Genomic DNA, 72089 nt, shown 5'->3' on the forward strand with positions numbered 1-72089 from the left:
TCTTGGTTTTCGCACCATAACTTTAGTATAAGTAAATAGAAATCTATGAAATTTAAACACAAGGTTTATGACCATAAAAGGAAGTTCGGTAATGATTTTGGGAGTTTTGGTCCCAACAGTTTAGGAATAAGGGGCCCAAAGGGTCCAAAATTAAACTTTGTTTGATTTCATCAAAATTGAATAATTGGGGTTCTTTGATATGCGGAATCTAACTGTGTATGTAGATTTTTAACTTTTGGTCCTGTTTTCAAATTGGTCTACATTAAGGTCCAAAGGGTCCAAAATTAAACTTCCTTTGATTTTGACAAAAAATTAATCGGTTGGGTTCTTTGATATGCTGAATCTAAAAATGTACTTAGATTCTTGATTATTGGCCCAGTTTTCAAGTTGGTCCAAATCGGGGTCCAAAATTAAACTTCGTTTGATTTCATCAAAAATTGAATAAATGGGGTTCTTTGATATGCCAAATCTAACTGTGTATGTAGATTCCTCATTTTTGGTCTTGTTTTCAAATTGGTCTACATTAAAGTCCAAAGGGTCCAAAATTAAACTTAGTTTGATTTTAACAAAAATTGAAATCTTGGGGTTCTTTGATATGCTGAATCCAAACATGTACTTAGATTTTTGATTATGGGCCCAGTTTTCAAGTTGGTCCAAATCAGGATCTAAAATTATTATATTAAGTTTTGTGCAATAGCAAGTCTTTTCAATTGCACAGTATTGTGCAATGGCAAGAAATATCTTATTGCAAAATATTGTGAAATAGCAATTTTGTTTTTAATTAGAGTTATCTTTCTTTGTCCAGAATAGTAAGCAAGAAATATCTAATTGTAAGATTTTTTTTTATTTGGAGTTATCTTTCTTTGTCCAGAATCAACTTAAATCTTTGTTATATATACAATATACAATGTATATTCACTTTTTACTACCAACTGATAAATTAAAATAATCTTTACCATTCAGTGATAACAAGCAGTTTTTTTACATCTTAATATTTTATGATGTATTTAAATAAGTAGTAATTGTTGCAAACTCCATTAGAAATTTTAATTGAGATTAGTTTTGGAATAAGGAAAAGGGGGATGTGATTAAAAAAAATGGGTTCAATTTTCTCATTTGAAATTTCATAAATAAAAAGAAAATTTCTTCAAACATTTTTTTGAGAGGAATAATATTCAACAGCATAGTGAATTGCTCTAAGAGAAAACAAAAATTTTAGTTTCATTAGAACACATTCATTCTGTGTCAGAAACCTATGCTGTGTCAACTATTTAATCACAATCCAAATTTAGAGCTGAATCCAGCTTGAATGTTGTGTCCATACTTGCCCCAACCGTTCAGGGTTCAACCTCTGCGGTCGTATAAAGCTACGCCCTGCGGAGCATCTGGTTATTATTGCGACAAATGCGACAGAGTTGTAAACGCAATAATATAAACTCGCATTTTGAAATATCTTAAATGAATTAAAAAGGATTTTTCTCATCATCGTAAAAATTAAAATCGCATTCAAGCCTAAAATGACAAAATCGCAATAATAAATGCACGCAATAATTTCTGAATTTACAGTATTTGTTAAAAATCGCAATAATTTCTGAATTAAGAGTTCTTTATTTTATTTAAGGTCTAGAATCCTTCTGTTTTTGTTAATGATAATTGCATGCATTTATTATTGAAATTTTGTCATTTTACACTAAAATGCGTTCTTAATTTTTGACAAAAATCCTGTATTTTTTTCATATAAAAGATTTCAAAATGTATGTTTAGATTATTGGGATTAAAGTCGGATACCTTATTGCATTTTTCGCAATAATAAAAACATGGCAATATTTTCTAAATTTACAGTATAAAACTACGGTATGATTGTGTAGACATCTGACATGAACAAAACCTGCTGTAAATATTGTATGCCTGCACTTATTGTTCAAAAGTGTATAATTTTATGTAAACAATATGTAAATTTCTGGTAAACATATAGATTTGTTATGAACTGTTTTAACTGATTTTATTTTGTTATGTCCCTTTGTTATCCAAGGATTATTAAGTTGTCTCCCTTGTAAGTGAATTTTTAATTTATGATTTAACCTTGTTTAACACTCCTGAATGGTTATTGCTTATATATTTACATTCTATTTCATGAAAACATTTGTATTAAGAATTTTTTTGTAAGTTAACAAACATTAAAAACTTGCAAATCAATTTGTTGTAATATTTTATGTGAAGAGAATCTCCATTGTTACCCACAACTTAGTGTGCACTCTTTAGGAATAGCTACTATCTGAGATTTAAAACAGAGAGATTGGAGTAATTATAATCAAAATTATAACCAGTAGTAGATGGTCCTACATTGTGTAAAAAGGGCAGAGTTCACAACAGCAAATGCACTGACACAAGTTTATTTATTGTCAATTAACTACAATTTCTAATTATGTTTTGAAGGAGAAGTAACAAATTTGTATGATAAAGGATGAATTCTATAGGTAACTTTAATTTGTAAAAAAACTAAATTTGCTTGAAATATGATATATTATTATTTTTATTACATTAAATATAAAAAAGGAGACCTGTAACTTGGCATTGCACAAAGTTATGTTTTCTCTGGCTGTTTATGACGTCTTTACACTAAATCCATTGGATGTTGGATGTGTACAGATTGATAGTTTAGTCTTAGATGCATGATTTTTATTTTATTAGTTGTTAGTGGTTTTGAACTAGCTGTCAGATAACTGTGAGTACTCTCAGATCTGTTCATTGTGTCTTTTTGTGTCTGGATGCATAAGTACCTGGCTACGTCCACTTGTATTTTTGTCCATCTGATGAGTTAAGCCTTTTTCAACTGATTGTTATAGTTCGTTCTTATGTTGTACTGTTATACCATTGCCCCAGGTTAGGGGAAGGGTAGGGATCCCGCTAACATATTTAACCCTGCCACATTATTTATGTATGTGCCTGTCCCAAGTCGCGAGCCTGTAATTAGTAGTTGTCGTTTGTTTATGTGTTACATATTGTTTTTCGTTTTTTTTGTAATTCACCTGACCTAAAATGTCAAGTGAGCTTTTCTAATTACTTGGCCTCCGTTGTCGGTAAACTTTTACAAAAATCTTCTCCTCTGAAACTACTGGGCCAAATTTAACCAAACTTGGTTACAATCACAATCATCATTAGGGTATCTAGTTCAAAAATGTGTGGCGTGACCCTGCCAGCCAACCAAGATGGCCGCCATGGCTAAAAATAAAACAGGGGTAAAATGTAGATTTTGGCTTATGAAACCAAAGCATTTAGAGTAAATCTGTCATGTGGTAAAATTGTCTACAAGGTCTGCACTGAAATTTCCAGACAAATCAGACAACCCGTCCTTGGGTTGCTGCCCCCAAATTAGTAATTTTAAGGAAATTTGCAGTTTTTATACGATATTGGTATCACGTTGGCATCGTTGTCTGTGTCGTTGTCGTCATTGTCCAAAGACATTTGGTTTTCACACTCTCACTTTAGTAAAAATAAATAGAAATCTATGAAATTTAAACACTAGGTTTATGACCATAAAAGGAAGGTTGGGATCGATTTTGGGTGTTTTGGTCCCAACAGTTTAGGAATAAGGGCCACAGAATTGTCCAAATAAACATTTTTCTTGGTTTCCACACTATAACTTTAGTTTAAGTCAATAGAAATCTATGAAATTTTGACACAAGGTTAATGACCACAAAAGGAAGTTTGGGATTGATTTTGGGAGTTTTGGTCCCAGCAGTTTAGGAATTAGGGGCCAAAAAAGGGACAAAATAATCATTTTTCTTGGTTTTCACACAATAACTTTAGTATAAGTAAATAGAAATATATGAAATAAAACACAAGGTCAATGAACACAAAAAAGAAGGTTGGGGTTGATTTTGGGAGTTTTGGTCCGAACAGTTTAGGAATAAGATGCCCAAAGGATCCAAAATTAAACTTTGTTTGAATTCATTAAAAAAATAATAATTGGGGTTCTTTGATTTGCCAAATCTTACTGTGTATGTAGAATCTTTATTTTTGGTCCCATTTTCAAATTGGTCTAAACATATACTTAGATTTTTTATTATTGGACCAGTTTTTGAGTTGGTCCAAATCGTGGTCCAAAATTAAACTTTGTTTGATATCAACAAACATTGAATTCTTGGGGTTCTTTGATATGCTGAATCTAAACATGTACTTATATTTTTTTTTATTATGGGCCCAGTTTTCAAGTTGGTCCAAATCGTAGTCCAAAATTAAACTTTGTTTAATATCAACAAAAATTGAATCCTTGGGTTTCTTTGATTTTCTGAATCTAAACATATTTAGATTTTTTATTATAGGCCCAGTTTTCAAGTTGGTCTAAATTGGGGTCCAAAATTTAATTTTTTTGATTTCAACACAAATTTCATATATCGGGTTCTTTGATATATGCTAAAATTAACCATGTATTTATCATTGAGGTCTAAAGGGTCCAAAATTGAACTTTATTTGATTTCATTAGAAATTGAATTCTTGGGATTCTTTGATATGCTGAATCTAACCATGTATTTAGATTTTGGATATTGGACCATAAAAGGTACTTGTAATGTCCAATTTAAAATTTAAAGTTTTAAAGTTTTAGTTCTTAGACCACATTCATTATGTGTCAGAAACCTGTGTTGTGTCAACTTTTTAATCACAATCAAAATTCAGAGCTGTATCAAGCTTGAATGTTGTGTCCATACTTGCCCCAATGAACTCTGCGGTCATATAAAGCTGCACCCTGCGGAGCATCTGGTTGGTTATTATCTTGAGTATTATTATAGATAGAGATAAACTGTAAACAGCAATAATGTTCAGCAAAGTAAGATCTACAAATAAGTTAACATGACCGAAATGGTCAGTTGACCCCTTTAGGAGTTATTGCCCTTTTTAACAATTTTGTAAATCTTTGTTATCTTTTACAAAAATCTTCTCCTCTGATACTACGTGGCCAAATTAAACCAAACTTTGCCACAATCATCATTTGGGTATCTAGTTTTAAAAATGTGTGGCGTGACCCGGTCAACTAACCATGATGGCCGCCACAGTTAAAAATAGAACATAGGGGTAAAATTCAGTTTTTGGCTTATAACTCAAAAACCAAAGCATTTAAAGCAAATCTGACATGAAGTAAAATTGTTTATCAAGTAAAAATGTATCTGCCCTGAAATTTTCAGATGAATCAGACAACCTGTTGTTGGGTTGCTGCCCCTGAACTGGAAATTTTCAGGAATTTTTGCTGTTTTCGGTTATTATCTTGAATATTATTATAGATAGAGATAAACTTTAAAATACAATAAATGTTGGCAAAGTAAGATCTATAAATAAGTCAACATGACCGAAATTGTCAGTTGACCCCTTTAAGAGTTATTGCTCTTTATAGTCAAGTTTTAACCATTTTTTCGTAAATCTTAGTAATCTTTTACAAAAACTTCTCTGAAACTACTGGGCGAAGTTAATTATAGATAGAGATAATTGTAAGCAGCTAGAATGTTCAGTAAAGTAAGATGAACAAACACATCACCATCACCAAAACACAATTTTGTCATGAATCCATCTACGTCCTTTGTTTAATATTCACAAAAACCAAGATGAGCGACACAGGCTCTTTAGAGCCTCTAGTTTTATGTGAACATGGTGAAAGATGAATATGATTGACATATATTTCACTTAGTAATGTTAAAGCTATAAATGGATTATGAAAATCTTTAGTTAATTTACAGGATTATTTTTGTGGACAACACTTTAGGATTATTTTCCTATGGCGAATTACAAACATTTTTATTCTTTCAGACGATTAAACCTGTTAATAGCAGTGCAATACGATTCAATTTCATTCATTCATTCATATAATTTATCTAAGCTTATACTTTATTTTCCATCATACACTTTTCCTTCATTATAATTCTATATCGGATATCCTTATTCCATTGTAAAACTGCTATACAAAAATGTGACAACACCAGAATCATGGTTACTAAATTAATTTTAAACACACAGATTTGTTGCTATCTTTTCACATTTAATGTTTACAGAAATGAAACCTTTATTTTTGTTTCAACTACATTACGTTAAACAAAGCAGCACTGTCACTTCTTTTATCACAAACTAGAAGAGAGTTGGTTTCCTTGCTGTAGTATACAGCATTGGGTTTGGATAGGCCGTCATATTTATCAAGTAGAATCGTACTTGCCTTGCCATCATGTTGATTAAGCAAAATATTATTTGAATCATGACCAACAACAAATACGTTTTGATCTTTGTCGAGGGTTAACGCAGTCGGAAAGCGTAAGGATTCATCATTAAATGTCCATATGTCTGTACCTTCCATGGTGCAACAATGTACAGTATGCTGGAATGAACTTGTGTAGTATATCTTTGAACCTGACGTCGCTATATTTCTTGTGACTCCTTTGCATTTCACTTCTCCTATTCTTTGTCCCCAAATATTAATTACCACAATTTCATCAGTTTCTCCCGTAACATAGAATTTTCCATTACTGTACGCTAAGCCAAAACACTTGAATTCTAGCGTTAAATACTTCACAGCATAATCATGTACTATGATATCGATACGTTTCCTAGCTCCAAAAGAGACAGCCACGCAATGTGGTCCCAAAAAAGAAATATCAAAAGATGAAAACGATGACCGGGCGGATTTAGGCGGGGGCGTGGCGGGCGTGCGCCCCCCTAAAATTTGCAAAGCATGGGTTGTCTTCAACTTTTTTAAGTATCACACGAGACCATTCCATCTTTTTAACATTCAAAGTATAAAAAACAGTCAGTTTAAAAGAATAAGCGTGATTGCCTACCATTTATTTAAGTTTTTTAAATATTGTATACTTCAATGGAAGGTGTCAAACGCGGAGTTGCGTTTTATGACAAATACAATGTTTGGCTTTATAACTATTTTGATCTGAGCGTCACTGATGAGTCTTATGTAGACACATTGACGATGTGCAAAACAATAGTTTTTTTTGTGGTGTTCCAGTATTTCTTTATGTTACAACTACCCGCACCTTGTCTTTCAAGGTTTAGTAAAGATGTTACCCGATATTGCTATATAGACAATTTTACAACAAGTGCTGGTGTCTTGGTTGTAGATTGGTTTGCATAGGAACACAGAATCAAAATAAAATGTTCACATGATCTTCAGCTTCTGTTTTTAGGGCTGCAGCTTTATAACTGTAGCTTAATAAACTCATATATGCAATATGAATTCCTTAGTGGGTTTTAGGACATTGTTGTAGATTTTTTCCAATTTGTAGGAGACCTTGCCATCACTAATTGAGGGTTCTTCGTGGACCAGGGACATACTGTTTTACCTCTGTCCGTCCATCCGCCAGTCAGTCACTTGATAATTGGTACGGAAGAACCAATAGGACTTATACAAATCTAATAAAATCGTTATTGTTTCCCCCTGAAGATATTCGATTGATTAATATGAATGCAACACAAGTGTTCCCAGCAACCATTGACATAACATCGCTATATTTTTTATATGGAGGGTCAGCTTGTGTATTCCGGACTGAGTTCTGTCTCTATCCATATTGTCTTCAGTCCCGTTTGCTGGGAAATATATGGGGGTAGTCTCAATGAATGGAACCTAAAAGATTTCTTGTTAAATATGGCGATTGTAAGTTGTTGTTAGGGGAGGATTAATGCGGTTTCAGCTTGAAACTTTTATTTCTCGCTTGTTTTACCACACAATAATTCGAGATATCTACATTGCACCCTCTTTAGAAAAATATTTCAATAATTGTACCTCCAAAAATAAAAACTTTGCGCCCCCCTAACTTGAAATCCTGGATCCGCCCCTGGATGTAGTGATGTTACTGGTACGTATACCAAATGCATTGAATTCTTGTATATGATTAGTGCCTGGCATTGAGTTTGCTATCAGTGTACGTCCATTTGGTAAAATTGTGCATCCCTGTACAAATCTTCTATCTTTTCCACTTTTAAGAGTAATGTCCAATTTAAGAACTACATCATGAATACTCCTCTCTTTTATCTGGCTCTTCTGTATTTGTGCTTGTCCTATTTTAGCATCATATAACAGTAAACCAGATTCACGTTTTTCAAGTTTGATTTTACCCAATTGATCAATTTGTTCGAAAAGATTATAAATAATCGGATGAAAATCGAGCTCGATATCATAACTTCTGGAACGGTAAGTTACTAACTTCAACGACTTGATCTCTTCATTGACGTTTTTAAATACTTGTCGGGTGCCGAGAAAGACACGACAGTTAGAAGCGGAATCTTTTAACTTTAACTGTTGTTCTTTAAGTTTGATCAAGTTTTTTTGTGCATCTTCAAAATCATTCAAATCTTTGCTGCTTTCTGATAAACATTCATCAGCTATTGATGATAATTCTTGTAAAAACCTTTGTTGCAACTCGTCAAAGAAGTAGTTGATTTTCTCTCTTGTGTCTTTAATGGTTTTCTCGATGTCGCGTCTTTGGGTCTGTATTGCTTCGTGTACTGTATTGCGGTCACGAATAAAATCTTCTATATTTGTAATGATCTATTAATGGTATCTTCAAGGTCACGTATAAACGTTGAGTGTTTTGCATTAACTGTAACATCCTCCAGAGGCACAACATCCGGACATATTTTGTGCCCAGAAGACACACACTCTTTGCAGAGTGGTTCATCGTGACTTTTGCAAAACCAATCAAACTTTTTGTTGTGCTGATTACAAGTTTGCTCAACAGTTACATGTTGTATAGTACAGTAATCGTCTATTGAAATAAGATTATGACCTCGAGATATTTTGTCGCCATATGGAACTTTTGGCAATCTCGACAAAATCTTTCCTCGCACTCAACACACCAAGTTTTAGCGCGTACTGTTTTATCATCATAACAGCATGGGTCGCAAAATATAGGTGTAGACATTATTCTATGCCTATAAATAAAAAAAAGTCTAATAAATGAAATGTCAATCAATAAAATAATTTAATCGCAATAATTAATCTGGCATATGCATCAATAGTTCGAAAAACGCAAACATAAATGCAAGAATATAAGTCTACAGTAAAAAAAGAGACAAACTTTTGATCTACTCGTTCCACCATTTATATTCATTATAATTTACGTCAAATGCCAGACTTTGATTGGTTCACACGAGGAAGACAATCAACTATATCATACGGCTCTAAGATAGATATTTTTTATTGTCACTTTAAATAAAAAAAACCTTTTGGTTCCACTTTTTGTTATTTTTGTTTAACCGTAATTGGTTTTAGTAAACGACCTCATATATCAGTTATTTCAGTTTAAGTTTACATGACAATAATGATAAGACACTCAGTATAATACATTAAATAACACATAACTGAGAGGGCAATGGAGCAGATTACTACGCTTGGAAAAACAATATATGTCAACTTAAGCTCCGCTGCGGTTGACAATCTTTTCTCGTGGTAATAACCTGCACTATCATCCTCTCAGCTATGTGTTATGCATATAATGTTTCCCGAAAATAAATCATTACGATTTCGGAGCTCAGCGGTAAGTCTTATCCGATTATTTCACCTTTACAAATTTGAAAACTTTTTTTTATATGTGTGAGATTGATTATCATTGATGTTTGAATCACGTCAACTAACAAGTATATATTATGCATGTTCAGGACGAGAACATATTAACAATTATGAAAGAAGTTTAGTGATAAGTCGTATACTGTAATTTCAACTTGAACATTAAGAACCATTGGTTCAATATCTTCCTTGTAAATGAATGGTTGGTTTAAGTCCAGTTGCAAATAGTTCATACATGACCAGGACAAGAACAAATTAAAAATAAATTCATTAGGCTCTGCCGAAGAAGGAAGATGAGCAGAAAACAATTGATGCCAATATATGGAACATTAGCGTATAAGAGATAAGATCAGAATTTTAGCATTTTAACAGACCACCTACGGACAATCATAGGGTCAGTTGCCAAGTTTCAGTTGCCTTCTGCTGTTGTTTTTTTCTATGGTCGGGTTGTTGTCTCTTTGATACATTCCAAATTTCCATTCTCAATTTTAAGATTTATATGATAACGTGTAGAAACCATGCTATCACTTTAAAGGAAGTATCGGATATAACGGCCTCATTTAAACCAGTCGTATATTATTATTTGAATGGCGTAATACGATATATATAGGGTCATTAAATTTGTGTATTTGTTGGACAGATTTCTATGTGTGTCTATCTGATGTGTTCTTATGTTGTGTATTGTTACACTACTGTTTATGGTTAGGGACCGGAAAGGGGGTCGTACATGTTAATGAAATAAAAATGATTTCATGTGGTATCATTGAAAAGTATAAAAAAAAGAAGATGTGGTATGATTCACAAAAGACCAAACATCTTAGACATTAACATCTATAGGTCATCGTACATTCGTCAAGAATGAGTACATACCGCATAGTTACCTTTAAACATTGTATAAAATGCCCCGCGATCAGACAAATTTAAATCCATTCAAACTTGAAAACTAATGTCCTTATTTATGTTTTAATTAATGAACGAAAAACAAATATGTAACACAGCAACAAACGACAACCACTGAATTGCATGATCCAAACTTTGGACAGGAACAAACAGCATGTGACGAGATAATAAAAACACTTTTACATGATATTTTTATGATCACAGAACCAACTGAAAAAAAACCCCAAAAAAACAACCATAAAAAAATCGACTGACAGTGAGCACTACCCTTGATAACCTGACCGTCTTTTACTGTTTTTGACCTTTTATAATAAATAAATGCACAGTATAATTCTCATAGTTTTATTTACAACAGAAAAATATAATATCATTCAAAGCTTAGTCATCCCCTCTTCGACCTTGTCGCCCCTCTATCCTTGTCTGCAATCCACATATTGCAGTCCCACGGGGACAAGTACTCAAGCCACTGAAGCGTCACCAGAAACCACTTCCGCCAATTTCATATCCAGGCCAATTCCATTTGTACGCGTCCAAATACTCATATGGTCTGGAACATATACAAAGTGTGTCTTCAAATTGAACTTGCGGCCTGGATTAGTGACCCGTCTCCAAGGCCAGAGGTAACGAGCCGCATTGAAACATAGCCATACGGTATATCTCCTTTGATTAAGTGTAATGATAATTTTTGCATATGACTCAACGTTTACAGTTTGTTTGTATAAGTAGTCTGTTTGAACGGAGTTTGTTTCGTTTAATGTACCACGGTCGTTGAAAATGTCTTCATTCCATTGGTCATTACCCGATTGGTATAGCTTTTCATTAATTATTTTCATAACGTATTTTGTGAATAAAGATGCGTCACATATAAGTTCACATACATTAAGTTTAGTCACAATTGTGAACACTGCGAAAGTAATTAATTGAAAATAACGGCAAATAGAATTACTGTTTATATGTATGAATGTCAACCATTCCAGATCTTTATATACACAATTAATGTTATATGCTAGACATACTTATTTAAATGTACAACTTTTTAGTATACTTATTATATCAGAGCACAAATAAAGCATTCAACAGCAATTGAAGTATTAGAAAATTAACAAAGTGCTTTCACATTTGATATTTGATTCTTTCGAAAAACGCACCAAACGGGATAGTCTACGTAAGACAGAAGAGGTTTCAATGTCATCTTTCGAAGAATTATTAACTCCAAACAATGGCCACAAATCTCCTTGTTTATCCATGTCTGGAAATTCATAACAAGTTGACCTTTGTGTGTCGTTTATGATGGTAAGTGTGTTTTAACTTCTTTTGACATTGACTCGGAAAGAGGCAGACTATTCATTACCAGCACAAGTAACACTGATTTTTCTGTGAGATTTATTTGTGTCCCCTCGCCACATTGTTAAGCAAACTCTCGAGGCTTCACTTTTAAATTCTGATTGTCTAGAAACAGTATTTGTTAATCTACATAAATCGGAAAATACAGAAAAATGAGACAAGAGACTGTTGATCTTTGAATTTAGCTGCGCCTTATTTATAACGGTTATGAAAGTGTTATGAAAATCATATACAATGCGTATTACCACAAAACACAACTCAATTTCGAATTTGGGTGGCGTTACATCAAGTGTTATCGAGTTGTGTCCATTTCTTATTTAACAAAATGTTTCCTCACTTTGACTTTAGTTTGCTTTAAGCCAATGTTTTGAAATTTTAGCAAAATGCTCAACATAACCAACCACAATCAGGATCGAATTTGAGTGATGTCCCTTTTACTGTTCTCGAGTAATGTCCCTTTATAAATTGGGGAAACATGATAGAATTAAACGAAAATAAGTTTGAATAAGGACATTCAAGCGAGTGCATCTATGAACAACGCACGAACTCATACTTTTTGTTAATTCTTTTTGAAAAACAAACTTGAGAAGCTACTACAATATCTTAAATGCATTATGCCCTTTTGGTGCTGGTATGTACTGTAAGATCAAAAGAAAGGAAACATTCCTAATTTTGGTTTGCATTAAAATAATCTTGATTTGCATAAGCCGGTGGTGCATCCTTGTTGGTGGCTCTTTTCTGTAGAAAACTAACGAAAGACTGGAGTTGAAAAAATATTCAGTGAATAATTTGTATCAAATCAAATCAGAACATGTTATATGTACAAAACCAGGCCTCAAGCCCATGGTACATTTATGTATTCACAATATAATATCAACTACATTGTTATTATTACATATATTAAACAATACAACACAAACATATTACACATGTATATTCATACACCAGTATTAAAGAATACAACACAAGCATATTACACATGTGTATCATATATTAAACAATACAACACAAACATATTACACATGTATTTACATATATTAAACATTACAATACAAACATATTACACATGAATATACATATATATTCATTAATTTTCAAAACGTTTGTGCTAATTGTAATAATTTTTTTTTATAAATCAAGTATATTCATTTTCATTTAAGTCCGACAAAACTTCTTCTCCACAGCATTTAGCCTTTTTCAAAATACAACAAGATTTTTTATTTAAGTAATTATTTGTTTTGTTCTAAAAAGACTTATCAATGTGTCTCTGATTACTTTGACACCATAATGGTAACAAAATTCTCCTTATATCAGCCAAAATTGGACAAACTGGTACAAAATGGAATTCATCTTGTATTTCATTTGTATTACAAATTTTACACAACCCATTTCCCTCGTATCGGTTGATTTTCATGTCTACCTTGTTCTATAGCTTATGGTTTTAACATATAATTGAAAATTAGAATTAAATAATTTGTTTCACTATTGTAAGAAAATGCAAATACCAAAAACGGTCAAAGTACTAAGCTTTATTTCTTATATGTGGAATGATATATCAAAATGACTACAAATATGTACCTTATTGTATACATGATGAATTATATAAAACAAGCATGATATTGAATATTATTGAATATGGAAGACAAAAAAAATAATTCTATATACAGAAGCACTTACAATTTCAAGCACCAATCAGTATCATTTTATTTCGACTATCTTTGTCACATTGCAAAACTGGATAACAAAAAAACCCCATATAGGTAATCTTTATGGCTAACACAGTTAATTATTTGTCTCAACTACGTTACATTGTACAGAGCAGCATAGCCACTAGTTTTATTACACACTAAAAGAGAGTTGTTTTCCTTGCTATAGTATACAGCATTGGGGTTAGAGAGCCCATCATCTTTTTTAAGTAGAATCTTGCTTGCCTTTCCGTCATGTTGAATGAGCACTAGATTGTTTGAATTACGTCCAACAACAAATACGTTTTGATCATTGTCAAGGGATAAAGCTGTCGGATAACGTATGGAATCATCATTAAACGTCCATATCTCAGTGCCGTCCATGGCGCAACAGTGTATAGTATGCATGGATGCATTTGTGTAGTATATCCGTTTACCTGAGGTCGCTATATTCTTTGTGTTTCCGTTGAATTTCACTTCTCCTACTCGTTTTCCCGACCGATCAATTACCATTATGTTCTTAGTGCCTCCCGCAACATAAAACTTTCCATCATTGTACGCTAAGCCAAGACAGCCATCGCATTCGAATCCAAGCTTTAAAGAATTCTTAGCATAACCAGGTTTTATGAGATCGATATGATTCTGATATCCACAGGATACAGCCACGCCATCTGATCCAAAAAACTCTAAATCAAAAGAAGGATAAGATGTACTGATGTTACGGATATGCATGCCGTTATTGTTGTATTGTTGTATATGATTAATTTCTGTGTGATAATTTGCTATCAGTATGTGTCCGTCTGGTAAAATCACGCACCCATAAACACATATGACACCATTATGCTTTTGAAGGTTCAGTTGTTTGTCTAATTTAAGAACTATATCCTGAATAGGCCTCTCTTTTATCTGTTTTCTCTGTATTTGTGCTTGTCCTATTTTTGTATCATATGACAGTAAACCAGATTCACGTTTTTCAAGTTTGATTTTACCCAATTGATCAATTTGTTCGGAAAGATTATCAATAATCGGATGTAAATCAAGTTCGATATGGTAACTCCTAGAACGGTCAGTTGCTAACTTTATAAACTCGATCTCTTTATTGACGTCTTTATATAATTTTCGCGTGCCGAGAAAGATGTGTAGGTCAGAAGCAAAATCTTTTAACTTTAAGGTCTGTTCTTTCAGCTTTGTCAGCGTTTTCTTTGAATGTTCAAAACATTCCAAATGTTTGCTGCTTTCTGACAAACAATCGTCAGCCATTGATGACAATTCTTGTAATAACCTTTGTTGTAACTCATCAAGGTAGAGGACGACTTTCTCTCTGGTGGCCTTAATGTTTTTCTCGATTTCACGTCTTTTGGCCTGGATTGAATCAGATACTGAATGTCGGTCACGAATAAAATGTTCTATATTTTGTAATGATCTATTTATGGTATCTCCAAGGTCATCTGTTACCGTTGAGTGTTTTGCATTAATTGCAACATCCTCCAGAGGCACAACATCCGGGCATATCTTATGCTCAGAAGACACGCATGCTTTGCAAAGTGGTTCATCGTGACTTTTGCAAAACCAATCAAATTTTTTGTTGTGCTGATTACAAATTTGGTCAACAGTTACATGTTGTGTATTACGGTAATCATCTATCGTAATTAGATTATGACCTCGAGAAATTTTTGTCGCCTTGTGAACCTTTTGGCAGTCTTGACAAAATCCTTCCTCGCATTCAACACACCACGTATTAGCTTGAACTGTTTTATTATCATAACAGCATGGGTCACAAAAGACAGGCGTTGACATTATTCTATACCTATCAATTACAAAAACTCAGATAATTGAATTGGCAAATTAATAAATAAATAAAAATAAAAATACACACAAAACAATTGTACCGTTTGACAGAAAATACAGGATGCGCACTTCTGATCTGATCTTGCCACCATTTACGAATGACTCATATATAGGCGTATCCAAAAAAAAGGGGATGGGTGGCCCGGCCTCCTCATTTTTTGTCGATTTTTTTTATATAAGGAATCAATGACGCATGAGTGGAGTCCCCCTCACTTAGTTCTGTAAGCCACCCTTTCAATAAGATCTTGATTTGCCACTGAATGTTTCCATGTGAATAATCCATCATTACGACTTCGGTTTAAGAAAAAAACAATATGGTAAACATTAAAAGTAATAAATGTACTGTTGTGTGTTAATTTATTTTATCGATTCGTTTAATCGAAGGAAGAACAAGGGAATCGACATCAAAAAGTCCTGAAATCAGTCAACACCATGACCAGAACGGAATAAAGACAAAAAGAGACAACAGTTACAAAACCCTACACAGACAACTAGAAATTGGTAGTCACGAAAGCAATAAGAACTACATGAAACTTCAGTTCTCCGGAAGGGGAGCAGTTCCAGATGTTCTAGCTGTACTCACCGTGTTTGTCAATGAAAAAACTCCGAACTGAGTTAGTCGATTTTGTTGATTCAACTTAAACATTTAAATCATTGGTTCTATCTATTATATAGCTTCCTTGTAAATTAATGGTTGATTTACGTCAAGTAGTTGCAAATAGTTCATAAATAGACTAACAATAAAATGCATTAGGAGACCCTGCAAAAGGGGGAAGATGAGCGGAAAATAGGAAAAATGAGGGTATATGAGATAGGGACAGCAAGATCCAAAGGTTAAAATAGTGGATTCGGCTCTTGTGTCCTTTTGACAGTAATTTACTGCAGCTGTTCTACAAGGTTAAAGTGTTTTATTGACACCTATTTTAAACTGCATTCGATGCGAAATGTCGTGTGACAGGACGACGACGACGGATGCAAATTATTATGTCATGGTTATAAAAGTTCATGTGATCTAGAGGGTAATGTTCAATGTTTAATCTATGTGAAATGAACCTTATTTCTAACAAGGAAGTTAAATTTACACTGAAAACAAGGTTAAAATCAATAAAATCGTTGAATAACATGAACATAGTTTGTATGAAACCTACTAATAGTATATACCTGTGCTCTACCTTAAAGTTTTTAGTTCCTATGTATCACTACGGTTTAATACTCTATTCTTTGTCAGACTCAAATTTCTTGTGTGGTCGTGACGTTGTCGTATATATATCACTATAAATAACTAGTATAATTCGATAACGAGACTTTCCAAACTAAACTCTGTATATAGTATCAAGTGAGAAAGGAAGGCGGGAACTTTAAAAAAGACATCAGACTATCATAATAAGTCCACAATTAGAACGGAGTGGGGTCCAGTGGCGGATCAAGGAATTTGGGGGACCACTGACTGACCTAAGAAGGAGCCCGCTCCAGTCACGCTTCAGTGATTCCCTATATAAGCAACAACATTTTTTCCTAAAAGGTGGGCGGCCCCCCTGGCCCCCTCTCCTAAATCCGCCTCGGTGGTTGGGTGAATTTACAGTTCGGTTCCATTGTAAATAAACAAGGCATGTTCTTATATTTCATTGATAAATATTTTTATTTGTCGAAGAAAAAACAATCAGTCCGAGAACAATACACAGATGCATGTTCGATACATTTAACATGCAATCATTTCTGCCGAGAAAATCTTAAACAGTATCAAACACCAAGTCATTGTTAATGTTTATAGCGATTAGCAAAGCAAGGTTCGACACACTAACCTTTTTAACAACGAAACCATTGGGCAAAAAAACTAAATTGTAGTACTTTGTAATTAATACACTACTGTCTATGGTTAGGGGCCAGAAGGGGGAAGGGGTCTTAGATGTGCCTGTCCAAAGTCTGGGTAATGTATTTCAGTGGTTGTCGTTTGTTGCTGTGTTACATATAAATAATTTGTTTTTCGTTCATTTTTTTATAAATAAATTAGGCTGTTAGTTTTCAAGTTTGAACTGCATTTGTCAGTTCTAGGCATTTTATAGGTTACTACGCGGTATGGGATTTGCTCATTCTTGAAGTGTGTACGGTGACCTATAGATGTTATAATTTATGTTATTTGGTCTCTTGTGAAGAATTGTCTCATTGGCAATCATACCACATCTTCCTTTTTTATATTTTGTCATTGATCGAAAGGTTTTGTCGACAATTATATTGTAGCTACTTTATAATGACTAAAATGTTCTCCGGTTAAACTATTCGCCAAGTGAATATATATCTTATTCGTGCTGACAGGAAATTGATATGGTTATATTTATAAATTAACTATTTACAAAATTTTTAGATTTTTTAAATACTAAGGTTTTTCTACCTCAGGCCTATATTACCTAAGCTCGATTTGGCAAAATTTTGGTCCTCAATGCTCTTCAACTTCGTACTATATTTGGCCTTTTTAACGTTTTTGGATTCAAGCGTCACTGTTGAGTCTTTTGTAGACGAAACGCGCGTCTGGCTTTAATACGAAATTTAGTCCTGGTATCTATGATGAGTTTATCTCCAATTTTCCACTCCAACGATGATCAGGATGTTCATTAAAACTCCGTAAAACAATGGTTGTTTCATCCAGCTTCTCTATTTATGTAAAAAAAAATATGTAACCCCCCCCCCCCCCAAAAAAAAAAACAAAAACAAAACAAACTCTACTTAACTTAAATGTGAAACCATTAATATTTTTACACTGCCATAAAAATATCAGGAGCTAAGCAAGTATTAGTTTATTTGACAGAAGAAGAACTTACTTTAATTGAACTGCTTCTATCACTTTTTTCAAATCTCCCTCCAAATCAAGTGGTCAATCAAATTAATAATTAAAATGAAAAATGACAGGATTAATCCTAAACATTCATGAAATATTTCCTACTGGACGTTAAGCAATCAATTTAATATTGATACTAAAGAGGTATGTAGTATACCATTTGGTAGTTATATTCTTATCAATGAAACAATATGGCCCGTATGTCTTGTAATAGAACATACTAGGTAATGTAAGTCAACTATCTTGAAAATCATACATAATTCACAGAAGAAATTATGACCTGGTATGGATTCTTCAAATAACAGGATCCAATATGTGACTCAATTTTATCAGACGGCACCTTATCAGAGATCTACAACGAGATCTTGCCTTGAATTTATTTTACCAATTCCATTTTTTTTTAAAAGGCTAAAACCATGAACAGTAAACATATTTAGTAATGAAAATATCTCTAAAGATACAAGTTATGTAGTTTATGTTTCTCGTTTTTTAATATAGATTAATTAGACCGTAGTTTTTCCCGTTTGAATGGTTTTTCACTAAAAAAAAATTGGGCCCTTGATAGCTTGTTGTTCGGTGTGAGCCAAGGCTCCGTGTTAAAGACCGTACATTGACCTATAATGGTGTTCTGTTATAAATTGCTTTTTGGATGGAAAGTTGTCTAAATGACACTCATACCACATCTTAATTTCAGTAGTGACGCAAAATGGAACAATCATATTGAAAGTATAATTACAAGTGTAAAAAAACACTTAAATGTTTTACGTAAACTTAAATACCGATTATTTCGAAATAATTTAGAAAAACTATACTTAGTTTTTATTCGACCCATTTTTGAATATGCCACGGAAGTATGGGATAATTGTGGAATAGGCTACTCACATAAATAAGAAAATTTGCAATTAGAGGCCGCAAGAATAGTTACAGGTCTACCAATATTTACGAAAACTGAAACAACTTTATATTCTGAGGTTGGCTGGGAATCTCTTTTTGAAAGAAGAAGGAGAAGAAAATTACAGATGTTTTATAACATGAACCAAAAGCATGCACCAGAATATCTATGTAATATTGTACCTCCTTGTGTACAAAGTACAACCAACTACCCGTTACGAAATGTTCATGATATTATTGTTCCATTTTGTAGACTTTTCGTTACTACTAAATCGTTTATTCTCTCTACTATACGCGAATGGAATAAACTTGATCCAAAAATTCGCAGTGTCCACTCTATTTCTAAATTGAAGAAATAATTAAAAAGCGATAGTCTATTATGTAAAGTTGAAACATTTTATTTGTACGGCCCAAGGAAATTAAATATGATCTTAACGTAATTGCGATGTTCCGCTTTATTCTTAAACACTGAATTATTTAGAGCTAATACTATAAATGATCCTTCTTGCCATTGTGGGTCCGATATTGAGGATGTCTACCGTTACTTTTTCGCTTGCCCAAAATACACATTATATAGAAAAAAACTGAATCCATAACCTTAACTGGCTATCTGAAAACTTTGTTTTAGATACAAAACTATTGATTTGCAGACACTTGGAACTTTCGAACGAATAAAATATTCAAATTTTCAAACATGTTCAAAATTTCATAAAAAGGTCAAACAGATTTCTTATGCCTAGATAGAATGTTATTATTACTGACACGGAACGTCATCCTTGTCATGGGTTGTCATCAATCCACAAGTCATCGTTACATAATTATACGACTTTTCTCAAACTTTCCTTTTCTCTTTTTACTTTCTCTCCTCTTTGTTCACCCATGAAAGCTAGTATTATATTGTATAAACTGACTGCTTGTTTTATATGCATGTCCATTATATTATACTATTATTGTAACTTTATATTGTATTATTGAGAAGACTTCATAAGTATGATTTACTTGTGTCTATAAAAAAGAAGATGTGGTATGATAGCCAATGAGACAACTATCCACAAAAGACCAAAATGACACAAACATTAACCATTATAGGTCACCGTCCGGCAATTTTGCTTTAATTCAGCAAATAAAAAATGTTTAAACTAAACCACATCTTCCTATATCTATGATTGATACCACATCAACTAATTTTTATTTCACAGAGGAGTAACGGGTACAATGAAAATAGAAATTGATATGCAAGTTGTGAGACTTAAATAAAATATTAAATCTGAATCTGCAAAATTTGAAAAAAGCAATTCATGATCAACAGTACAAAACATACAAAACTATAGCAATTTGACTTAATTAATCAATGAAATCCATATGTACACATGAATGTTGTTGTCCTTTTAATAAAAACACAAAAATAAAGATTTTTTTTTAAATTATTTTCATTACGTTAATATCGTCTTTTTGAGATAATAAAAACACTTTTATATGATATCGTTTCTTATCACAGAACCAACTGCCAAAAAAACACAAAAAAATCAAACAAAAAATCGACTTACAGTGAGCATTGACAACCTGACCTTCTTTTACTGTTTTGGACCTTTTGTAATAAAATAAATGCAAAATGCTATTTATAATTCTCATATTTTTATTTACAACAGAAGAATATGACATCATTCAAGGCTGTGTCATCCCCTCTTCGACCTTGTTGCCCCTCTACCCTAGTCTGCAAGCCACATATTGCAGTCCCACGGGGACAAGTAATCCAGCCACTAAAGTGTCCCCAGAAACCACTTCCGCCGATTTCATATCCAGGCCAATGCCATTTTAAAGCTTTACACCTGAATCTCACATAGTTGGCTGCGGTGTCATCTCCTCTACCCTAAAATATAATTTGATCTTAAACTTATAGATCTTTTACAAAGGTCCTATAACATGGTTAATTTAGATAATAACTCTTTTATTGATTATCATAATCCATCAAATAAATGATTCATTTTTATTCTTAATGCTAAAACCTGTGCATAACGGACGTTGATTCTATTAAATTGTCGACTTAGTAGCAGACTATTTTTATTTCATGTAAATAAAACATGAAATGAAAAAAGGTCGGCCTTCATTTTTTGGTCACACAATTAGTAAATAGCAAAAATAACAAAAATAACAAAAATACCGAACATCTACAAAAATTCGAATGGAAATCAACTGTCATATTCCTGACTTAGAATAGACAGTTTTTAATTTTTTATTGTATTATTGAGAAGATTTCATAAGTATGATTTACTTGTGTCTATAAAAAAGAAGATGTGGTATGATTGCCAATGAGACAACTATCCACAAAAGACCAAAATGAAACAAACATTAACCATTATAGGTCACCGTCAGTTTTTAATTTTTAATGTGGAAAATTGTGGATTAAACCGGATTTTGTAGGTAGCTAAACCTCTCACTTGAATGAAACAAGAATTTCGTTTAGTTATTTATCAGACTAAGAATTAAATTACCTGTTTGCCTTCAACTTGTAATGAAAAAGATGTAAGTAAATGCGTCCCCCATCCACACTTCATAAAACCACTCCATCCACCCCAAGGTCCATATCCAGATGTGACTGTGAATCCATTGCTTGATCTTCTTTTTTTCGTACCACAAAGCAGTTTTATACCATTCAGCGAGGTATCGTCTCCTCGACGTCCTTGCTTCCCTTCAATCTATTTTAAAATTAAAGAAAACAATATATTTGTAAAACCTCATCCACCAACACCCGTTTTACTCTAAGTTTATTCTATGAGTGTGTTTATTGTTTATCAGATGGCTCGTTGTACTTTGCCCTCAAATCACGAAAGTTACTTTAATCAACAATCACCAACGGAGTTAACTGCTTGTCGAAAATACGTCATGAGTTCGTACTTAAATGTAAAAGGACTTATTTGTTAATGACATGCATCGGTCCAAATGTTCACATTATAATCACATTATAATCATCTGAAATAGTGTCATAAGTCTGCAAGGGGCATTAGCTTCGAGATATGAAATAAAATCTGAATATGATATAGTTAGGTTCATTCAATCATTAATAATGAATCATTCACTGGCAAGTGAACAAGTCGACTTCAGTGAATCCGTATTCGTGTAACCTTCAATTTGACCCATTAGCTAGACATTGGTTACGCATTTTTTGTCGTATTCAGCCATTTAAGGAAAAGAAGGTCAACATTGAAAGTGAAACATAGGTGAACCTTTTCGTTGACCGATTTGATCCTCAAAACAATTATTCTTATGCGGGTTAAAACAGATATGTCGGCAGTCGTCGGAGGTCATCTCGATATATAATTAGATATGCGTTGTTAACTTTTATTTCAGTACATTGTAATTTGGATATACGTTTTGATATGTTATAAATATAGAAAAAAAATGAGACACTATAGATGCCCTGATTCGTTTAACAAATTTCACTCTCAACGTACCTTTAAGCTGTAACCTACAGCATATTGATCAGTAGGACAAAATCTAGGTTCATGCCAATCACCCCATATACCACCGTTGTTACTCTGTAAATATTTTACAACCCGCCTGGGATACGAGGCCTGGCAGATACACACGGCTAAACTGAATAGGATCAGTTTGATAAACATTCTAAAAATAATCATGAATTATAGTTTAGTGTTAGATTTCGGATATTGACCCCAGCTATTGCCTGGACCATGAAGAGTGGGGACACGGATTTTGCCTAATCTTTACTTTTTGTGAGTCTTTCTTTATTTTATATATATATTTGCTTGCGCACGCGGTCAAAATATTCAAATCACCTTTTTTTTGGTTCGGTATATCAAATGGTCGTCTGCCGTGGATGTTTATGTTTTCATTGTTATCATTGTGATATAGATTTGGCATCGTCATACTAGAAAAATATTGATACCTCAGTCTAAATAAACGTTTTGAAATCTGATATTCTGTAGTTGTCGATTGTTGATATGGTTCATAAGTGTTTCTCGTTTCTCTCTTTTTATATAGATTAGACCGTTAGTTTTCCCGTTTGAATGGTTATACACTAGTGATTTGTTGGGGCCCTTTATAGCTTGCTGTTTGGTGTGAGCGTACCTTGACCTATAATGATTTACTTTAAATAATAAATTGTGACTTGGATGGAAATTTGTCTCATTGGCACTCATACCACATCTTCCTATATCTATATAATAATGATTAATCAAGGTGAACACATCGACTTTTTGGTAATTTCTCAACTACAAACTATATGAAAATAAAATTTCCCATGATACTAAATAAATAATCGAAAATTACTAAGTGACCAAAGAGGATATTAAAAGGATAAACAACTTTCTTTTGTTTTCATCTTTCAGCAATTACTAATATTTTTTTTTAAACATTTAAAACAGTTATTATAATAATAATAAACAGACACAACATACCTGATTATAATTTCAAATAATTATATCTCTAGTAGAAAAAAACAGTGTTTTATTTCACAATTTGCTTTTCTAAGAAAATTGCAAATAGGTAAAATAATATGTTGAATCAATAACAAATGTTGCATTTAGGTTTCAAGTACCAGAACAATAAATACAAATTTAACCGATAAAAATACCAGTTAGAAATTGATCATATTACATTTTTCGAAAAGTTAATTTTTGTGTTAGACTTAACTATCTGTTTTCTAAAACAAAATGAAAAGAAACCGAGTTTACTAGGATTTTTAATGCAATCAACTTATCGGAAGTTTATGACAACGAATGCCCGCTATTTTTAAAAGTCGTTTTCTGCTCGTTGGTCGGATTGTCGTCTCTTTGTCGCATTTCCCACGTCCTTTGTCAATTTAGGCATAGATAAGTAACATATCAAGTAAAGGGTGCAATTCTGGTATTATATTCAGCTTTTTATAAGCTCATTTCAGATAAGTAAACACAGGTGAAAAACTCAACCGCTTAACTTTGACCGATTTGTTTTTCATAAATGCACCAGTTTGCGATTATTTCAGTAAACTTTAAAGTATAAACAATTCTGTTAACGCAAAGTTACGATTTAGCCTGCAATTAATCAATTCAAGCAAAACAATTACTGGATTTGTATACTCTTCTAAGAATGCCATACACATACAAATCAGCCCGTCAAAGCAATATAATTTATATTCTTAAATTTAATTGTAATATGATATAACGGCATGACATCTATCATACACAAAAAATCATTATATAAACATAAAACAACTCACTACGTATGAGCTGAACAAAATCTAGTATGTTTAGTTTAATATTGGTTCCATAAAGTGAAAGAATACAGTGCTTCAAATAAGTATCACATCGAGATTTTGATAATTTTAATTTTCAAAGACAAAGGCTTAGACGAGAAATATATCTAAGAACTAAGTTACAAGTCTGGTATCTTTGTTGAGATTTTGCAAGAATACGATTGTGAAAATAAATAGCTTCAGTCTTGTAACTTTATCATTTTACCTAATTTTGTTTTATATTATAAGCATTCCAATGAGAGCACTTCGGATGGATACGAATTGTAGTTTAATTTACAGCTCACACATTGTCCAAACGTAAAAAGTTGCTGGTGGACTATTAGTATCAGTTCCCGAGGGTATCATCATCTCAGTAGTCAGTTAATGTACTTCAGTACTGACTTGATGAAATAAATTTTACTAAAATTGTTCGTTTGTAAATTTTGAAATTATTAAGAAACTAAGGTTTCAACTCTCTCAAGCAAAGTTGGCTTTAGATGATTTTGGTTATTTATTTGAGGTATTTTTTTTATAGCTCTTCAACGGTTTCGGTACTTCGCATTTCAATTGTTTGGCTTTGAGCGTTCCTGATGAACTGATGAAGATAAATCCAGAAAAGCGCTTCGGACACTGGAAATTATCAAACGTGCTGTTTTCAATTTTTTCCATCTTATCTCGTAGACTTCTTTAACATGATTATTCTAGGTATTTATAATTCCTTCTTTTCTGATTTCAAACATCATTAAGTGGTAAAAGTATATTCAAGGATTTTCAAGGTCAAGGTTGCTTGTTTAATAAAATATTACAATAACTGTTCATCAACATTTTTGATAAGTCATAATTGACATAATAAGCTAAATTGCATTATCTAACCTTTATGAAAATTGTATCACATGATCTGAATAGGTCATTTAATAACAAAAATAGAGTAATAGAAATTTTACTTAAATAGTAATAAAACCCATAGTCATGAGGTGGATGATTCGTTTGGTAGATTTGAAAGTCATGTGTAATATTTTGTACATATTGGTTTGCATAAGTTTGACACTTGGAACAGTAAAAGGTATGTATACCTAATGATTTTTGCGTTTGTTTTTTAACCTTTGCGTTTACTCCACATAAAGATTGTTTCATTTTACAGCCATAAGATCCTGCTGCTATCGTATACCTTAGGGTAATGTCGGAAATTCAAGGAAATAGATTGAGATATAAACTCTGTTTCTGAATCCTAATTGTAAATGTGTATATAACATGTATTTGTATTATCAATCATAATAAAATATTGTTTACACCAATGCAGGAAAACGCTGATATTTCCTCTTCGTTTAAAGGGACACCAAGTTACGAGATACAACATATTATATAAGATTTTGTTTGTTCAATCATTAATGAAAGTAAACTTATAGTGAAATAATACATCGCTTAGAAGCCAATATGGTCCAAATTTGCCAAAATTAACCTAAAAACATTTGATAATGAATTATCCACTGGCAATAATTCGACCTCATTGAATCTGTATTCATCTGATATTCAATTTAACCCCTTAGCTAAAGATGAATACTGCATGCATTGTCCGTGTTCAACTATTTAAAGAAAAAGAATGTCCACATTGACAGTGAAACAAAGGTAAATCATTTTATTGATTGATTAGATTAACAAAAGATCATTAGTCTTAATGAGGTAAAAACATGATTAACATATATTTTTAATCTATAATATGAAAGTTATCAAACATAGAAAAATCCAAATGCACGAGTCTGAAATTTATTTATATCTATATTCATGTTTACTAGTATATGGCAATCGGAGGTATTCGGGGACCAGCTCGACAGCTAATTGGATGGCGTCTTATCTAAAATACATACGCAAAAAAGCTACCAATTATCAAGCCAATGCCCGGTATATTGTTAATTGTAGACTTTTTATGATTAATGAAATCTTTACATTGTATATTATTCAAACATGAGAATTTGAGTCAAATCTGTGAACATGAATTGACAGCTAGTGCCCTTTTTCATCCGTTGAATATATACGTATCATTTCAACGTTATTCATTTCGAAAGCCCTTAGGATATAGTGGTAGTATTTGACTATATAATAGTAGTGTAGTCCTAAATTTTTGACACGAAATTTGCTTTTAATAGTGAGACATTTATTTGTAAAGAATAAATTACAGACAGGATCAAAGGTACCATACAGGTCAGTTCCATTACTGCAATTTTTTCAATGTTTAAAAGTAACTCACGACTTTTCAAGGCTCGGGTCGATTTATAGATTGAAATCTCGCGTTGAATGACACCTGTTGTTGTAGAATGTATACTGACTTCCATATGTCTTTAATGTTAGTGTTGATTTAGTTGCTGTCTCATTTACGTATACCCAATTTGTTTTTATTTATTTTGATTTGCACTAAGGTGAGGAATGTCCTACACGTGGTACGTCAAAACAGATGCGATGTAAGAATGGTAATTGTATACCAATAGAATGGAAATGTGACGGAGAAAGAGATTGTGGACCAAATGATAATACGGATGAAGCTAATTGTAAACTTTCAGGTAATTTAATTTTACCTACTTGAATCACTTTTTCGAATCTTCAATTTCTTGCTTAGTGAGATCGTCTAATCTAATGAACTAACTAAAACCATTGTAAGACAAAACATCAAGAAGTGGTATTTTTGCAGTTAACATTTCGTCATACGAATGTTTGAACTTTTGCAATTGAATTGAACTCTGTCATACATTTATGTGAGCAACCCTAGATGGAATTGCAATGAACTTTATTTTGAAAACTCCTTAATATCCATTGCTAAACAATACAAATCAGATGAAACAAAATGACAGTTTTGAATTAATTAGACTATGGTATCTGGACGAATTGGCACAGTTAAACACAATAACATGCATATGTATGACAACTGATTAAAACGTTCTGATACATTTCTCATTGTATTGCTTAAGGGCATACGATACAGTTACAGGGGAGGTAACGACGTTGCTAACGTAAAATGTTATTTTCGCGACATCAAACTGTGACATATCGAGAAAAGATGCATTTTCGACTGATTTTTATCATTCAAACTGATTTAATTTGAAAACGAGTTCATGGACCCCTATTTTTCAAAACAGCAATTTGTTTTATTTTGTAGGGAGATTATGTGACCCAAATTTTATAAAACTGTAAATAGAGGATTTTTAAAATTTTGATAAACATGCAGGAAAAAAAACGTATTTTCCTCAATTGATGAACATTTGATAAATATGAGTTATTTCTGAATAACACATGCATAATGTTTTATGATACTTATAAAATACAGAAATTACCGATTATTTAACATAAAAAAATTTGTGTTTATCTTGTATAACAAAAAAGTTATGTCTTTCTTTCGAAAAAGAAATTACGGCCACAAATCTGAATTTTGAGCAAATATACAAAATTTCGACCTCATTTTACTCAAAAAGTAGCACATGAAGGTATATTTTTTATTACATATTTGATTTAATCAGGTAAAAAATAGCCTATATGGAAATTTTCACGAACTTGTAAATACAGGATTAAAACTGTATCGTATGCCCTTAAGTTGTGTATGTTAAAAACTAGAACCTGGTTAGTTATTTACCATTCTCTAGGCTTTTTATCTTGGGATTGATATACAAACGGTTACTAGCTCAATAAATCGTATACTAGTTGTAAGTAAATGTCAATTCCATGAAATTACTGCTGTATTATGTTTAATACGTGGCACATACTTATCACTTTTTTTTATGTCGTAACCAGCTGATAACTGTAAAAAGATTCCCGGGAGATATTTCCGATGTGAGCGATCTGGTTCCTGTATTCCTCAGCAATGGCGATGTGATGGAGACACTGACTGTGGACCAGGTGACAGAACAGATGAACAAAATTGTAGTGAATTATTAGGTAGGGTTTGTTCAAATTGGCTCATTTAGCATGTACTGACACTAGTTTTGCAGATGCATTCAGGAGTATTGTAATGTTTGGTCCGATTTCAAATATAGTAAAAAATAAAACGTTTTAAAAATAATCAATATATCTTGTTCGATTCTATATTCTAAAAAAAACTTATATGTGATGCACTTAATCATGTCATTTCAAGAACAGGGATACCCTACCCACTCACATCCAAAATATATTACGTTTGGAAGGAGAAAATCGCATAAAACTAATAGATTGCAAGCTAACTTGAGATATGACACCGATTCATATGCACATCAATTCTAACATGAATATTGTCGTTTGATGTGTTTGGGCTTTTGATCTTATCGTTTGTTTAGTGATTTTCCGTTCTGATTTTTCATTCCAGTGAGATATTCTATTATGATTTTGCTTTTGTACCATTTGTCAGGAGAATGCAGTCAAACATCCTTCAAGTGTGACATCGATAAGTGTATACCAAGTATATGGCAATGTGATGGACGCCATGACTGTCGGGATCACAGTGATGAACACGACTGTTTTGTTGAAGGTAAGTATGTTACTATTGCATCAATACACGTTCTATCGAAAATGTACGTATCATGTACTACGGAATCAACATTTCGTAACCAATATTACGTAAAATATAGAACTGAAATGGGGAATATGTCAAACAGTCAACAACCTTACAAAAGAGCAGATAACAGCCGAAGATTACATATATAAGGAAATGAAACTAAAAATCACACAAGATTAACAAATGACAGAGGATTTTGCTTCGGACAGTAGTGAAAATGCTGCGGGTACATGTTTATTGAGATCTCAACTCTCGCCCTATACCTCTTTATTATATCGATTACTAGTATTTACCATTAGACACAGATATGAGATAATTATTTTGATTATAAGGAATGCTAACTACAAGTAATAGAAAGAAACTTGAGATGGGAGTTCTAAGTTGTGTAGTAATTTACCATATGTGTCTTCCCCTGGACTTTGGAGATAGCTGAATATCATTCTTGTTGCTCATATCGAACTTTAAAAGTAACTTACAAGTTGATTTCATTCGTAGCGAAAGATGCGTGCGACGCTAAAACCAGCTTCCGTTGTTCTGTCAGTAAAGACTGCATATATAAAGGATGGAAGTGTGATGGTGAATTTGATTGTGGAGCAGACGATACGTCAGATGAGAATGACTGTGAAGCAGGTTAGACTCACAACAGCATTGCACATTCAGCGTTTCATTCTATTTAATAGTGTCGAAAGCTTACACCAAAACTTTATGATTGGTTTTAGACTTACTTCACAATGGAATTTCAACCAATGACGTAAAGTTATATTCATTATAGTGTACGATCGCTTAAAATACCCATAGTTCATTATATATTATAAATAAACTCATCATAGATACCAGGACTAAATTTAGTATATACGCCAGACGTGCGTTTCGTCTACAAAAGACTCATCAGTGACGCTCAAATTCAAAAAAGTTAAAAAGGCCAAATAAAGTACGAAGATGAGGAGCATTGAGGACCCAAATTCCTAAAAGTTTTGCCAAAAACAACTAAGTTAATCTATGCCTGAGGTAGAAAAGGCTCAGTTTTTCAACAAATTCAAAAATTTGTAAACAGTAAATTTATAAATATTACCATATCAATGACACTTCATGTCAGCACAAAACATGATGACTACTAGGCTTATGATACATTGTACCCTAAACGTGATACGTATATTTAAATGTGAATTTAATATACAATTGTTCTTTCTATAGTAATTATTTACAACCCTCATCTCCTTTTATAAACCGAAAGGAAATGAAATACTAAACTATTGTGCGGGTTAAATATTTGAAAAAATTCTTTCAAAAAGTCGACAACAGTTATTCATAACTACTTTTTAAATGTGATCAAGAAATTTAACGGCAAATGTAAGGTTAAATTAAAGGTCTTAAAAAGCAAACATGGCATGTTAATAGGCTCACCCAAGAAACGCTAATTCTCTGTTTTTAAATCAGTCATCTGTATATATTGTCAATTCCATATCATTTTGACGAGCAGTTAAACTGAACCATTTTTGAAAAGACTCGAACAAACTAGAGGCGCCTGTCGTAAAACAGGGCAATAACGTATTAGTAGATGTCTTACAAACCTTTTTTTTTTACACAAAAAAATAAATAAAATTGTAGTCTGAATATCACTTTATTTGCCCTTTGCTTCTTAATCACTGTATACTAGTTTGAACTAGTGGTGTTTTAAAACAAATGCATTCCAAAAGCAGGGCTCCATTTCTTTAATATTAAAATCAAAGACATTTTTTATATCAACTTTAAACTTTTAATCAGGGATTTTAAATAATTTTTTAGCACTTATTTCAATGATTTAATAAGATTCCTAACTATTTAAGGGATTTTACAAAATCACTGGGATTAAAAATTCACTGAACATTGCATGTTGTATAAAAAAGTACAATGTCACTGTAACTATTAGTGATTTTAAAATCAATTATTATTCAAGGTATTTTTTCCATTATCCTTGATTTACAAATTAAATGTAACATATTCACCAATGCAAATTTGACAAAATCACGAATTATTCCAGGGAATTTTACATAATCTCTGATGTTACGAATTCATTGAAACAAATACACATATGTTAATAAATAATGAAAGCGTAGCATACAAGTTTATAGTCGTGTAAACATAACTATTTATGAATTCTCTATAACTCAAGGAGAAGTTTATCTAGCTGTAAAACCAGGATGTATTCACATAACGAATGTATTTCTCAAGCCAGACGTTCGCACTTGTTTTTCATTAGTTTGTACTATTTGAGCTTTTGATTTACCATTTTGCTTTTATGACTTTCCGTTTTCTATTTTCCCTAGGTGTTGGTATTTTTGTTAATTAAGTTTTTTTTTATCATAATTTGTTTTTAACAAACTGAATACTTTTTACGAAACAATAAAATTATCAGAAATGTATGAACCAAACAAGAGTGTATTATCGCAATATATTGAATTCATGATGTTTTCAGCCTGAATAAGAAAAAGAGAAAGAAATTCGCATATAAATAAAGGCAACAGTAGTATACCGCTGTTCAAAACTCGTAAATCTACGGACTTAAAACAAAATCGGGGTAACAAACTAAAACTGAGGGAAACGCATTAAATATAAGAGGAGAACAACGACATAACATTAACATGCAACACACACAGAAACAGACTAAGCATGAGACAAAATCTGATGAGAAAAATTACGTTTGCATATTTCATGCAATTGATTTAAACATTTTCTTTTTATCGGTAGATTTTTGCAGTTATAAAGAATATGAATGTAAATCTGGAGAGTGCATCCCTTTAAATTGGACATGTGATAATGAATACGATTGTTCTGATGGATCAGATGAAAATGAGGCTATCTGCTCACTCTGAATTAACTCTTTTCTTACATATAATTTAATAAAAAAAAAGTATCATGTATACCAGTATGTTTAGTATTCAATATTGATATAGACTTATTCATCAAGTTTAGTTTTGACAATGAGAGTACACTATATTATTAAGTGAACATCATCATTCCTCTTGAGAAACATATGTATTTAGTGTCCTTCACGTGAATAAAATAACTTATCTATCAGGTACGGGTGAAAAGGGCTGTATGATGCTCTTTGAAACACAAGTCCTTGAGTTATATAAGTGGTCAAAATGTAATGTGCTGTATTTTAGATATTCAACACCCTAATCCGGCACGTAACAAGTGCGTTTGACATCTAATTGACTACGATTTGAAATTTTCCTACCGAAGATCGGTGGTTCTCTCCAGGCACTATGGCTTTTCAACCAACTGCGCTATAGTGTTTAAAGTATATCATCAACCATAAAAAATGTTTTGGCAATACAACAAATTATGAACTGTTGTCAGATCAGTTTCTAAAATATACAAATAATTAAGTGTCCCATATAAAATCAGAATACATGTACTCTATCTCCGTATGAATGCAATATAATTTGAATCTGTTTTTTTCTTCTTGTATTTATTCGAACTAGTTTGATTTTGATCTTTTAAAAGAGGACGAAAAATACCAAAGTGACAGTCAAACTCATAAATCTAAAACAAACTGACAACGCCATGGCCAAAGAAAAGAAAAAGACAAACAATAGTACACATGACACAATTTCATTTATCCATAAGTTTAGAATAATGAATACTTCCAATGTTTGTTGTTGAAATGACAGATACATGTAGTCGACACTATTGCTTGACGACACAAACAATGAATGTAGGAAATGTATGCAATACATTTTCGAATATCTAAAGTACTATCCATGTAGTGTAGGTATATTTTGATTTATGATTTAAAATTCATGAAAGATATTTGTTTAAAAGTTGTGTTTTGATTAAAAAAAAAACTAATATGGTTTCAATCTATTTGTGAATTCGAAAAGATGAATAATAATATATTAATGTATTTATTGATAAAAACTTAAGAAACGCTAGTAACTGTCCACTCGAAGGATTTATTCTTAGAAAATGTTCTAAAATGGTGTAATTATACATCGAGTCATGTCATAAATTAGAGCATCCTTCCTCGTCTGACTGATCGCTAGTCCCGCAATCAAACTCCCCATCACATTTCCATTTCAAGATGATACACCTCCCACTTCCTGTACACCGGAAGTGATAATCTGGATCAAGATCACAGTAGTCTGTAAAAAATGTACATTCCGTTATAGATAATGCATAACAAGGGTTTCTTGAAATATAACACCACCAAGGGGTAGCAGGATTGGTATAAAGGCTGACTGTAAGCAGTGTGTAGAAGGGCAATTCTGACACCGAATATATCGATAATTTGTTTATGAATCAGGTATAGCTAGCTAAATACATTTTGAGGAGACCAGATAGCAAGTAAGAGAAACTTAGCTATCACACCTAGACTGCAAAAACGTTTTTATAAATATTATTATTCTTTCATTTCAAAACAACCTAGACATATACATACATTATTAACATCTTTCTGCATGCTGCCTAAACCAAAGCTACAGTTGCGATCGAATTACACGATGTGCAAGACTGGATTCTTACTTTTTTTTTTTATGAAAAGAACATCCGATTTCAACTCGGATATACTTTTAGTCGAGTATCAATTGTACCTTACCTTTTCCTGCACATTGGGTCTCGTCAGAGCTATCCGGGCAGTCAGGAACTCCATCACACAACCATCTTTGTGGAATGCATCTCCCACATTCACACTTATATCCCGAGCATTGGCCTTAGATTATAAATAAAAATATAATGCATAGTTATATCATGAATACAAACAGTTTTATAAAGATTATAATTTAGTCATTTATTGGAAATACGAATGAAAAACAAAACTCTGGGTATATAAACCAATTTCCTTTGAAAAAAGAAATGTGTAACCTTTCACGAATTTGAATTTATTTGGCTGCATTCAAAATGACCAATAAAAAAGATCTGAAGTGACAGCTGTATGTCCTCGAAATACTCTTCACAAAACATTAAGGTAATTTTTATAGAATTATGAACGAACTATCTTAAAATAGCTTAATCTAACTTAAATTAGATTCTTGACCTAGTATATATGACAATTTCGGCTAAATGAATCAGCGGTGAGTAGATTTAAAAATTGTGAATATTAATTGTTGAAGCATCGGTGAATAGAATACGCAGTATACTAAAGTCGGTCTAAGCATTACAATAGAGATCCTTTAGAATAAAGCACATTTGTTGGTGCTTATGATAAGAATCCACTCTATTTCATATATAATAATGTATATAAAAATGTACCACAAGCATCTTCGTCAGAGGTATCATCTGCGCCGCAGTCAGAGTCTCCGTCACATCTCCAACTAGATGGTATACATCTGCAATTTTTGCATTGAAAATATCCACTGGAACATAGTGCGCAGATCGTGTCCTCTTCTATTTCTGCAATATACATGTATATACAATATTAAGTAGTATTTTAATGGCTTTATGTAATACCGTTTAGCATTGTTATGATCAATACATATAACTAATATCTATAAACTGATGAGGTCAACATTTACTCTAAATGAAATTACTCTAGGCAGTCATCTTTTAATTGAAACAGAGAACGTGATCATGTATTTTCCCCAATGTAAACGCAATATACATTCGTCTATCGGAATGTTATCTTTTGATGTTTGGTTGAATTCTTAGAAATAAACAATAGAGAAATATTCATTGACAAAACTAAAACAAAACCTGTCAACTCAGAGAGATTATTTACCGGGTTTTAATAAAATAACATGAGCAACACGACGTCTGCCACATGTGAAGCAGGATCTGCTCAACCTTCCGAAGCACACGAGATCACCCCCGTTTATGGTGGGATTCTTTAGTTTTCAGTGCTTTCATGGTTGTGTCTTGTGTACTATTATTAGTCTGTTTGTCTTTATCTTTTTTAGCCATGCATGACTTTGTCAGTTAATGTTCGATCTATGAGTTTGACTGTCCCTCTGGATTCTTTTGTCCTTCACTCAGATGTCATGGAAAGGAAAACAATTATAATTGTACATAATATAATGTTCATGGAAACCAGGCAACAATTCTGCGATAACATGTCATGGAAATAGAACAGGAAGGACTATGGTACAAGTGGAACAGATAAATAAAGCATATATATTAATTGTGCAATATAGGTAAAAAAGAAATATAAACCCAACAGTACCATCAAACTTTAAAGTTTTAGAAACCCCTGTATATCTTCTCGTTTTGACAGAAAAAACGTTTATCTTATGCTGATGTCGATTTCTTTTTTTCTATCTCCCCAATTTTTTTGGGCGTTGTCTTTATTCAGATATATCATCGTGGAATATGCATTTGTATCATTCAAAAAAAGTTTGTTGTATAATAAAGACAACTTTTAAAAGTCTTATGTGAAACGCTAGTTGATATTGTGTAGTTACCAAATCGTGAACTATTCAAGATACGAATAAAAGTAAAGATGCACTTACCTTGACTAATAACAGAACAATGAACAATTCTAATAAAATGGAATATTGAAATGAAAACAAAATAATTGTTCATATCTCTGTTTCTATAATAACGAGTTACAAAAACATATTTAAACAGTCTCCATGACAAATGCATTGTTAATTATCACATGTTGGTTGCTAGTTAGCTAGATGTAAAATATTATTCAAGGTTAAATTTGCAAAGCTACTTTCAGAATCTTAATTTAAACGTTAAAATATTTTTTTCACTTTTCCTTATGTAAATGTTATTCCATTTAAATGGGAGAAAATGTCAATTCTAACAATGTTATTGACTATTCTTCTAATGTACATTTAGTAACATCCATATTATTTCTATAATGGTAGTAGGTAGGTAATAATAACAATATAAATAAATGAAAGTGGTTTGACATTTCATGTTGAAGTATCTTTGTATAGAATTATTTCTAAAATGTCAATTATTGCCATCCCAATATAAGATACAGCAATCAATTTCAAAACTCATTAAACTTTAACATGTTTGAAATAATTGATGGTGATAGACATGAAAGAGACATTGAAGGTACGTAGTAGATAATAAAACTCGAATATGAACTGATTATTACATAAAGACATACTGTTTCCCTGTAAAACAGCAAAGTGCAAATCATATACAGATATATATTATAAAATTAAGAGGATGATAATTGTTATGTGCATATTCTAAAATATATAACAGTGAACGTTATACACGCGTCACGTCCTCATATGCCGTTAAATTCACCTAGCAGGAATACAAAATTTATATAATATAAGAATGGACATTCCGGCTAGTGTTTTGTGTATTATCTTATTCAGCAAAAAGAGAAAAATGCAAAATATAAAAATATTATAACGATATTTACTTTTTACACGTTAGCGATAACGTTTATAGCAGCAGTGATGGTTGAGGTAATATGGGTCACTGTTTATAAAAAAAGTAATTGATTATCAGTCAGGGCATTACTTTAACAAATAACATTTAAAATTACCTATATAAGTAATGTGGAAAACGAGGCTATTTTAAATATTACTTATATAAGTAACTTTTCTAAACATTATTTTTATAGGTGTCCAACTATACATATGTTAATAGCTTTAACAATTTTTTGCAGTCATCTGGTTATATTTCCCATGAAATATGAAATATAATCTTTCTGAAACACTTATTGCCTTTCTGACACACTTTTCTTTCATATCGACACTTTTGCAAATGTTTTGGGTCAAAAATTGATCTCTTGGGACTATTAAAATATCATTTTCTTCAACAATCTGAAGGTAGACAGATATAAATAGATAGAAACTTGTGAATTAATTAAGACTTGAAGTTATTTATAATTTGAAACCCAAAACAGTTACATATGTTCCTTAAATAAGTGTTATTACTTATTCTTTCAAAGATATATAAAATAACTTATTGAAGTAATATTTTTTGTCATTATTTTATATTCAAGTAACCCTTAATCTCTATACTTCTCTTAAATCTAATAAATTCTTCATTTTATGATATGAACTGCTTTAAAAATTCATGAGAACTACATTTAGTCCATGCTTCTATTGAAATTCAAAATAACTCTATTAAGTTATTTTATAATTTAAAAAAAAACAAATTTTACTTATGTAAGTAACAAAAAAAAATATTGTTAAAGTAATGCCCCTGACTGATTATTGTGTATAATATTACTTTGATATATAACTATGATATTACCTTTAAATATAATTGTTATAGATAAAACAAATCCTCAATTATTGTTGGATGCACTCGGTTTTACTTATGAAATTGTATAAATATATGCAATTTATCAATAAAATGTTCATGATTGGAAATCCTTTTGATCCCCCTGAAGTAAATGCATACTTTGTTTTGTGGTCTTCAGATCGTTCAAAACTTAAAACTAACACTATTATTGTCTCAATCATACATTCAATTCTTTAAGTGGACTGTTCTGAACACATTTGTTATACCGCAATTTAGTCTGCATTAACTGAATTTGTTTGTAATCGACAATTCTAATTCATTTGATTACTTTGATTAAAAATTTGTGCATTTTCATGCACATGTAAACACTATTTTGATTCTTTCTAAATCAAAGCTAAATGCGTCATCTACTAAAAGCAAGTTTTTGCCTCAAATGAAGAAAGTTAAACTATTTTTTTCGATTATCAAGTTTATAGTATTTTCATCAAAAGAATGTTCAATGTGAACAAATATGTAGTAAAAAAAGTAATGTTTTTTTGTAATCAGATAACAAACTTGTAAAGTTGTTTCATATGGGTTAAAAAAAAAAAGATCACATGTGTTTCAGCTTTGTCAATGTACAAGTTAACTCTTGAAACATATACCGAAAAGGTACCTAATAGTCAGCAATAAAACAATTTAAACTCTGAATTGATGAGTTGTGCTCAGTTTTCCATATTTTGCAGAGTCCTGTATTCAGTGCGCTTGAATATGAAATGATAGGTATATGACTTGGTAAAATATAAACAAATACATTTGAAAATAACTATCCCTTTTTTCTTATTATTGTTGATATTAATACGTTATGTAATTTATTTTTCTACGTCATATATTGAACGATATTCGAATATATCATATCGACGCACCTTGCTAGCCAGCAAATTGCTGAATGATTAAATCTATGTCTATATTTCAAGTATACCAAGGTCAATTACTGTTAACCTTATAAAAACATTTGATAGACATCAACTTGTTTTGCTAATAACACACTCATACTCTTCAAATAATTAAGGCGTGATATATCAGAAACACGTCATATGTTTTCGTAATAGCAGATTTTTCTATGTTTTTTAATTTGTTTTGTCAATTTATTTCAGCAGCTGTACTTTTATTAATCAATTTGTACTCTTTGTATCGCCATTAAACATGATATCATCATTTTATTCAAATGTTTCAATTGGGAAACTACTTAGACTTTAAGAGATAAGTTGTACTGTAATACTTGTTATGATTTATATTTTCCTACGATCATTATAAAACAATGTAACTTTTATTCTTTCAACACAACTCTGTAAACCATTCGTTACGTATTTGAGTGTTAAGCAACTAATTCAAAGGAACCTAAACTGAATATTTTATAGCCGGTGCATAGTCAATGAATAAGTGTTGAGTTTAAACATGTTTTTCTTAGGATTTATTTATTTTGTGCTATTGTCGAGTGTAAAATCAAGAAATGTCGGTGATGATATGATAGAAACCCCAATGGTCGATAACCAAAATGCCCCTTTACGTGCTATGTTTGACATGACAAATGTTAACGAACGCATCAAGGCATACATATCAGAGTCTTTTGATAGTAAAATGTCACACTTGGTTAATATGAAACTAGAAGAGGTTTTGTTGGCATCAAAAATAGACGAGGACTTGAAGCAGCACATTGAAAAGTTGAAGGACAATTTAACACTGAAATTTGAAAATGAAATAAAAGGATATATTGATGGCGTGCACCAGAATTTGACCGATACTTTATCTGAAGGTAACTACATTGTTTTATTCCCTTAAGAGTGATCCTTTTTATGAAACTAGTATTCCCTTCTTTTTTTTTTGGGGGGGGGGGGGGGGGGTTTCTATCTTTCTGGGGAAGTTATCTTATAGACTATGTTTTAAAAGCCAAAAAATAAATAATGACATGTAGAAAGGAGCCAGGACAATTCAGCATGAAAGCAAGTTTTAAATCTTATAGTTTAAGTAAAAATATAGCACCACCACGATGTGTGCCTAGCACAATGCATACACTTAAAATAAAGTTATCTGTCGAACAAATCGCTTCATCACAATCGACGTTTAAAACTGAAACTTCATGTACATTTTCATAGATTTGTTCATATTTTTTTTATTTTAGTTTAGATATTGCTGGCTTTACATCACTTAATTTCATTTTTTCTTGTATTACTCTTAAGGTATTTTTATTATTATTATCATTAAAATTTAATATATTTATTATTTTTATTTTTATTTTCATTATTATTAATATTACTATTAGTATTATCATCATCATTATTGTTATTTTATCATTATTATTATCATTATTAATATTACCATTATTATTGTTATTTATATTATTATGATTATCAATATCATGCAAAATGCAATCAACTGATATATAACAAAAGAATCGAAAATAGAATTATTACTGATTGAATTCTTTGAAAATAGATGAATATTTGTATGGAAATCATATAAAAAGAAAACTGTTATAAAATTCATTTTTAAATGCAAAGACTGTTCGAAAAGATTTTGTGTGATAAATCCATGCATTTATATTTCAATGCTATACAACTATCATATGTTGACCTAGGCCTACACAGTATTATTATATAACGAATTTTGATTTTATTCTCCGGACTGCTATCCAATCTTTTTCCAAGTTGATATCGAAACGGCAACACGATAATTTTGATGTTTTGTGATAATATTTTTTAAAATAGAACACCACGTTATATTATGGGTACCGTAAAACACCTAAAAACGGTTATAGGTATATTTTTTTTCAGACAATTCTATGTATTTGAAATCGACTTTTGATAATATTAAGACACATTTAAGAACATTTTAATCCGATTGTAGCTACTTCACAACAAATGTTAAAATATAATGGAAAACTTGAGTCAGAAATATTTCAAATAATTAAAGAGACAAGTGTTTTTTGTTCGGTTTTTAGTTATTTTGTAAGCAAACTTGATAAAATCTTCATCAAAATCTGTGACTTAGTCCTTTTTCCGTACCTTGATCTAAATGACTATGCGGTGTGGGCTTTTTTATGCTGATTGTTGAAGGGTGTACGGTGACCTATGGTTGTTAATGTCTGTGTCATTTTGGTCTCTTGTGGACAGGTGTCTTATTGGCAATCATACCACATCTTCTTTAATATATTATATACATTTTATAAAGTGTAATTATAAAACATAATTATATTTCAGATATACACATGATAACAAATGTTTATTATGTTCATTCTTGAAATACTATTAATATAGTATGCTTTGTCTTTTGATAGTACTATTGAGTCTATGATTATAACATAACATTTTATATTTTTATCAATATTTTTTCAGAGTTGAACTCCTTTAAGAAATCACTGCAAGAAAGTAAAACAACCACCAAGGACCAAAATAAGGCAGATGGCAAGTCAATTCTTGATATGAAATCTTATAGTTCTCCAATGTTTTACGTTGTTAATATTTTTGTTTGAAAGAATTGTCCTACAAAGAGTAGTGGATTCGGGTGAGATCGTGTTTTGCAAGATTAAAACATTTTTTGCATGAAATTATCATAACATTTTCGTCTTGTTATTTTTGACGTCATGTACAGTGACGCCATTCTGTTTGAACCCCGGATCAACTTCTGCCATTGATAATTCATTAGATTTAACTCGTATTTAGAACACTGTTTGTCAACTCAACGTGTAATAGAAGAAATTTTCATAGGTTAATTTGTATTTCAAATAGAGTGAGTTTGTTTCAATCTGTATCACAAACACTTATTCCAGGCGACGAACCACCGAACACATGCGGAGGAGTATTAGATGGTTGTGAGGATTTGAAAGGAACAATCTGTGGAAATGGTATGTACAGTCTTAAACCAAAAAGTTTACCACAGTTTCGAGGGTACTGTAATATGTGTTATGCTGGTGGAGGCTGGACCGTAAGTTTTTGAGTCTTAAGTTGAAACGTTATAAATAAAACTCATTAAAGATACCGAGACTAAAGTTTGTATTTACGCCAGACGACGCGCGTTTCGTCTACAAAAGACTGATCAGTAACGCTCAGATCCAAAAGTTATAAAGCTAAACAAGTACAAAGTTGAAGAGCATTGAGGACCCAAAATTCCAAAAGGTTGTGCCAACAAAGGCTAATGTAGACTATTCCTGGGATAAGAAAATCCTTAGTTTTATTGAAAAATTCAAAGTTTGGAACAGAAAATTTATAAAAATGACCATATACATGTTATAGACATTCCTGATTTCTGTTGCCATTTAGCCTTTCTTTATCGGCGAGAGAAAAATACTTCTCTTCACTTCAACTAGTGAAATATCAGTTCTCTACAAATGAATTTTCTCAATTTAATTATAAATTCAAATGTTGTTAGTTTCTTCTCAATTTCCTATTGTGGTGTCATGAAAAAATGTTACCATGCCTGATGACGTCACATAAGAATAAAACACCTTTCTGCAAGCCTTTAAAAAGGAAGTATTAAACCCACTAGAGAAATAGAATCCACAACAATGACTCGTGCAATACGATATTTAGAAACTCTCTAAAGCTTCATATGTGTTAATTAAAATCTCAGCAAGCCTCGTACTTTAAATATCAAAATTTAACTGTCTCGAGTGGATACAAAATCGCAACACTCGTTTCATTTTGAGTTCTATAGTTGTATTGTTATTAATAATATTTAATATAATACGTATTATTGTATGTGTATTCAGAGTAATGTATTTGTAGGAGGCAGGTTTTTTTTAGAACACCCGAAATCGATATATATTATAAATACCTTGCTTGAATTGTTCAATTTATAATTGCTCATAACAGCAATACAGCAAATAAATACGGTTATGCAAATTGGTACCTTATAGAAAATCAATTTATGATACAAAATGTGTACGCGCACATTTAAAACAAAAATGCAATTTAAACAGTGATTAAAAAAATACCGCTTTTCTTGCTGTGTGTCGATTAAGGGAATGCGATAAATACACGCTATATACATGATATATGTTTTACCAAAACAATTCAAATACGTAATCACTATGTACATATACCTTCATGTGCTGCTTTTAAAAATTATATAGGCTCACATGTTTTTAACCTTTACTCAAAATTGTGGTTTCCAGGACATTTTTATTAACGTACCCAACAGTCTGCTAAGCTTAAATTATATTTGTTAGGCTAAATATTTGCACAGAGATACTAATATCCGAAGAGGATAATATGAAACCGTGATGGCAAATGTTTCAGCTTTATAGGGATGTACTTGGTTAAGGTTTCAGAATTTGTGTCAAATGTTCGGCCTCTGGTGTTTTTCCATACGATACAAGGTAAATATTTTCCCCGATGACACCCATTCATTATTTTTATATAATAAATATTGGAAGATGTGGTATAAATGCCAATGAAACAACTCTCCGCCACAGTAACAATTTATAAAAGTAAGCCATTAAAGGTCAAGGTATAGAAGTCGACTATAACAAATAACATGATAATACCATATTTATGTCTTTGAAGGTTATACAAAGACGACAAAATGGAAATACAAATTTCTATCGAGGATGGCAAGACTATAGAAATGGTTTTGGTGACCAAACAGAAGAATTCTGGTTAGGTATATATTTGTACAACAAATGGAAGTTTTTAACGACCTTGACTGGCTATACAGCCCTTGCACGGTCGGTATATATTTGTTACCGCTAATGCTGACACTTATATCGATGATCATCTCAACGAGATTGATTTTCTCGCTTGAGCCGGTACGACGGAAGTGAGAAAAGCAATTGAGTTGAGAGGACCAATGATAATTAGTTTATAGCTATTTTACATATGACGACGTTGTCAATTGCATGTCAATTTCATTGACAAAGCCATGATCCGCCTTTGTTTCTGGCGATAATTTTCATTTCACTCGACTCCGCTGAGAAAGAAAATTATCAGTCAGAAAGATCAAAGGAACATTTCGTAAAATAGCGATAAAAACAAACAATTAAGCGTTACATTATTTTTAAAAAAAATTTAGATTAGATATTAAAAGTAATTGATTACTAAATCAAAACAGTTTGCAAGGAGCATTTTTATCATTTACAGACTTTAGTACTTTAGTTAATTATAAAACGATTAAAACAATATTATTTTTTTGTAAAGCTTGTAATATTTTATTCAAATTTATTCTAGGTAATGAGAAGATTCACAAACTAACGACAGGAGAGAGATATCAGCTACGAATTGAACTACAAGATTGGAATAATGAGACAAAATATGCTGCATATACTACTTTCAATTTGGGAAACGAAGCATCAGGTTATAAACTAACAATCGGAGGTTACAGTGGTACTGCAGGTGTGTAGGGAATTCATGGACAAATTATGACGTATATATCATGTTTTTTTTATGCAACTGTCATATAAGGTAGAGGTTTAGCTAGCTATAAAACCAGTTTAATTCCACATTTTTCTTCATTAGAAAATGCCTATATCAACCCAGGATAATGAGAGTGGTTATTTAATTGTTTGATGTATTTGAGCTTTTTATTTTTTCACTTGATAAGGAACTTTCAGTTTTGAATTTTCCTCAAAGTGAAGTATTTGTGGGATTTTACTTTTTCCAATATTTCAACTGGTCATTTACTTAAACACATCATTATATTAGGTAGCATATATTTCTGTGCTATTTATGTTTTCGAATCTATGATTTTAAATAAGGCATCTGCTTAAATTTTAGTGTGTCGTCTTTTCAATCAAAAGATAGAATTACATAATTATTATCTATTGAATGAATGAATGAATGAATGAATACTTTATTGCAAAAAGCATACATATGCTATAGCAACGGAAAAACATACTTACAACATGACAAATGATAAGAGATCAATACATATATTTTTTTTATAAGAAAGCAAATAACAATAAGTAACAGTATTTGATCTGATTGACCACGTAGATTTTATATAGTTTTACAATTTTGTAATATGTAAAACAGACTTTAATTTAAATAGATGCTGTAATTTAGTACGGTTTTGCCAAGAACAATAGAATTTTAGCAAATATTTAGGCATAATTGGTCTATAGGCAGGGCATACTAATAAAAACACATTGCATATTACAACATTTACATAAACGTAATTCTCCAGCCATACCAGTATATTTCCTGGTTCAAAGTTCAGTTTTAGTGTACCACTTCGCAATTTAGTTAAAAAGTGTGAATTATAACAGCAATCTAAATAATGTTCAATCCTAAATTCTAACCTTATATCCTTATAAATACTAAATATTGTGTACAGTATGATTTGTAATATAAACTTTCTTAATAAATATTGCAATGGTTCGACTGTCCCGCTTTAGTTAGTCGTTTCTCTAGCGTCACGAGTATGTCGTTTTATCAAGAACTTCTGTTTGTCTTGAAACTGTGTATTAACTTTTATTGTTGAGTTAATACTATCAAGTGACTCACTGAAGTATTTTGCTGAACAGTTTACACCCGTCATGCTGTTTGTGGTAAATAATATTCAATGATGTAAAAAAAAAAAGAAACAATAACCCGAAAGTTTGTTTACGACCAAAGGAACACATCCGTTGTCGTCTTACCTTGCGACACAAGTAAACCAACTTGTGATGGTTTTAGTTTACATTGCGAAGAGATGACTTCAACTTTGTAACTTAGACTTGGTTCAATAATTCATTTTGTGGTAAACATTTGTTCATTGTCTAACGTTAGGCAAAATAAGACTTATAGCATCTTTTCATTCTTCCTTGGAAGCTCATGTAAGACCATGTATGTACCTCATATGAATAAACGAAACATGGTTTACAGACATCATCATTAGGATGGAACGTTACAGAAATGCTGTGTCCCAAAATTTGTAATGACTACATGTATTATCAACATAATTGGTGTCACATGTTTGGTAGAATGAGAACTTTATGAACGGATTTTGTTTAATGCTTAAATTACTCGTAATTATATTTATTTACTAACTTAACTTTGTTCTCGCATTTGCATTGTCATATTATCAGATGTGTGTTTATTTTGTAGGAGATTCTATGATATACAACAATGGTGCAACATTCAGTACAAAAGATAAAGGCAATACTTGTGCAAAATCAACCTTTGGGGCTTGGTGGTACAAAAGCTGCACATACTCCAATCTGAATGGGGAGTATCTTCGCGGGAAGACACCTGGACTTGATGCACATAGAGGTGTTTATTGGAACTACTGGACAGGACCTAACTATTCACTTAAAAAATCTGAAATAATGATCCGAAAAATTTAGGTAAGCCTATTGAAAGCTTTTTATTGTTTTCTTAATGAAGGTGGAAAATATTTCATATATATTCAGGAGGAGAAATCACACATTAACAAAAATAAAAAAAAACAACATAAAATTATTTTGCTTTTCAAATTTAAAATGTAAAATACGTTTTAAAATCCTCATGATAAGGTTCCACGAACGTCTCGTACTTATACACCCTCCAAAGAAAACTCTAAGTCATAAATGTGAAAGGGGATACAACCTTTTGTCACTGGATAACGACTCAGGTGGATTTTGCTTTGTAAACCCGTCAACAGTGGGCGTGGGCACCGGTTGGTCAAATTTTCTAGCTTGTCTACTCTGCCCATCCTTAGGAGTGGGCATGCAATTTCTTTTGTCTAATCAAAAGCCGTGCAAGTACAATCAATTAAAAAAGCAGATAAGCATTAGTAATCAATATTTTTACCAAAAAAAAAGAGATTATAGCTGGAGTGGGCACGGTTGGCAGTCCACAGTGGGCCGGTGGAAAAAGCAAAATCCATCCGGGCTGTTGTGTATATCTAGATTTGTTATTATTTGGTTTAAAATCTTATTTTTGATATATCAAGTTTCACCGTTTTTTACATTGCTTAAACTAGTTATTTCACTAAAATCACCTACAATTATCAAGAAAAAAAATCTGATACTCATATCATTTCTAGCCGAGTTATTTTAACCGTAACATAACATTTATAATGCACCTATCTGTTTTTGGCATCAACAGTTTCCAATAATATAGCTTACTTTTAATCGAACAGAAAATCATAACAAGTCATACCCATATTACCGCCATCTATGATACGATATTCCAGAGCTTGCATTTACTTCCATGTTATTTTTTTTATAGAGGCTTGCTGATATAAAGAACGTTTCGTCATTTTCAAAAAAGGAAGATACCAAGACTGTCACAGTGATTATCTGCACAAACAATACACGATGATCTTGTAATATTGTTTAAAGTGTTATTGTATCCTGTTATATGTCTTGATAAATATTGCTTTCACTGTTTAGTCGGTTTTTGGTGGTTTTTATTCAACGTGGCATTTTCTTCTACATCCCGTTATTGTTATAAGATATTTTTGTCTCTCATTTTTGCTAATATGTCTTTTTGTATTTCTGTGTTTCATATAATGATAGATCTTGATCGATAAATGATATCAAATTTAGATAAGAAAAAGTTATAGTTATTTAAATATTGAACAGGGTAGACACCGTTAATTACCTTTTGAAAAAAGATTATGTCCCCTCTATAAAATGGAGGTAAAAGATGAATAATTTTGCTTTAAAATGCCAAATTATAAAAGAATGTCGGCAAATTTTTTTTCAGGAAGTAGAGAGTATAGTCAACATGTCATCAAATTGTCTGATGAGGGAAAAATTGCATTTATAATAAATAAAATTGAGAAGGGAAATGGGGAATGTGTCAAAGAGACAACAACCCAACCAAAGAAAAATAATGTTTACATTAAATAAGTAATATGTAACTTAAATTATTTTCAAGGGAGTTAATAATTTATATGTTTTAAGAAATAGCCTAACTTATAAGAAAAACTAGGCAACGTAACAAAGTTAAGAATGTTTTATATTTTTCTTATAATATTTGTTTTATATATATATATATATTTTATTTAGAAAACTACCCCTTTACATCGGGGCACCAGTCATCAGGGTAGAAGTGATGGTGCGTCTATACTATATTATTTACAATTATATACATTATAGTTAATGGTTTCATTCTAAAATGTCTTTGAAACAATAACATACATGGCACATTAATAAGACAAAAATAGAGATTTCTAAAATACTAGTACATAATCATAATAAAAAAGACAATTTATAGAATGTTAAAATATACATGTAATTTAAAACACTCATAGACAAATATGACCATGCAGCATGTATAACCCATAAAAACTAAGATCAATATATAATAGTACATACGAGTAAGTAACTCAAAGGTTATTTTGGTTCAACCATAGTTTGACGTAATCTAAATAATTCTAAGAGATACATTCTTCCATAAACATCATAAAATGAACCAATTTCATCGTTAAAAGCATAACCAATATCGCCAACTAAAAATAATACTTGTGCACGTGGCGACAGTTCCAGAAAACTTACATTTCTATTATTAAAAGAGGCAAATAAGGTGAAAAATTTAGACCTGGTTTGTTCAAGAGATGTACACCCGAGCAGAAAATGTTCTAAATCTTCTGACTCCCCTGAATCACAAATAGGACAAAGGTTGTCTTCGGACATATGCATTCTAAAAAGAAACTGCTTTAATGGCAAATAATTTGTTCTTGCGAGCAGTTTAAGACGAGATGAATTAAAATCGTTTATGTCCTCTAAGTATAACTGGCTACCTGTCTTAATATAGCAGTGCTGATACAAATCAAGGCTACTTTTAGTAGTAACATCAATAATTAAACTTTCCCTTATTGCATTACCATACTGACAGTTGAAATTATCAGACCCAATACTTTCCGTGTAGGTGTTCATCTCTTGAACATATTTCCAGACACTTTCGTTTAACTGAACCATTTCACTAAAGACTCGCTTGCACAGTCTATCGTCTGGTAGGTTAGTGAACCTTTTAAAGTACGCAACTTTTTGGCGGGTGATAAATGCAGATACGGGTTCCCATCCAAGCTCGAGAAGGAGAGCGGAACGGGGAATATTCATTTTAGTGTTCATAATGATTTTAGCTGCGCGGTATTGCCAACTATCGATGATCGATATATTTGTAGCTGAAAGTGGCATCCAGACAGCGCATGCGTGTGTTAAAGAAGGCCGGAGCACTGAGTTCCAAAGGGCGTCTCCAAATTTTACACGGTTAAAACTTCCATGCTCACCGAGAACACGTAACAAATAGTTCAGCATATTATCCATCTTATCTTTCAAATAGTTATTAACATGGAAATTTGACTTTAGTGATCTATTTATGTAGTAACCGAGGTATTTATATTCGTTCACTTCCTCGATCTTTACATCACCAAGAGACCAGACTCGATCCGGATTCAACCGCTTCCCAACCACTAGAACTTTAGATTTCTTATGATTAAATTTCAAGTTCCATTTAGTTGCGAAATCGTGTGAAATCCGAAGTAACGTCTGTAAGTCTTCTGGCGATTTGGCAACAAGTACAACATCATCTGCAAATAGGAGACAATTTATAAGTTGTTGCGAAAGATCAAAACCTACACCGCTTCCATTAAGCATATCAACTAAGTCATTCATGAGCACAGAGAATAAAGTGGGTGATAATACACAGCCTTGTTTGACACCATATTCCTGTTCAAACCAGGTAGATTCAATGTCACCAAATAGTACCTTATTTTCTACTTATTTCTTTCTTATTTTGTTTTGATATATTTTATAACAATTGCATTATGAAGGTTGTTACTTGTACTTTCAAATTTGCAAAAATATCACCTCTTTCAAAACATTTACATATAGCTATAGTCTTACATGTATATAATATTAATGCTGTTTAAATTTCAATATTGTATGTTTGTGATGATTGTCATGTTTGTCTTGGTAACAATCCAATATTTGGATTTTACACCAATGAAATGATTTGATTTGATTTATAATGTGTCCTGAACTGATATATCCCTTCACTGTTTGTTTGTTCCATGACAATTTTTGTATTCTTACGTTTCCGAAAATTTTATAGTACAAGAACCAGTAAAAGGCTTGTTGTATTATTATCGCAAAAATGTGAATTGTTTATTTTTTTTTTCTTTGCTTTTGATTTAACGGAATATGCACCGTACGATAGTTTACGTACAGGCAAAACAGAAAGGAGGGATTATAAGCTTTCAAATATTATTCAATACTGCCGTGTTCTAGATCTATGGGGGCATTAAAGTTCTTAATAAAGAATCTTTTCGAAAAACGTCACAGTACCCAATATGCACCTATTTAGAAAAAAATTAAAATATAAATAATTACTCGGTTTTTTTTCAGAGACAAAACCGTCCAATATACCATAACAAAAGTATATTAAATTGTGAAAGCACAACCATAGTACTTTACGACAAAGGCACTTTAGTAATCTTTATTTTTGGACAATATTTATCTTGAAACCAAAGACATGCATTAAAATGAAAAAATGTATGTTTATGTGTTTGCTTTAATTATACATAGTAACCAATGTGTGTTCTTTTCTTGCAATTAGTATACTTGTTATAAAACATGTTTATGTGTTTTCAAACGCTAAATATGAAAGGAGTACTATCTTAAAACTCATCAAATATATACAGAGTAGCCACGTTCTTTTATTTTCGTGCAACTAGAGTACAATAAATAATTATATCGAATTGTGGTAAAACTCTAAAATTTACAAAGTAGATTTAAGCAAATATAGATCACTGGCCGACCTTTAGCAATTATGCTAAAATTCTATACCGTATACATGTAGCAATGTTTAGGGATGTTCGCTATTCTTTTGTTTTTTTTTATATCATTTGTCAAATATTCAGAATCCTCTAGTTTTTTTTTCGCCTTGTAGCTTTGTTATACACTAAAAGATGACCGCACAATCGTGGTACAATTGTGAAATTATTGAAACAAAGAGTGTGACCACAGTAACAAGATAGACACATGAAGGATTTAGTCTCGATTAATGCATTTAAATTTAATACAAAAGAACTCATTCATTTCGGTAAGAACATGAACATATTTAACATCCTAAGAAAAGTGTTGCAAAGAATAATTTTAGTAGTTGTTTTACCCCTTTGTAACTTAGTCGGTCAGTCGGGTTTTTTATTCGCTAATAGATTCGTTATTTGTGCGGGATTTTTTTTTTGCCAAAATATTCGTAATTCGTGCGGGAATTGAACACCTGTTGGTGACCTTCTGCTGTTGTTTTTTTCTATGGTCGGGTTGTTGTCTCTTGGACACATTTCCCATTTTATCTCAATTTTATGTAAGTTTAAATAATTTCATCTTTTAGTTTAAACATAGGGTAGGTGGGTGCGGACGTTGGGTTCATGTGTTTACAAACAAAAAGTGTAGGGTCCAGACGTCCAGTGCCTGCATGAGTTTACAAATAAAAAGGTGGAGGATCACTTCGACATTTTCAACGCCCATTGTCTAACTTCCTAAATTCTAGCCTAAGTATTTATATACTGGTAAATGCCTCCGATTTTCGAAGAACCCCTCGAAAGCTGCGAGGGTACAGTGGCATCCATGTACACTCCCTAACGTGATTAATGGAGATGTGTCACTAACGTATATTTAGACGACAATTATTCTTACAAGGACAATCAATCCCCACCCAACACAAAGTGCTAGGAAACCAGGAAGTCTGTTATTATGGTGAAGGAAGTCGGAGTACTCGAAGAGAACCACCGGGTCACTCGGTGGAAACAGACAAACCAGAGAGATATCAGAAGATTTATCTCCAGGTCAAAGTAGGGGACAACTTTGACCAACCGAGGCCCCCAACGTACGCATTCTAGTTTAAACCCCGGTCTGGGTATCAGAGATATGTGTGAGAGGGTGAAATTACCCTTCTGATGTACTGATATTTTTAGTGAGAATCGAACTCGGGACCTTCAGCACTGTAGCCATCGGTCTAAACCACTAGACCACGAACTCATCCTCTTTTTACATGCACATGGAATCGTTGGCAGTAAGTCAACTGAGCATGCGAGAAAGCGTATAATACAAGGATCGATAACGGTCTCTCAAATTGTTTTAAAAAAACACTACATTGGACTGTATATGACATATGAATATACAGTCAATGAATGCAATTTGACTGCTCAAATAGCACAGCTGCAGTATATAACAGTATATATACTGCAGCTGTCCTATTTGAGCAGTCAAATTGCATTGACTACATATATTCATATGTTATATACAGTCACTGACCCTATATCACCTTGCTTATGACGTTGACAATGCGTTTCCGTAGAGTTTTATTTATGACGTCAATAAAACATACAGGTTCGCGGAAATTTTACGTTGTCCGCTCCAAATTAAAAAATGATGGTTTTTACCCTAAATACTTTATTTAGAACACTTGTAAGAGTTCCAGTATATAAAGAATAACCATACATTGTCTCGAAATATATATCAATCGGTTATTTGTACTCGGCTCGAAACAGGTAGAAATGCTAAGCCTTGTACAAATATCATTGATATTTCGAGACAATGTATGGTTATTCTATATTTTATAATTAGTTTAAAAGTGGCAAATATATAACAGCAGTTTCTAGACCAGAAAAAGTAAAAAGTTTAGTTAATTTAAAAAAAAAAAAGCAATACAGCTTATAGGTATATCAAAAATATGTACATGTATATCATAACAGAACATTTTGAATACAATCGGAGGCAAGACTACATAGTATAAGTCATTCAGAAGATTGTCATGAAAATGTTTATTAATGTGGCGTATTTCAGATATTTTTCTTAATTATTTAATTCCGGTACATTCTTTGTAGACAAAAATTGAACTGATTTAAAAAAAACAAAGACAAAATAGGCAAAAGTAGGCGCTAAGAGCGTGGCAATACCTTTACACGAGGCATCGGGGTTAACGTCCTCACTCTGACCGGTGAAAAATCCCGCACATTCAAACGGAAACCCTACTTTGGTAGTATACCTTTGAATGTTGACCTTATTTTTCTATTCCTCAGTCACTCTTAATTGTCATTCATGAAAAAGGTACATGTATAAAACAAAATTGTTTACTTAATTTTTACACGCATTTAAAAAAGTCATATACTGAAAGGCAGAAACAAAAATTCAATCCCCAAACGCCCCAATTAGTTGCATTGCAAGGTTGATGAAATTGTTTCGCTTATAAATTCTGTTTTTATTCTTAATAATCCTAAGTTACTTTATTTCATTAAATTATTTGTGTGTTTGTTTCTTATATGACTTTCTTGTGATATATATAGAAGATGTGATATGAGTGCAACTCTCCATCCAAATATAAATTTCTAAAAGTAAACCATTATAGGCCTTCAACACGGAGCCTTGGCTCACACTGAACAGCAAGCTATAAGGGCAAATTATATATATATACATCTACATCTACATTCTACGTTGATATATGTCAAACTTGACCAATACTCAACGCTTCCGGTGGGCGCAAGAAAAAGAGTAATTTTGTGAGGTAAACAAAGAATATACAAGCGAGTATAAAGAGTATAAAAAAATAAAAATAATAATAAAGCAATGAATAAAAAAGGGGGGGTTCCCATTTGCCTTTCGTTCATCTGGCCTGAACCAATCCGGCTTCCGTGGCGGTACCAGGGAAATTAATCCCCGCCGGCACAGCTCCAGTCCATCATTTGACTTACTTGGCAAATGGGGGACTGCACAGATTAGATAGAAAGGGTTGAAAGCTCCCTCTTGAAAGATACCGAGGAGGGAGCCTCAGATATAGTTGCTGGTAGTGAATTCCAAACTGTCACTGTTCTTGGGAAAAAACTGTACTTGTAGCCGTTAGTCTTGGTTGAGTATGGCCGGAACTTCTTGGTATGTGATGATCTTGTTCTCGATGACATTGGTGTTAAGTATGTGTCGCATGGTATGTCCACAAGATCATTAACCACTTTGTAGAGTAATGTAAGCTATAATTTAACTCTTCTGTTTTCCAATGATTCCCAGTCTAGTTCTTCTAACATGCTGCCCACACTACTGGTGTTCCTATAGCGGTTGGTGGCATAACGGGCTGCTCGACGCTGGACCATTTCAACCTTTTTAACTTGATCTTTTTGGTGTGGATTCCATACTGTTGCGCAGTAGTCTAAGTTGGATCTGACCATTGCAACATATGCATTTGTCTTGGTTTCGCTGTTGGATGTTCTTAGGTTGCGTTTTAGGAATCCTAGCATGCTGTTCGCTTTTTTAGTTACTCTATTGATGTGTTGTTTCCAGGAGAGGTCGGATTCAATGTCGACTCCAAGGTATTTGGTACTTTTGTTATCTTTCTAGCACTTGTCCCTTAAACGTGTATGAGTGTAATATTGGTGAACGTGATCTAGTAGTAGATTGAACACTACACGTCTGTGGGTGGAAGTCCATGCCCCAGGTTTTTTCTCATTCTGCAAGTTTGTAAAGATCTTCTTGTAGTATATTATTAGTATCAGCAGTAGATGTTATCGTTCTGTATACTATACAATCGTCTGCAAATAGTCGTGTGTTGGATGTTATGTTGTCAGGTAAGTCGTTGATGAAAAGGAGGAATAGTAACGGTCCAAGTACAGTCCCTTGGCGGACTTCGCTGACCACAGGAACTTTCTCTGAAGATTCTCCCTCAACGATGACTTGTTGGGTACGTTTGGCTAGGAACGATTGAATCCACGTGTGTGTTTGTCCTGTAACTCCATAGTGCTGTAGTTTGTTTAGCAACCGTTTATGTGGGACACGATCAAAGGCCTTGGAAAAATCAAGGATAACCATATCAATCTGCTCTCCTTTATCTAGAGCTGATGCAAGCTCATGACAAAGCGTGATGAGTTGGGTTTCACAGCTTCGATCGTCTTGCTCTAAAACCATGCTGACAGTTGGTAAGTATTTTGTGATTGTCTAGATGTTTCAAGGTGTTACTGACAATGATATGTTCCAGGAATTTACAACATAGGCAGGTGAGTGAGACGGGTCTATAGTTACTAGCATCATATCTGCTTCCTTTCTTAAATATTGCTGTTACATTAGCTTGTTTCCAATCTTCTGGTATTGTACCGGATCTAATACTGGCATTAAATACAATACATAAAAGGGTTGCTAGGTCGTCAGCACATTCCCTTAAGATTCTAGCGGGTATTTTATCAGGGCCACCTGCTTTACTTGGGTTGCATCTGTTTAATAGCTTTCTAACGCCTTCTGTTGTGACTGTAATTTCTGGCATTTGTGGATATTGTTTACCTGATGGCTTTGGTATGTCGTCGCTATTTTCCTTAGTAAAGACTGATTGGTATTGTCTGTTCAAGATGTTAGCTTTATCTTTTGCGGTATTAAATAATCGTCCATTGTCTTTTAGAGGGGCGATCCCTGTGTTATCCTTTTTTAGTGATTTAATATAACTCCATTATAATATATAATGTCTGCATGACAATTTATTTTTATTTGGTTCAGGTTGCTACTCCCCCTCACCACCCACCCAAACCCCACCCCATTCCCACTGGCCATCGAGGTTCTGGGACTTACCGTATATAAATAGTTTTATTTCTTTTGGACTTCTTTTCTCGTAAAATTGGCAATGTTATACTAATTTATTTCGACACAAAAATTAAAGGAACTTTGCAAATAGTCAGTTAAACATTTTTGTGTAAATCGCAAAAGGTTAATTGTTTTTTGACTACCACAAATGTGTGGTAAATTGCATCAAATAAAATGCGAGTAAAAACTTACTGCTGTTACATTGTATAAGGACACCAACACGATTTAACCCTTCAAGAGCCCCATGTATAAGACCGTTCCACTTCAATTTCATCACACGCCAACGACTTTGAATCGATCATGCGCAGCTGCTCTATTTCTATAAAAAGCACACAATAATTTATATTACATTCCACCCATTTGTTTACAACATACAAGTACGTCACCTACAAAAATCAATAAGGTTTGTGTTTTATTCATTTATACCCAAAATAAGATACGATTTACATTATATTTTATGTTACAACATGTACATTATATTCACGTACTATTTATGTATTTGTTTTGTTTACTTCCGCTTCTTAATTATTGATTTGAACGACTTGATTTCATTTGAACGACTTTCCAGATATAGGTGAATGGCCAAAGGGATCGGCATGGAATTTATTTAATTATTAAACACGTGTTTTTAAAATAATTTCAATGAAGCAGCTGTATGAAGTATATATATGTTATAAAAAGAAACACTATTATAGATATAAGAAATTGATACATGTAGGTACTAAATGATAATTTATTACCTATAATGTTCATGAATCTAAAATTATTTCACGTTTATATACATATATATATGTATATATATATATTTATTATAATGACCAATCCCATTTAGTTTCAATATAATTTTTCTGCAATAACAAAATCTACAAAAGGGTTAAATATGTTATATCAGAGTAATACTGGTTCCGAAGGGTGTGAATACAAACTAAATGAACCAACCATGCTTGAACGTTCATATCATATTCGATAGATAATTTATGAAAGAGAGGAGGTGTCTGAAATATAAATAGCAATGAATAGACGACAAATGTTTGTTTACAAACTGTATATTGATAATATACACGGCTATACATATGATACAGGAAGGATACTAAATTGCAGAATTATTCCATGGCTTTGGAGGAATTTCTTATTGAGCGTTTTTTAAATTCCCTCGGAGCTACAATAGTAATCAGTTTGTGAAATCGGTTATGATTTTTCTTTACAAAGCATATGACAGGCGTAATATGAAACAGATAGTAGATGTGGCATATGGCATAGAATGTTTTAATCGTTATCAGGGGCGGATCCAGCCATTTTAAAAATGGGGGGTTTCTAACCAAGGACAAAAGGGGGGGGGGTCAATTACATGTCCCCATTCAAATGCATTGATCTTCCAAAAAAGGGGGGGTTCCAACCCCCGGACCCCCCCTCTGGATCCGCGCCTTGTTATAATAATGAATATAAGGAGCTGTAGGGGTAGCTACAAGACAGCAACCTAACAATTTTACTAAAAAATGACGGAAAATGTTAATTATCTAATCATGCTAATAGGAATTGTAATATTTGGACAATTTATTTATAAAATTATTTAGTTCGAACTTCCAATCAAAAAGGAGGACTGTCTACTTCAACCCGTAATCTGCTATTGTCTCATGTGTCTGGAGGTGAGTGTTTTCGAATTTTAAATGAGCAATTGCTCGCACCGTGTCCCAAGTCAGGAGCCTGTAATTCAGTGGTAGTCGTTTGTTTATGTGTTACATATTTGTTTTTCATTCATTTTTTTTTACATAAATAAGGCCGTTACTGTTCTTGTTTGAATTGTTTTACATTGTCTTATCGGGCCTTTTATAGCTGACTATGCGGTATGGGCTTTGCTCATTGTTGAAGGCCGTACGGTGACCTATAGTTGTTAATGTCTGTGTCATTTTGGTCTTTTGTTGATAGTTGTCTCATTGGCAATCATACCACATCTTCTTTTTCATATGTAGTTTTGTGAGATAAAGTTCAAAAGAATTCATAATGACTACAATATCAAAGATAATCAGACATACATCCATTTTAGAATTAATAAAGATCGTCACGTCTCTATATAAATACTTATTAAAAGCACATTTAAATACATTCGGTTAAACCATACCATTGACTTATTATTAGGTACGATTAGTCCAAGATTAAACAAGTTCTAGCCGTGGATACCCACTGCATAATCATTATTCTACATTTTACGTAGAATATCAACAGGTATGCAGTTCAACCTAGTGCGTATCTGTTCATGAATAACGATTTCAATAACATTAATATCATTACGTAACAAGTATGTGATAATAGACGCGCGTTTCGTCTACATAAGACTCATCCGTGACGCTCAAATCGAATTATTTATAAAGCCAAACAAGTACAAAGTAGAAGAGCATTAAGGATCCAAAATTCCAAGATTTAGCGACGTATTTCAATCAAATTCCAACCTTCCAATATACACGAAGTTCTAAGGGTTTGTTTGTCCTCTGGGTGTTCAGCGTTCCTTCGTTTATTCGTCTCGGCGTCTGTCCGTCCGTCCGTCTATGCGCATGGTCTTGTAATCGCTCTCGTGTTTTCAAAACCGGCCCGGTTTGCATGCAATCTATATCAAGTTTAATGTTGACTTACGCCGTATAATGACAGCTAATAGGTTTTATCACACAATTGTTATGAAAATAAATGAATTGTGCCTATAAATAACCGCTAATAACCGCAAAATTCTCCTACTCATATGCTGAGGAATGTTAGGTACACAAAATGTCTTGTTTATCCCAGTCCTCACACCACTTCCGTATGATGTTTGGGTGGACATGTCTTAAAATCAGTTGCATATTCTTTTTACATTATGTAGTATGTCAAGAACTTTTAAGACTCAATACAGCAAAGAAAATGGACTATGTCGACGAAAGACAACAACGTGAACAGAATCTCACCACCATTCGACACTCTGCACTCAACAAATAACAAGATTAACATGCTAAAGAATTAAGGAACACGAACCTTCTTGAACGGAGGTGCTCTTAATAGCAATGTCTGCTCCACTAGCGAATTAATTCCACTTTAATAAATATATATTAGACATATGTGTTTTTTTGTTTATTCATTGTCTTTTGTTGAAAAAGCTTAAACAGTATATAGTAAATGCCATTGTGTTTATAACTTCAAAATCAGAAGGATAGATGTATGTATCCTTTAGAAATGTTACAAACTATTTCAACTGTTGAAAGTACATAAATCGTCTTTACTTCTACCATTTCAGATGCCGTTTACATATCTAAAAGGCGAGGGCGGAGACAAATTAAAGGTCAGAGATATAGACGGTGCATATACCTTTCCATGGAACAATCTAAAGAACCATGATGAAGAGTATCGCTCGATACCAAATTGGAAAGCTAGGGATGATGACGTTATGATTTGTGTATATCCAAAATCGGGTAAGACACTTTGAGTCAATAGTGTTGAAAGTGGCCTTTGTTAGTCTAGTATTTTTTTATTTTAGTTTCTTGTGTACAATTTGGAAATTAGTATAGCGTTCATTATCACTGATGAACTAGTATAATTTGTTTAGGGGCCAGCTGATTCCAGAAGGACGCCTCCGGGTGCGGGAATTTCTCGCTACATTGAAGACCTGTTGGTGACCTTCTGCTGTTGTTTTGTTATATGGTCGGGTTGTTGTCTCTTTGACACATTCCCCATTTCCATTCTCAATTTTATTAAACAACATCTAATAAACAACATCTAATAAATCAATCAATCAGTATTATAGATACTAAGTTTTGGAATTTTTGCAATACATGTACATGCATCATATATAACTAAGTCATTTTCTGCACTTCAAAAGGATGGTGAATTAATATATTTGTACTTTCACGGAAACGTGTATCTGTTTTAATACCGAGAAGAAAGTTTTACATAAAACATGTAATACAAATATTGTGTTCCGATTTTCTGATGAAAAAAAAAAAGGAAGAAAAAAGTAAAGAGTTAAACGTAAAACAAGTTTTTTTAAGTTGGTAATTATTTACCACCTGGAGAAAAGACAATGGGACCGTTAAATGTATATCATGTATATAGAGCACTTTATTTGGCAAAACTTTTATATATAGGGCACTGTACTTTTATGAATTTTGGATCTCAATGCTTTTCAACTTTGTACTTTATTTGGCTTTTTTAAACTTTATTTGGATTCGAGATCACTGATGAGTCTTTTGTAGACGAAAAACGCGCGTCTGGCGTATATATAAAATTTAGTCCTGGTATCTTTAATGAGTTTATTTGTTAGATTAGGAAATAAAAGCAATTGTCAAAGAAAATGTGGGATACACAAGAAAAATGAAATTATACAGTCAATTATATTGTTTTCATTGAACCTTTTTCATTCCCTTTACAGGCACTCACTGGGCGTATGAAATCCTTAGTATGCTGCTATCTCAAAAGGCAGAACGTGTAGAGACATATAAACAAGGTGGCATGCTTGACTGTATAAGTCAGGAACAATTTGATAGTATGCCATCCCCACGAGTTCTCAACACACATTCCTTATTTTCTCAACTTCCGGTTGACTTTAGAAACAGGAAGTGTAAAATTGTTCATATCGTTCGGAACCCTAAGGATGTTGCTGTATCATTTTTTCATCATCACACTGGACTAAAAACCTACGAATTTGATGGGAATTGGGAAACTTACCTTCCACGTTTTATGAAAGGAGATGGTGAGTAATATTTTCAATTTTTATGCACCACTTAAGGCCATTATGTTTTCCGGTCCGTCCGTCCGTCCGTCCATAGTTTTAAATGAAGTTGAAATCCAATCAACTTAAAAGTTTAATTTTAAATTAGTATACATGTTCCATATGATTTAACCTGTCTAATTGCATTGTCAAAATAGAGTTTTTATCCCAATTTCACGGTCCACTGAACATGCGAGTATAGCATCCGTGTACTATATTGGACACAGTCATTCTTGTTATTTATAGATGTTTGTTAAAAACTATGTCGATACTGCCATGATATTTTAAATATCTTAGTAGAAATTCAGTTGCAAAGATAAAGTATTTTTCACCATGTTATTAAATTGTTATTATATAGTAAATTGTGTAAAATTAGTTAACATCAATTACAACTCGGGAGTCTGGTGCATCGATGTATCGTTCGTCAAAAGTCGGCCGTTTCTGTACCTTCAAAAACAGCGTATTCACCCGAAGACTGCCGATCGATCGATGTATATGATGATCACTTTGTTGCTTTGTCTGAAATAAATATTTAGTAGGTACTGACATGCTTCAACTATTCATTCTAGTAGTAGATCAGTTGCAGAGACAGAGTATTTTTCATCATATTATCAAACCTATATAGTAAATCATATGATTTCATTGGACATCAGAAAAAACTCCTGATTCCTGTGCATCGATGTGCATGATAAAACCTTGTTTTGTGAGTCTAAAATATATATTTAGTAGATGCAAATGTCTTAATAATTTCTTTTTATGTTGAAAACATTTTCCTTCATATATTTGCAGTTGACGGCAACTCCTGGTTTGACTACACAAATGATTGGGAGAAGACAATAATAGATAATCCAGATTATCCAATTCATATCATGTACTTCGAGGACATGGTTGAGGTTAGTATGGAATAATTATTTGCATTTACTTGTGCGGCTTTCAAATAGGATATACCATGAATTATCAACGATATGGTCATAACTATTAATAAATAAACTGTTTACAAAACTTTGAATTTTTTAAATACTTATGCTTTTATACCTCAGGAATATAAAACCTAAGCTGTATTTGGTAAAACCTTTAAGGAATTTTTGGTCCTCAATGCTCTCCAACTTCGTACTCTTTTTTTTTTATTCAAGCTGCATTGGTGTGTCCTCGTATACGAAACACGCATCTGGCGTAAATAAATACAAAAATTTTAATCCTGGTATCTATGATTATTTTAAATAGCACTTGAAATATTAACGAGGTATAGGATTATTATTTTTCGGAGCGTCGGGATTTGGTCTTTTTTTTTGTGGGAATTCGGTGTTTGCTCTGGGTTCATGAATTAATGATTAAGAACAAAATGTATAGGAACAATTTCAATGGGCCCGTGTAAGTGTTCCAAGGAAAAAACACGACTATTTTAGCCTTCAGAGATATACGATATTTATTGAATTAAGTTATAAGTGTTTTTTTTGTAGAATATCCATGCTGAAATATTCAAACTTGCCAATTTTCTTGAAGTATGTACTCATAGTACATTAGATTTTATCAACAGAGTTGCATCCCTTTGTACGATAGATAAAATGAGAAATGAGAAAGCAAATACTGCCGCGTTAAATTGGAAGGAAGGTAGCGCTGGGGTATATCGCAAAGGTAAGAATAACTTATATACAATTGAGAATGGAAACGGGGAATGTGTGCAACAACCCGACCAAAGAGCAGAACACAGCCCAATGCCATTAATTAATCTTCAACACAGCGATATAATCGCGGACCCGGAGATGTGCCTCATCTGGCACTAACCAAATATGTTTACTAATTATTAGGAAATGGACGTCATGCACGTGTCAAACACAAATTGGGATACAGGTGGTTTTTCAGCTCTTTACCACAGATCGGTATGACGTAATTCTGCAACACATGCCCATGGTGGTGTCAGAATTATGATTTAAAATACCGTCATGAGTCGACGGTGTTACTAATAAATGCAGGAGTAACTGGTCACGTCAACTCACCCCAGAGCAGCTTATTTTATTTATTTTTTTGCGATTGTATATTGGTATCAAGTCGTCGTCGTCGTCGTTGTCGTCGTTCGAAGACATTTGGTTTCCGCACAATAACGTTAGTATAAGTAAATAGAAATATATGAAATTTAAATACAAGGTTTATGACTATAACAGAAACGTTGGGGTTGATTTTGGGAGTTTTGGTCCATCAGTTTAGGAATTGGGGGCCAAAAAATGGCCAAAGCATTTTTCTTGGTTTTCGCACAATAACTGTCGTACAAGTAAAGGGTCCGAAATTAAACTTTGTTTAGTTTCATAAAAAAATGAATTATTGGGTTTTTTTTATATGCCGAATCTGAACATGTACTTATATTTTTTTTATTATGGGCCCAGTTTTCAAGTTGGTCTAAATTGGGGTCGAAAATTAAACTTTGTCTGAATTCAACTAAACATTGAATATATGGGGTTCTTTGCTATGCTGAATCTAACCATGTAATTTTTTTTTATATTTGGGGCCCGTTATCAAATTGATCCGCATTGAGGTCTAAAGGGTCCAAAATTGAACTTTAGTTGATTTCATAAAAAAATGATTTCTCTTGGGTTTCTTTGATATGCTGACTCTAAACATGTATTTATATTTTGGATATTGGACCATAAGAGGTAAATGTCCAATTTTGTTTTGAGTTCTTAGACCACATTCATTCTGTGTCAGAAACCTATACTGTGTTAACAATTTAATCACAATCAAAATTCAGAAATGTATCAAGCTTGAATGTCGTGTACATACTTGCCCGAACTGTTCAGGGTTCGACCTCTGCGGTCATATAAAGCTGCGCCCTGCGGAAAATTTTACTTCTTCATACCAATTCTACAAACTCGTATCCAAATCCATATAACATAAGAAGATGTTGTAAAATTACCAAATATCGAAGATGTAAGCGACAAGTACTGATCGCCGTACAACCTTCACCAATGAGCAAAATCCATACCGCATAACAAGCTACCAAAGCCTCAAACATAGCTAATTGTTTAAACAATGTATACGGGAAAAAAACCAACAGCCTTATTTATGTTCAACACATCAATCGAATAAAACATACATCGAACAGCGCCAACCGCTTCATACAGGTAACATCCAGATTTTTCTCTATCTCTTCGATCTTTGAGACTGAAACGATACCTACATGTTTCGTTTATTGTTTAATCTCGTTTTAATAGTAAAAACATATATTGAAACAATCATACCACAGTTTCATATTTTATATGGCAGATACACTGACAATTATTGTCAACTTAGATCGGAGTTGAATGCACTAACTTTACCACGAGCAGAGTCGTCTGAAGTTGTTAACTGATTTTTAACTATTTTCCGAGTTGTTTTGAAATCAAGAGAATGTGTCTGTTACATGAAGTTTAAAATCGCTGAAATATTCTTATTTCAATTATTATTTACTATAGAAATTTTATGGCGAAATGCATCTATGTTTAAAACTTTAACGAAAACACTCACCAGGGGAATTTATGGCGAAATGCATCGATGTCGAAAACAATAAAATCAAACAATTACGTGTTTGACTTAAAAAGCGTGTTCTTATTTTGATACACATTTTGAGATCAACATCAAAAGATATTCTGAAAAGATTACACTTAAGTGGAATCATTCATTTGTGTTATATTTGATGAATATAGTTATAAATGCATCCAGTAACTCTATAAGTGTTATATAAGCCATTGAACCCTCTTCTATACAATGAACGCTATATTATAGTTTCAATATATTTCAGGAATTGTTGGAGATTGGAAACAAATGTTTAGCGTAACCCAGAACGAAACGTTTGACGAACTATATCATACGCGGATGAATAAATCCAAATTTAATATACGCTTTAGTATACCAGAGAAATTACCAGCCAAAAGCCAATCAGTTTTTCACTAGATACAATAGTTACAATGCAGCCGACTTACTGTTTGTTTGTGAGGGACATCATATCTCAAGCATAGTTTAATGTTTTATGAGGGATTACAATCTAGAGTAAAGCTTTAAATATATAGCAATTTTGGTCATCATAATTACGTTTTCAATTTACTTTCGTGTTGAATATACTGCGGATTCATTTATTTTCGTGTGTAACAATTTTCGTTGATTGAGGAAAAACTTGCATATTCGTTGACATTTGACTTCGTGGTATTTTAATAGTCTGCATTCAAGCAAACAGCAAATTTGTTTTTCGTTAAATATTTAAATTCGTGGTTTTCCTGTACCATGAAATCCATAAAAGTTGGTATTCAACGAATAATCCACAGTAATTTTTAATGTTACGGGTCAACATTGTATAATGCATTTGTGTGTTTGCTTAAGGATTTACTGGGAGATGTCATGTGATTCTACATCCATTTAAATCACGTGGTCCAATATGCTACATTAGTATGAATAAAAGGAATTGCATCTGACCACAAGGACATATACTTATTTGTGTTTATAAACTTGTGTTCTACATGATTTTCATATTTTCCAAATTATGAGTTTGCAGAGTTAAATTAAGTTTGGTTTGTAACAAATGGCATGTTCAGGGGCGGATCTAGCCATTTTTAAAAAGGGGGGTTCCTAACCCAGGACAAAAAAGGGGGGTTCCAACTATATGTCCCAATTCAAATACATTGATCGGCCCCAAAAAAGGGTGAGTTCCAACTCCCGGACCCCCCCCCCCCCCCCTCCCTGGATCCGCCAATGCTGTTTATATGATTCGTAACCTTAAAATAGTAATCAGAAAACCATGTGCATTTATTATCATAATTGAAATTTTTAAGACACATTGTACTATTATTATTATTTAAGATGATATTGTGAACTTTGCCATAGTATGCCTATCTCATATCTTACACTTTTGTAATAAAACAGTGATATACAAGTATATAACTTATACTAGAACACACCTGCGAAATCGTGGGCATTCAGAGCGTAGTTTAAAGTATGAAAGTGTTGTTGGAAGAATTTTGTAAAATATTGAATGACTGGAGAATTTCAGCGGCAAAAGTATCATGAGTCATGGTTATTGGGGACAGGAATAGTTTTTTTTATATCCCTCCTTCTTTATTTCCAATATTCCTTTTTTTGGTTTTCTATCAATTTCAATATGAACATACATGTAGTATGTTATGAACATTCAAGTAAGAAGCCTGTAACAGTGGTTGTTGTTTGTTTATGTGTTACATATTTGTTTTTCGTTCATTTTTTTTTTGTACATAAATACGGCCGCTTGTTTTCTGGTTTGAATTGTTTTACATTGTCAGTTCGGGGCCTTTTAAAGCTGAGTATGCGGTATGGGCTTTGTTCGTATTTGAAGGTCGTACGGTAACCTATAGTTGTTCATATCTGTGTCATATTGGTCTCTTGTGGAGAGTTGTCTCAACATGGCAATCATACCACATCTTCTTTTTTTTGTAATCAATGAATTTTGTAAAAAATTAATGACTGGAGAATTCCAGGAAAGTTATCAAAAGTTCACATGAATATTTTTAGCGCTTATCTGTATATTATGAACATTACTATATAAATATAGTGTATTTACTTTCAATTCGAAGTTTACTAATCGATCCATAGTGGTCATTGATATAGTAAACAGACCCTCTCTATTTAATAAACTCTGTGACTGCAGTGGATATTCAACTTGAAAATGATAGCAGATAGAATTCTGAAAATACACTTTATTCTTTGTATAATGTATGTTCAAAGTATACAGAAAAACGCAAACCGGAAGTCTAATCTGACTTAAAAGTTCGTCCAATGACGGGACTATATCCGGATGCCTTTTTTCTCGTTTTTCTCCAAAAATAACTCAATCTGAATAATCATATGAATGGATGACAAATGGCACTATGCACTGTACATATAGGACACAGAGGCGTGTTGATTAATTTATTGTGGAAAGAAGAGAAGCGACACCCAAAATGAGGTCTTCTCGTTTAATAGTATAGATTATATTTTCAAACTAGTAACGGGAAGGATCTATCTGGGTTATAGGGAGACACATTTTAATATCAATTATACGTTTGTAGTTGACAGTTTTATCCATGCATGTTTTAGCATTCATTGGATGCAGATTTATTTAACGTTTAAATTCCTTAGATTTTGTCGTGTATAGAATTTAATTAGATTATGTTTTCCGCCAAATTGCATCAATACTAAGCTTAATTTTACCTGTATCAGTAGCACTAACTCGGCTGAGTACTAGAATGTCCTACGCAAGTCAAGAGTATACCACGCGTCAAAAACTTATATTCTCCTGAATCAAAAGTCGGTAATACGCAAAACTCTATTTTATTTGTAAGTACTAACATACCGTATAGCGGGTTATTTTCGCGGGTGTAAAATTTCGTGATTTTCATTGAACAAGGTATACGAAATATTTTGGCGGTTATTATTTTGGCGGATTAAAAACTTTTATGAATACCTTTGTATGTACACCTTTAATTTGGCGGAATTTATTTTGGCGATTTAGTTCTGTCCGCGAAAATAAGTGAAAATTTGCACCCCGCGAAAATAACCCGCTATACGGTATAGCAACCATACATACAATCTATGAAATTACGGATTGTTCTGTTTTAATATTTGTTCATGCCTTTCGAAATTGAATCAGTCCGTTATGTTCGTCACCTAAAATCTTTAAACCTTGCGATTTAATAAATTCCGCTCTATTCTGCATTCCCCATCCGATGCCATTTGCAGCAGCTGGTTCACGTGACATGCTACTAGGGAGACAAATAAATGTACTAAAAACATACAGCATAGCAGAACTTTGATTGCCTTGATTCTTCTTGTGGTCCGAGTTTACGCATGGATCTACCGCAGATACAATACCGTCATCCTTCAAAACACGTTTGATGTCTGAAATACTGAAATTTGGATTTGGAAGGTCATGCAGTACATCAACCAAAGTTATCCAATCGAATTTCTTCGTCCACGATTCGTCTAAATGGTCGTTTTCGACTAAAACGAATTCGACATTTTGTACATTTTCCTTCGCTTTGTTCTCCTTAGCCTTTTCAATTGAATTTCGGTCTATGTCTACGCCGTAGACTTTGGCATTTGGTAAATGTTCAGCTAATTTTATGGTTAAACTGCCGGGTCCACATCCGAAATCCAAAACATTGGTTATAGTATCTTTGTGGGGAAAAAAAAGAAAAAACAACATTAATTTAATAATTACTATACATCGGAACAACACGAAGTACCTTTCAGCATATAACTTTGAAAATTGTACAATTAAAACTACGCTTGCAACGCCGTAAAGATTTTAAATTGTAGCGGTTGGTTGTGTGTCGTGTTTCCGAGTACTTTTGTGTGAAGTATATTCATCCTTCCAACGATTTTGTTTTAAACGTATATCTGTTAAACGTTATTTTCGCTTTGTTTAAGTGCATTTTAATGTTGTTTTCAAACAACTAAAATTGAGAATGGAAATGAATGGGGAAAATGTCAAAGAGACAACAAACCGATCAAAGAGCAGCCAACAGCCGAAGCAAGCAACCAGTCTTCAACGCAGCGAGAAAATCCCGAACTTGGAGTTGGTTCTCAGCTCGATCTAAATTAAAGTGTGTACTAGTTCAGTGAAAATAGACTCTCAAACATATAAACGAGCTTATCTAAAAAAAATAATATACAACACAAACAGATGCTCCTGACTTAGGAGAGGCGCAAAAAAATCTGGCGGAGTTAAACATGTTTTGTGAAATCTCAACCCCCATTATACCTCTAGCCAATATAGGATAAAGCAACACATATCAATATGCACAGTTAAATTCAGTATTAAAAAATTCAAGAAATACATTGTTGTCGATTCAGCCTTATTCCATAAAAAGGAAAACAACACGACTTTGGTCTAATCATCCTTACCTGTGTCCTTGTGTCCAACCGGAAATAAGTTTTCATTGATCCATTTACTATCACATGACTTCTTGTCATGGTCCAACCACATCAACGTATCAAACTGGTTACTATAATCATATCCTGAAATCATATTTTATGAATTATGTGATAACGTATTACACAAAAATTTAAAATAGATATAGGAAGATGTGGTGTGAGTGCCAATGAGACAACTCTCCATCCAAATAACAATTTCAAAATTAAACCATTATAGGTTAAAGTACGGCATTCAACATTATTAACTTGTATACGTTGTGAAGGGTATGGAGAGTTGTCTCATTGGCGCTCATACAACATTTTCTAATTTATTTGCCTTTTATACATTATGTGCAGCTACAACTATAAGTATATTATTGGTAAATAAAAGATAAGTTGATAGAGACTAATAACCAGTAGCGAATCCAGAAATTTTCATAAGTGGGGGCCCACTGACTGACCTTAGAGGGGCCCGTTCCAGTCGCGCGTCAGTGATTCCCTATATAAGCAACTAAATTTTTCCCAAAAAGGGGGGGGCCGAGCCCCCTGCCCCCCCCATAATCCGCCTCTGATTACAAAATTAAGAATCGGTGGTCTTACAATCGGAAAGTTGGCAACAAAAAATAGCCAGTAAGCTAACAATCAAGAAGACAGCAAATATTGATTGAAGGTCGGTTAGCCATATGATATATAAAAAAAAAAAAAAAGATCAATAAACTATCAATAAGTTGTAAGCGACCAATAAGAATCAGCTAGCTAACGATTAGGTAGTTAGCAACCAATAAGGATCAGTTAACTTATTATCAGGACGTTAGCGATCATACCGGACCAGAAAGCTAACGATCATTTAGTAAGGGACAATTGAGAATCAGTTAGCTAACGTTAACAATCAATGAATTTCGATAAGCTTATGATCAGGTAGTTAGCAATGAATTAGGAACAGTAAGCTTATAATCAGGAAGTTAGCAATGAATTAGGAACAGTAAGCTTATAATCAGGAAGTTAGCAATGAATTGGGAACAGTAAGCTTATAATCAGAAAGTTAGCAATGAATTGGGAACAGTAAGCTTATGATCCGGTAGTGAGGGTTCATAAGGGATCAGTTAGCTAACGATCATTAAATAATGGACTAATAAGCACCAGATAGCTTTTGATCAGGTAGTTAGCGATCATAACGTACCAGTAAGCTAACGATTATTAAGTTAGCGACGAGTAAGGATCAGTAACCCATCAACTGTTTTGAATTAAATGGGCGTACGATCGTTACATTAACAGCAAATAACAAACAGTTTGAAACGCTTTCTGTAAAAGAAAATCCATTATTGATCCTTGTCTATATTTCCTTAAAGAAATTGTTCATTTGGTTAAGATTACGCGATATCAGAAGATGAGGAACATTTCCCAGTATAAAGTTCAGAGAGAGAAAACAGGCATGCATATGGGTTTATCTCAGTGAGATAGTATCCAACATTTTAATTAAAAAGTTGGAGATATAATTTACCTTTCGGTCCGTCCTCTTTAAAACATTCCAATAATGAGGAGGTATTTGCAGCTATAAGAGGTAACACACTGGCGAGACCACTAGATTGTGTATGAGGTTTGCATGCTTCCGGTATAAAATATTTATCATCAGGTGTTATACTAACAAAACCAGCGGCGGACATGCATCCTAACCATTCTCTGACATATCTTGTGGAAAAAAGAGAAAGAACAAATTGGTTTATACGTCTAGCCTTTTCTTAGGCCTCTATTCTACAAGTGCCATCAATTGTGTAAAAAGATTATTAATATATTTATGTAAACTCTTACATCCTTGTCGTGTTACGTGGTTGTCTAAGTAATTCCTCTACTGTATCCATGTATAGCCAGTTTACACTGATGTTTTTAGTTCGAATTACAGAAATACGCAGAAACTTATGCAGATACATTTGTATATGACTAAAAGAGTCACAAAAATTGCTATATTCAGCTAAGTCGAATTAAAAACGGGATGCACATAAGTTGGCGCCTGTTAAATTGTTCATTTATTTGCACTAAGGTAGATTCATGGTATACCGACATCTTGGATTTTACAATCGCAGTACAAAATTGGTCTAGTTAAATGCCCAAATCTGCAAATTTGGCGAAAGATTTGCAATCTAATGGTTAGACTGTTTATGTATATAAAGAAAACTTAATGATTTATTGCATTAAAATTGTTTTTAAAATTATTTTTTTCCACATGAGACAGTCAGAGGAGATAACTCTTTTGGTAAAAAATATACCGGACTAATAGATTTGTTTTTAACTTTTACTTGTAGCAAGAAAACGAGTTCAGTGACACGATTTTTTTCTATTTATTTTCTTGTAGCAAGAAAACGAGTTCAGTGACACGATTTTTTTCTATTTATTTTCTTGAAACGTAGCATAAAACCTATCTTCTCACAATTTATTTCAACAATCTGTCTCATACAATTTTTTTTTATTCACACTTTCATGTGTACTTTCATAAACAATCTAACCAAATTTAGGCAATTTTTAACGACCCAAAGCTTGAAAAATAGCACGGTGACCTATACTTTTTATCATATTTTCGAAAAAAGCATAGTAAAATCTTCATTTTTGCAAAGTATAAGAAAATTCAGAAACCTGTTGTTTAGTGTTGTAGTTCATTGCACGAGTTCATAAGTGTTTCTCATTTTGAGCTCACCAGGCCCGAAGGACCAAGTGAGCTTTTCTCGTCACTTTGCGTCCGTCGTCCGGCGTCGTCTGTTAACTTTTACCAAATCTTCACCTCTGAAACTACTGGGCCAAATTAAACCAAACTTGGCCACAATCATCATTGGGGTATCTAGTTTAAAAAATGTGTGGCGTGACCCGATCAACCAACCAAGATGGCCGCCACGGCTAAAAATATAACATAGGGGGGAAATGCAGCTCTTGGCTTATAACTCAAAAACCAAAGCATTTAGAGCAAATCTTACATGAGGTAGAATTGTTTATTAACTGGTTGTTGGGTTGCTGCCCCTGAATTGGTAATTTTAAGGAAATTTTGCTGTTTTTGATTATTATCTTGAATATTATTATGGATAGAGATAAACTCTATACAGCAATAATGTTCAGCAAAGTAACATTTACAAATAAGTCAACATGACCGAAATGGTCAGTTGACCCCTTTAGGAGTTATTGCCCTTTATAGTCAATTTTTAACCATTTTTCATGAATCTTAGTAATCTTTTACAAAAATCTTCTCCTCTGAAACTACTGGGCCAAATTTAACAAAACTTGGCCACAATTATCTATGGGGTATCAAGTTTCAAAAATGTGTGGCGTGACCCGGCCAACCAACCAAAATGGCCGCCATGACAAAAAATAAAACATAGGGGTAAAATGCAGTTTTTAGCTTTTAACTCAAAAATCAAAGCATTAAGAACAAATCTGACTAGGTAGAATTGTTTATCAGGTCAAGATCTACCTGCCCTGAAATTTTAAGATGAATCGGACAATCCGTTATTGGGTTGCTGCCCCTGAGTTAGTAATTTTAAGAAAATTTTGCTGTTTTTGGTTATTATCTTGAATATTATTATAGATAGAGATAAACTGTAAACAGCAATAATGTTCAGCAAAGTAAGACCTTAAAATAAGTCAGCATAACCAAAATGGTCAGTTGACCCCTTAAGAGGTAATTGCCCATTATAGTCAATGTTTAACCATTTTTCGTAAATCTTAGTTATCTTTACAAAAATCTTCTCCTCTGAAACTACTGGGCTAAATTAATCCAAACTTGGCCACAATCATCTTTGGGGTATGCAGTTTGAAAAATGTGTCCGGTGACCCGGCCATCCAACCAAGATGGCCACCATGGCTAAAAATAGAACATAGGGGTAAAATCGTTTTTGCCTTTAAACATAAAAACCAAAGCATATAGAGCAAATCTGAGGTAAAATTGTTTATCAGGTCCAGATTTATCTGCCCTGAAATTTTCAGATGAATCGGACAACCCGTTGTTGGGTTGCTGACCCTGAATTGTTAGTTTTAAGGACATTTTGCTGTTTTTGGTTATTATCTTGAATATTATTATAGATAGAGATAAAGTGTAAACAGCAATAATGTTCAGCAAAGTAAGATTTACAAATAGGTCAACATGACTGAAATAGTCAATTGAGACCCTAAGGAGTTATTGTCCTTTATAGTAAATTTTTACTAACATTTTCCACTGAAACTACTGGGCCAAGTTCATTATAGATAGAGATAATTGTAAACAGCAAGAATGTTCAGTAAAGTAAAATGTACAAACACATCACCATCACCAAAACACAATTTTGTCATGAATCCATCCTCTTCCTTAATTTTTTAATATTCACAAAGACCAAGGTGAGCTTCTAGTATATATAGATTAGACCATCGGTTTTCATGTTTTAACCTGTTCACCTGGTCATTTTGGGTCTCTTTATAGCTTGCTGTTCGGTGTGACCAAATGCTCCGTTTGGAAGACCGTAATTTTATTGATTTTAATTTGTACATATTGTGACTTGAATGGAAAGTTGTCTCATTGATACTCATTATATCACATCTTATTATTTCTGTGTTCTAGGTATGAAAGCAGATATTGTTATTTTACTTACAAATGTAACCCCCTATGATAAATTTGGAAGCGTTATCAGCACAATATATCTAATTTATAGTCATACCTTTCTTTTAGTTTGCACGATTCAGCGAGCTCTGTTGATGTAACTGGCGAAGTGAATTTATTCAGTGATTCAAACAGTCCTAGTTTATGACCAATTGCTATCTCTAAAGCAATAAAACCATTTGTCACCGTTGCAGAAAATTTTTCAGCATATTTATCAAGTTCCATTATGAGACTTCTATGTAAAACTAAAAAAACAAAGACATTTAATTGAAAAAAATACGCAAGATGAACGAATACTAGTTATATAACGACTTCTGAGCATTGATATTTAAGGACGTCATCACGAGTTACCCGTTACGATATAACTCTCCGGCAGATGACCATAGAAATGTTCCACTAGTAACTACATGTATCACGAA

The 72089-nt window shown here is 32.7% G+C and overlaps 7 protein-coding genes across 9 annotated transcripts in view; 3 read left to right on the forward strand and 4 right to left on the reverse strand.

Annotated features, from left to right (window-relative positions):
• Positions 1 to 12788: 12788 nt before the first annotated feature.
• Positions 12789 to 16616, reverse strand: LOC134719537 (E3 ubiquitin/ISG15 ligase TRIM25-like). 2 transcript variants are annotated; one of them, XM_063582529.1, is made up of 2 exons: positions 16492 to 16616; positions 12789 to 15289 (listed from the first exon to the last, which is right to left on the reverse strand). In XM_063582529.1, the coding sequence occupies exon 2, from the start codon at positions 15277 to 15279 to the stop codon at positions 13597 to 13599; it is 1683 nt and encodes a 560-aa protein (XP_063438599.1). In that variant the 5' UTR covers positions 15280 to 15289; positions 16492 to 16616; the 3' UTR covers positions 12789 to 13596. The 2 variants fall into 2 exon arrangements, with proteins under 2 accessions (XP_063438599.1, XP_063438600.1); XM_063582530.1 differs by having other exon boundaries at positions 16503 to 16596.
• Positions 16617 to 20690: 4074 nt separating this feature from the next.
• LOC134719538 (vitelline membrane outer layer protein 1-like) lies at positions 20691 to 22674 on the reverse strand. Its single transcript, XM_063582531.1, has 3 exons — positions 22507 to 22674; positions 21547 to 21750; positions 20691 to 20924 (listed from the first exon to the last, which is right to left on the reverse strand). Exons 1-3 carry the CDS (start codon positions 22672 to 22674, stop codon positions 20691 to 20693), a joined length of 606 nt encoding a protein of 201 aa, XP_063438601.1.
• Positions 22675 to 25223: 2549 nt separating this feature from the next.
• On the forward strand, positions 25224 to 31686 carry LOC134719540 (very low-density lipoprotein receptor-like). Its single transcript, XM_063582533.1, has 6 exons — positions 25224 to 25347; positions 26699 to 26839; positions 28062 to 28205; positions 28651 to 28770; positions 29293 to 29427; positions 31525 to 31686. Exons 1-6 carry the CDS (start codon positions 25254 to 25256, stop codon positions 31647 to 31649), a joined length of 759 nt encoding a protein of 252 aa, XP_063438603.1. The 5' UTR covers positions 25224 to 25253; the 3' UTR covers positions 31650 to 31686.
• Positions 31687 to 32743: 1057 nt separating this feature from the next.
• Positions 32744 to 35465, reverse strand: LOC134719541 (very low-density lipoprotein receptor-like). Its single transcript, XM_063582534.1, has 4 exons — positions 35223 to 35465; positions 34030 to 34170; positions 33377 to 33490; positions 32744 to 32924 (listed from the first exon to the last, which is right to left on the reverse strand). Exons 1-4 carry the CDS (start codon positions 35356 to 35358, stop codon positions 32785 to 32787), a joined length of 531 nt encoding a protein of 176 aa, XP_063438604.1. The 5' UTR covers positions 35359 to 35465; the 3' UTR covers positions 32744 to 32784.
• A 2673-nt stretch (positions 35466 to 38138) lies between these two features.
• On the forward strand, positions 38139 to 46266 carry LOC134718693 (fibrinogen C domain-containing protein 1-like). The gene is made up of 7 exons (XM_063581355.1): positions 38139 to 38734; positions 40314 to 40382; positions 40748 to 40902; positions 42483 to 42579; positions 43143 to 43307; positions 45000 to 45238; positions 46104 to 46266. Exons 1-6 carry the CDS (start codon positions 38377 to 38379, stop codon positions 45236 to 45238), a joined length of 1083 nt encoding a protein of 360 aa, XP_063437425.1. The 5' UTR covers positions 38139 to 38376; the 3' UTR covers positions 46104 to 46266.
• Positions 46267 to 54719: 8453 nt separating this feature from the next.
• LOC134718694 (sulfotransferase 1 family member D1-like) lies at positions 54720 to 63607 on the forward strand. Of its 2 annotated transcripts, XM_063581357.1 has the most exons (7): positions 54776 to 54842; positions 56576 to 56662; positions 57699 to 57873; positions 58830 to 59150; positions 59958 to 60061; positions 60629 to 60803; positions 62941 to 63607. In XM_063581357.1, the coding sequence occupies exons 3-7, from the start codon at positions 57699 to 57701 to the stop codon at positions 63090 to 63092; spliced, it is 927 nt and encodes a 308-aa protein (XP_063437427.1). In that variant the 5' UTR covers positions 54776 to 54842; positions 56576 to 56662; the 3' UTR covers positions 63093 to 63607. The 2 variants fall into 2 exon arrangements, with proteins under 2 accessions (XP_063437426.1, XP_063437427.1); XM_063581356.1 differs by lacking the exon at positions 56576 to 56662 and having other exon boundaries at positions 54720 to 54842.
• A 2153-nt stretch (positions 63608 to 65760) lies between these two features.
• The window catches only part of LOC134718695 (S-adenosylmethionine-dependent methyltransferase Rv2258c-like), an 11334-nt gene continuing 5005 nt past the window's right edge, over positions 65761 to 72089 (reverse strand). Inside the window, exons 2-5 of the mRNA XM_063581358.1 lie at positions 71729 to 71915; positions 68560 to 68747; positions 67050 to 67163; positions 65761 to 66317 (exon numbers count right to left, since the gene is read on the reverse strand). Of these exons, the coding sequence (XP_063437428.1) occupies positions 65770 to 66317; positions 67050 to 67163; positions 68560 to 68747; positions 71729 to 71895 (1017 nt within the window). The 5' untranslated portion in view covers positions 71896 to 71915 and the 3' untranslated portion in view covers positions 65761 to 65769. The remainder of the gene's footprint in view (positions 66318 to 67049; positions 67164 to 68559; positions 68748 to 71728; positions 71916 to 72089) is intronic.

Source organism: Mytilus trossulus, chromosome 5, assembly GCF_036588685.1.
Source record: "Mytilus trossulus isolate FHL-02 chromosome 5, PNRI_Mtr1.1.1.hap1, whole genome shotgun sequence".
In the NCBI taxonomy this organism is placed as follows: domain Eukaryota; kingdom Metazoa; phylum Mollusca; class Bivalvia; order Mytilida; family Mytilidae; genus Mytilus; species Mytilus trossulus.

Coding starts and splice junctions, on each gene's coding strand:
- LOC134719537 (XM_063582529.1), bottom strand. CDS start 15,279: ATGTCAACGCCTGTCTTTTGTGACCCATGCTGTTATGATAATAAAACA.
- LOC134718693 (XM_063581355.1), top strand. CDS start 38,377: ATGTTTTTCTTAGGATTTATTTATTTTGTGCTATTGTCGAGTGTAAAA. Junction 38,735..40,313: donor GACCGATACTTTATCTGAAG/GTAACTACATTG, acceptor ATATTTTTTCAG/AGTTGAACTCCTTTAAGAAA. Junction 40,903..42,482: donor ATGCTGGTGGAGGCTGGACC/GTAAGTTTTTGA, acceptor ATGTCTTTGAAG/GTTATACAAAGACGACAAAA.
- LOC134718694 (XM_063581356.1), top strand. CDS start 57,699: ATGCCGTTTACATATCTAAAAGGCGAGGGCGGAGACAAATTAAAGGTC. Junction 57,874..58,829: donor TTGTGTATATCCAAAATCGG/GTAAGACACTTT, acceptor TTCCCTTTACAG/GCACTCACTGGGCGTATGAA. Junction 60,062..60,628: donor ACTTCGAGGACATGGTTGAG/GTTAGTATGGAA, acceptor TTTTTTTTGTAG/AATATCCATGCTGAAATATT.
- LOC134719541 (XM_063582534.1), bottom strand. CDS start 35,358: ATGCATTTGTCATGGAGACTGTTTAAATATGTTTTTGTAACTCGTTAT. Junction 34,171..35,222: donor TTGTTCTGTTATTAGTCAAG/GTAAGTGCATCT, acceptor TGTATATTGCAG/AAATAGAAGAGGACACGATC. Junction 32,925..33,376: donor GACCCAATGTGCAGGAAAAG/GTAAGGTACAAT, acceptor CATTTTTTACAG/ACTACTGTGATCTTGATCCA.
- LOC134719540 (XM_063582533.1), top strand. CDS start 25,254: ATGAGGTGGATGATTCGTTTGGTAGATTTGAAAGTCATGTGTAATATT. Junction 28,771..29,292: donor ACACGACTGTTTTGTTGAAG/GTAAGTATGTTA, acceptor TTTCATTCGTAG/CGAAAGATGCGTGCGACGCT. Junction 29,428..31,524: donor TGAGAATGACTGTGAAGCAG/GTTAGACTCACA, acceptor TTTTATCGGTAG/ATTTTTGCAGTTATAAAGAA.
- LOC134719538 (XM_063582531.1), bottom strand. CDS start 22,674: ATGTTTATCAAACTGATCCTATTCAGTTTAGCCGTGTGTATCTGCCAG. Junction 21,751..22,506: donor CTGTAGGTTACAGCTTAAAG/GTACGTTGAGAG, acceptor ATTTTAAAATAG/ATTGAAGGGAAGCAAGGACG. Junction 20,925..21,546: donor TACAAGTTGAAGGCAAACAG/GTAATTTAATTC, acceptor ATTATATTTTAG/GGTAGAGGAGATGACACCGC.